We start from the raw sequence: 72,089 nt of genomic DNA, 5'->3' as shown, positions 1-72,089 counted from the left end.
TCAACATTCTTGATTTATTTAAACTATTTTCAACATAGTAGATTAATACTGAAGACATCAAAACTATGAAAGAACATATATGGAATTATTTAATGAACAAAAAATGTTAAACAAAGCAGAATATGTTTTATATTTTAGATTCTGTAAAGTAGCCCCCTTTTTCCTTCATGACAGCTTTGCACACTCTTAGTATTCTCTCAGTCTGCTTCATGAAGTGGTCTCCTGGAATGGTTTCTAATTAACATGAGCCTTGTCAAGAGTTAATTTGTAGAATGACTTGCCTTCTTAATGTGTTTGAGACCATCAGTCGTATTGTTCAGAGGTAGGGTTTGTATTTGACTAGTGTTGTAATCCATATTATGGCAAAACCAGATTATTTCATAGTTTTGATGTTTTTAGTATTAATCTACAATGTTGAAAATAATTAAAACAAATAAAATGGCAGTTACTATGTGACTTGGCACATTCAAAAATAACTATTGTATTTCATCTGAATCGCACTGTTCTTCATACTGTGTATGTTTTTTTAAATAACCTGGTGCAATTTTTATTTGTGCAATAACATGCCTATCTATTTATCAGATAGAAGTGTAGTGTGTATACATCTGTAATAGTTGCCATATTTTATTTTATTTTATTTTATTTTATTCTATTTTACCTTTATCATTGCTATTATTATTGTTATTATATATTTTTTAACTATGTTAGTACACTGTTGTTTTACACTGTCCCGTGTTGTAAGCTGCTGTAACAAAAGAATTTCCCCCAATGGGGGACCAATAAAGTATATCTTAATCTCTCTTAATCTTAATCTTAAAAACCATTGAATAAGAAGGTGTGTCCAAACTTTTGACTGGTAGTGTACTTCAACTCAGGAGTTGTTTCAAAAAGCAACATGCACAATTTAAATTCACATTTGAATTCAGTGCTACTTTAGTGAACTTCAGTTGTGTTGCTCATTTACAAATAGATTAATTAATAAAGTGGTATTACTGGTAGTTACTGGTAGTTGGTTGGACAGGTTTTACATCACTATGAAAAAATATACACAGTTCAGAGTGTATCCTCCAGAGGGGGCTAGTATCACAGCACACACTGTAAGCATGTTTTCTTGCTTAACACTATTTCACCACCCATCTTTCTGAAGAAATGTGACGAAACAGAGTCTGAATCATTTACCATTAAAAACAGCTATTTACTCAAGAGCCCCTTTGTTGTTTAAAGGTCACAGCGCTGTACTGCACATCCTCCTGTTCTCGGGGCGGATGTGCCTGGACAGTGGAGTAGAGGATATCTGTGTTTTTCTTTGAGAAGCGAACTCTGTCGTAGTGGAGATCATCCGGCTCTGTAGGTTGAGCTGAGACTTCTTCATACACTGGACCAGGGCTGAGCTTTAAAGGAGAGAAGGCAGATAAGTTACTTTAAATTGTTCTGCACAGTAAGTATTTTATGTCTTCTGTTTTTACCTGTTCTATGTTTTGTGATGTTTCACTCCCAGGAGGTGGACTGGACTGCTTCTTTCTAGATGATGAAATGAATAAATATTAAAATCAATAGGTGTTGTTGATTAGTGTGTGGGTGTCATGACTCTGTGCCACTCACCTAATCCACAAGATGACAGCAACAAGTATTACAACCAGAAGTGCAGCACTGACTCCTGCAGCTACTGCTGGGATCCACGTTCCTGTTTCACCACGTGAGGTTCTACCAACAGTGAGAGTCTTTTCAGGAGAACTCATGCCTTTCTGGGCTGCAACACCACAGGAGTAGTTTCCTGCATCTTGTGTGCTGACGGGGTCTAGAACCAGGTCTTTGTTTTGGTCCCCCCGCAGGGTCAGAAGTAGTCTGTCCAGGTACCAAATGTAGTATGAGTGGTCAGTCAGAGGACAGCTGGTGCTGCAGGTCAGTGTAACTCTCTGGCCCTCTGCCACCACTGCAGAAGGAGTGAACTCCACTCTCAGATCTGAAAGGGTTAAACTGGTCAGTAACAGTTGTTGTTTTCACTTTTCAGTTCTAAGTCGTTGTTTCTTTATAGTGAGGAAGCATGGCGGTTTCTGTTCTTAAAATTCAAAGGTTACCTGTGACAATAAGAATCACTCCAGGTAAATTAGACCTTGTCCATTTAGAGTCATCTTGGTGTAGTCTGAATCTGTACTCTGCTGAGTCCTTCTTCTTCAGGTCTTTGATTTTGAGGATGTGTTGGTTCTCTGTGTTGTTTTGAAACTCCACTCGACCTTCTTCCTCAGTCAGCTTTTCAGCAGCCTCCACTCTACTGTTCTCTATTCTGTACCACCATTTGTAGCTGGGCTGCTGAAGTTCAGGATGTAAATATTTACTGACAATGCTCACTGTGGAGCCTTCGAGTGCACAGATTCTCCTGCTGACATAATCCACTCTCCAACAGTTCACATCGTCAAGACCTAAAATATAGATCCAGTACATGTCATGAGAAACAACATTATCCGTGTTATATAGGATAGATTAAAGGTAACTCTCTGTCAAAATCAGCTCTTACTTTGGGCAGGATGTTCATGCTAATTTATCCTGTCTGATTTTTAACTCTGCTCCCCCTGATTTTTAAGAACGTGAGCATTTTAAGGAGTCCTAGGATCACAGTTTTAACCCTAGGTGGCATTGTTGGCAACTTTTATATAATCAGGGCTTTTAACTTTGGACGTTTTTAGCCTGGCCACACTTACTTTAGTGAGCTGCATCACAATAACCTAGTGAACTAATGAGCTAAGCTAGTTCAATAATCTACATACATGCAGAGTTTATTTACAAGGTTCAAGATTTGGGATTTTAAAACGATCTGTTTACTCTTTGTTGTCAAAATAGTAATGACCAAGCTGCAGAGGCAAACACATTGGTGATGATGCAGTCCCAGGAGCAAACAGAACAATTTGTAAACCACCAAACTTTTGCTTTCAATTCAGGTTTGTAGAATAGCACTCTGAGCCAGTCAGGAACAAAACCAGGTCCTCTATGTGGACCCTCTTTGATCCATCAAGTATTAAAGCCTGTTTCACTGCATCAGGATGAAAACATCTACAATTCTGAGACTTGTTGTACTGACATGTCATTTAGAAACATGTTCAAGAATAAGGCCTTGGTTTAAGACTCCAGAGCTCCCTGTAAGTCCTCTTTGGATGTGGTATCATGATGCAGACAACGGCTGTTTTCGAAACCGCCTACTATACTAGCAGTATGTACTGATTTGGACAAAATTCTGTATGTAGTAAGTGAAAAAGAGCAACATCTGCAATATGCCAAAATTCCCGGATGTCGTACTAATTCGGGAAAATTTCAAAGTATGCATCAGACCAGTCTCCCTCGCATACTATTTCCCATAATGCACAGCATTCGTTCTGCTTTCTCAGTTTGTATGTGGTGTGAAAACTATCAAATTACATATAAACCACTTCCTAACTTTGTAAATCATAAGTGATGTTAAAGAAGCAGTTTCGCTATCAGCTTGGCCGTTGTTTACTTCTTCTTTCCTAAACCGGAAATCCAGTGACGTCTGGCCCAGCATGCTGTAGAATAGATCGAACAGAACAGTCATACTACATACTAAATTCAAACGCAGTATGTAGTAGGCAGTACCTACTGCCTACTACATTTGTAGGTAGTATGTAGCAGGCCATTTCGAAAACAGACAAAGTCCTGTGGACATGATTCAGGCTCTGGCACTGACCCTGCAGTGTTTCAGCTGTCCTCAGGTCTGTTCACGTCCTAGTTGCATCTCTACGTGCAGATAACAGAATCATCAGCACACAGACGAGGGTATCTGTTATCAGTCGTCCAGATATCTGCTGTCAATGCTGTCTTTGGCTGCACCCCTGTAGTCTAAATCATCATCAGACCGGCTGATGGGATCCAATAAAAATCAAGCTGGATTTTGTGTTTTTCAAATAACAGCTGGTCTTAAATAATGCCCGTCTGATTTCAGCCACTGTATGTATATGTTTTAACGTTTTAGACTAACTGTATTTTGTAGTAAAGTAAAAGTGCCACAAGAGGGCAGGACATACATGTCCAGTAGTGTTTGTGAACAGAAACAAAACATTGATCTTGAGGGCGGACATTTTTCTAACCAACAACTTTCTACAATTACATCAGATGCCTCAGTAAAGCTTTTTTCATTCTATTTGTCATGTAGTTTTCAGCTAAGATTGTCATCTCTACTACAACAAGTTAAATATAATCATGTAAGTAGGAACAAACAGTTGTTCATACCAGAGATGTGCAGGATAAAACACATGATCAAAGTTTAACTTCAGCCCAAACCACAAAGTAAAGTGTGAAGAGGACAGCATGACTAACGAGACATACTTCCTTCCTCTTCTTTTTTTCTGAAAACACCTCCAAGTTTCCGTTTAGTCATTATGCACCACATATCTGGAACAAACTCCCTGAAAGCTGTAGGTTCTGCAAAGATAAAGACTTTCTTATTTGCCACTGCCTTCCTATCTTAGCTCATTTTAACTCGCTTTAAATACACATTTTAATGTAATTTTTAATATATTCTAATTTTCCTTGTCTTTTCTATGTTTTATTATATTTGTCTTTTTAATTGTGCTCTTTTATGCTTGTTTGAATGTTACCAATGCTTTTAATCTTTTAATGTAAAGCACATTGAGTTGCCCTGCCTTTCCTTGCCTTTTATCATCAGAGACAAAAGACAAAGTGTGTCAGTCCCAAGTCTTAACAGAGTATAAGAAGGTTCGGTTTGTACCGGTTTGTACTCACAGAATTCAGCAGAGACCAGATCCTCATGGCCTTTAACAGCACAGGTGAATCCTGTATCAACATGTTTGGGAACAGATAAATCACGGATCCACATGTGGGGTTTTTCTAAGTAACCCCCATTGTACCAGCTGTAGTAAGTGGGCTCAGTCAGAGGACAACTGGAAGCACAGGTCAGTTGGCCATGATTGCTTCCTTGAGTCTTTTCAACATGCACTTCTGTCAAGATATAAGAGACATATTTGAATCAGTCAGTGTAACGTGCAAAAGTCTATTTCTGTTTGTTTTTTTTGTTCGTTTTTTACATTTGTTTTTGTTTTGAACAAACCTTGTTGTTGTTTTTTTGTTTAGAAAAATGACAAATAGTGTACATTGTAATCACATTTGCAGTATCAAGTAGGTACAAAGCAGCCGCACACAAATTTAAGTTCAGATATTCATACATGAATGTACACACACATACAATAAAATAAAATAAATACATAAATAAATGAAATAAAATAATATAGAATTGAAATAAATAAAAACCCACCCAGAACAAACTGAGACCACCTGCTACATCAGACCACAACACAGATCCTAAGAGAGGCTAGAGCTGTTCTTTCAGTTTTTCCACAAATGAAGCCCACATTTGAATATTACACTCTTTAATCGTGATGATCCGAACCCCCTGAGGGCACAGGTTAGCAAAAGTCTATTTCTTAATGAATGAACAAACAACAGTCACTCTAACCCTGGTTTATGGATGGATAACTTTAAAACACACACTCACCACTGAGGAGGTGAAACTATAGACGTTTACAAGAAGGCAGACATATAAAACTTCACCTTTTGGGTATGTGATGGGGCAGGGCTTATCCACCGGCTTCTCCACATAAGAACACATTCTGCCTTTGGCATAGGTCACATGAAAGCAGGGCAATGTGACAGAATCTGGACAGAAAGAAGACCTCATTTTGGTTTTGTTTGTTGTAATCTTTAGAAATGAAAGTCAAAGATTAAGGGTGTACACTAAAAGTCAAAAGTTTGGACACACCTTCTCATTCAATGGTTTCATTTATTTCAATTATTTTCAACATTGTAGATTAATACTGAAGACATCAGAACTATGAAATAATCTGGTTTTACCATAATCTGGATTACAACAGTAGTCAAATAGGACTATCCATTGTGTACTAACCCTACCTCTGAACAACACAACCGATGGTCTCAAACACATTAAGAAGGCAAGTCATTCTAAAAAAGGAAATCTTGACAAGGCTCATGGTAATTAGAAACCATTCCAGGAGACCACTTCATGAAGCAGACTGAGAGAATACCAAGAGTGTGCAAAGCTGTCATGAAGGAAAAATGGGGCTACTTTACAGAATCTAAAATATAAAACATATTCTGCTTTGTTTAACACTTTTTTGTTCATTAAATAAGTCCATGTATGTTCTTTCATAGTTTTGATGTCTTCAGTATTAATCTACAGTGTTTCAAATAATTAAAATAAATACAAACCCTTGAATGAGAAGGTGTTTCCAAACTTTTGACTGGTAGTGTATATTTAACTTTCTTTTTAAAGTAAGGAGGTGTTGTGTAACATTATGAGAAGTGAAAGTGTGTCACTCACCCACTGAGACTTCAGGGGCTCTTAGATCCTCGTATCCTTTGATAGCACAGGAGTACTTGACTGATGTATTACTGCTGACCATCCGTTGATACCAGGGAGACCAGTCCTCGTGGAGAAACTCTCCGTTCTTGTACCAGATGTAGGCTGCTATGTTTCCAGGCGGGGTGCAGTTGGTCTCACACATCAGTGACACTGTGTGTCCCTCTGTGGTAGGAATCACCTTTACCTGCAGGTCTGACAGGATCATTTGTAATAACATCAATAAGATATTTAGAAAAATGTGCAACTAAGCAAGAACCGCTGTACCTGCAACACTGAGCTGAACTCTGTTTGACCAGCAGAGGTGCGACTCTTCGACATCTGTGCAGCAGTAGTTGTTTTCATCACTCTCTCTCACTTCTTTGATTGTCAGAATTAGCTTATTCTCTTTGGACATGTTGAACACAACATGATCATCATCTGCAGTGCTCTCCAACTGATGGGGCTCCAACCCATCCGAGTGTATGGTGGACCATCTCATGTTTGAAGTTTGATGTTTAGCTAAGCAGGGGAGATCCACTGAAGAACCTTTTGGTGCACAGATGGTGTTTGTTTGTCCATGAAACCCTTTTAAAAAGAAACATTAGGACAAGTTTAAACAAACTTATAATCACAACACCTGGATAAAAACAGTATTCTGCACTTTAAGGGCATTTGTAGAGCTTTGGACGCTTCAGTACAGCTTTGTCATTCTATTTGTCATGTAGTTTTTAGCTGAGATTATCATCTCTCTTATATCTAGTGAACTATAATAATGTAAGAAAGAATAAACAGTTGTTCATACCTGAGATGTGCAGGATAAAACACATGAACAAAGCTTCAACTTCTGCCCAAAACATGGCTGCTGTACTCCCTTCCAATCAGAAGCTTTTTGAAAGTGAAGAGTAAAGAGGACAGGCTGACTGACAATTGAGTGGTGACAAGTTCAAAACAAGCTTCCTTCCTCTTTAATGTTTCTGAAAACACTCCCTCACTTCCAAACCCAAGTTCAGCTGCCCTTATGCCAATGCTACACATCTCCTCTCTTGTCCTGCAGAGGGTGCCAAATCACAGCATATGACTACAGCAGGGGTTTGTGCGTGTGTGACAAGGCCAAGGTGTGTTTGTGTATGCATATCCATATTAAGTATGTGCAGTGACACTTGCCTTTTTAATTTTCCTAAACTATAAAAGGCTTATGTACTTGAATATTCCAACTTTGAGTACCATGAAAAGCGCAATACAAATCCTATCAATTATTATGATTATTATATTGTGGAGACGAAAGTTAGCACCAGTTTCTCCTCTGATTGTTGTTGTCAGTATTCAATTTCTCTAAAGTAAATATTTTTTTCAAGTAGGTTGCTAAAGAGAAAAAATGCACACCAATCAGGACTAATGAAAATGAACATATGGTTTAATACATAAGTTTTGATAAACAGCTCCATAGCACAGCTTAATAAAACTACATGTTATTTATAAAGCACTTTTCTGAATACTCAAAGAGGTGAACAGAGGATAAAAACATCATATAAAACAACAGAATAATAAAAACATGAATGAAAAGCATAAAATACATTTAAAAGCAATCATACATTTTGAATGTTTAGTGGTAAGTCGTTCCAGAGGGTGGGGGCGACGACAGAAAGCTCTATCCCCCCATGTTCGGTGCTTGGTGTCAGGTGGTAGGGAGAGGAGGTGGGCGTTGGAGGATCGGAGGTTACGGGAGGGGGTGTGGTGGTGGAGAGGGTCGGTGAGGTAGGAGGGGGCCTTTGTGGGTGAGGAGGAGGATTTTAAAATGTATTCGCTGTTTGATAGGGATCCAGTGGAGGTTCTGCTCCATAGCACCCCCTAGTGATTTCAAATTGATACCCCTCCCAATCTTTAACCTACATGCATGATTTTTCCCCCCCCCATATAGACCAGGCAGGCCAAAGTCCAAGGGCGTCGTGGTGAAATCCCAACAGGAAGTGCAGAAATAATTTTTGAATGGCAGATTTTGGCTGATTTGTGCCATTAGAAAGGTGGAATAAGCACCACCTTACAGCGCCTTACACCATCTTCTACCACCTTATACCTCCCGGGCCAACAAAATCTTGTGGGATAAGCACCACCTTACACCGTGGGTACATTTTTCCTCCTGCTCTTTTCCCATCTGCATTTTCACCTTTTTGGGGTAATATTACTGGACTTCATGGCTTTTGTCCTCTCTTCCTCCCTTCCACACTCACTGCCTCATCCTTATATGGGACTTGAACCCTGCAGCATCAGATTCTAAGGCAGCTTCCTATGGAATCACGCTACCAAGCTGCCTGTCACCAATTGCTTTTTTCTGTCTTTTCATTTCATCCCTTGGTTGTAGTTTTACAAAAGCACAACTCAACCAGATTGTGAGCAAACTGTTTCATATCCATCTCGCATTTGAAGCCCTTGTCAGGACCTGAACCCTGCACATTCAGACTCTAAGGCAGCTTCCTATTGATCAAGTGGGCCCTGAGAAAGGTGGAATAAGCACCGCCTTACACCACCTGCTTATTTCCCATCTGCTTTTTCACCTTTTTGGAGTGATCGTCTTGGACTTAATGGCTTATGTCCTGCTACTCCCTACCTCCCTTCCTCCACTTCCACACTCCCTGCCTCCTCCTTGTACGATCCCTTCCTCAACCATGTTCAATTCCAACTGTCCCAGCAACCTGTTTCATTTCCATCTTGCATTTAAAGACCTTACCAGGACTTGAACCCTGCAGTTTCAGACTCTAAGGCAGCTTCCTATTGATCAAGTGGGCCCTGAGAAAGGTGAAATAAGCACCACCTTACACCACCCCTGCCCACAAAATCTTGTGAGCCCTTAGAAAGGTGGAATAAGCACCACCTTACACCACCTGCTTATTTCCCATCTGCTTTTTCACCTTTTTGGACTGATCATCCTGGACTTCATGGCTTATGTCCTGCTACTCCTTTCCTCCCTTCCTCCACTTCCACGCTCCCTGCCTCCTCCTTGTACGATCCTTTCCTCAACCATGTTCAATTCGAACTGTCCTAGCAACCTGTTTCATTTCCATCTTGCATTTAAAGACCTTACCAGGACTTGAACCCTGCAGCTTCAGACTCTAAGGCAGCTTCCTATTGATCAAGTGGGCCCTGAGAAAGGTGGGATAAGCACCACCTTACACCACCTGCTTATTTCCCATCTGCTTTTTCACCTTTTTGGAGTGATCGTCTTGGACTTAATGGCTTATGTCCTGCTGCTCCCTTCCTTCCTTCCTCCACTTCCACACTCCCTGCCTCCTCCTTGTACGATCCCTTCCTCAACCATGTTCAATTCCAACTGTCCCAGCAACCTGTTTCATTTCCATCTCGCATTTAAAGACCTTACCGGGACTTGAACCCTGCAGCTTCAGACTCTAAGGCAACTTCTCCAACGGTTGTTCTCCAACATTGAGTTGTTCACAAACGGCCGCGATAATTGAAGCCAATGCGGAAGTGTTAAAAACTGCAATTCATCAAATGTCCACTGGAGGCTGGCTCTGGAAGTAAAACCACATACACACAAATTCAAAAAAGACGATCTTTACAGTAGAAATAAACATATTTACAACTTGGTACAAAAAACGAGTGTAGTCGGGATAGCTGGGGGGTGAATTTTTTCATAACACCGCAATTTCAAAGATATTGAGATTACGAGTTTTCCCTTATGAGAGGCACAGCTGACTTGATTGACAGGTGGGAACACTTTAGCTGTTGGCTAGGAGGCTCAAAGCCCGCCTCTTTACGTCACACTAGCTCGACAGCAGTTATGTTGAGTTCAGAATTTCCAATATGGCTCCCACCACCGACAATTGGCTTCAAAACAGCGCTTCAGAAACAGATGGGTGATGTCACGGATGCTACGTCCATATTTTATACAGTCTATGGTTGTTAAACTACCCCAACTATTTTCCTTAACCTGACCAAGACTTTTCGGTGCCTGAAACCAACCACACTGTGATTGTTTAATGTTTTAATTTTACATTATATTTTATGACTCTGTAAAACACTTTGGATTGCCTCAGTGTGTGACATCTGCTTTTAAAAATGACGCTGACTTGCCTGCCTTAATGATTGTTTCAGCACCACAAGTCATAAAATGTGGAATGATTCTCTGCAAGATTTTCATTTGAACATTACTTCATTATTATCACTAACTTGACCACTTTTAAAAAAAAAGGCTTATCTGACATTTCACCTTTTATTATTGCAAACCTGAGAGCAGAGCCTTGTAAGTGGGGAAAAATGATGTTACAGTCATTGTTTGAGGCCACTGACCTACCTGGCAAATTTCAGGTACATGTGCAAAAAAATAAAATATTGTAAAATTTCAGTCTATGTTAGTGAGTTATGGGTTATAGTTCATTTCTAAATAGATAAGTCCTGTGTCCACTAAACCCTGCTATTTCTAGAGTGCCAGTGTCAATCAGGTCTGTCATCAAGCTTCATGGAGGCAGTTCTCCGAGCAGCTCTCTGTGCCAAACACTACCAGACAGATTAATAAGACAAAACAGTAACTGTTCCTCTTAATACTCAGCCAAATCCTCATCAGCCTTTTATAACTTTTCCCTCTGTGGTTCTCCCTCCTCCTACTCATGTTCAGCCCTCCAGCTCAGGCTTGTTGAGCTCTTGTCTCTGTCTTATCCAGCGTTTTAATGACTTCTCTGCAGAGATATGGAGGATAGTAATGAGAGCTGTGGAAAGGGAGAGCAGAGCCAGGTTACTTCGTGTCTCAACACAAGAGAGAGTCTGCTGTCTTTCTGCCATCACCTGCTGGCGAGTTGGCACGCAGGTAATAACATCACTGTATAATAATTAACACATAAACACACACAGGTATGCTGGAGTTTTGTTCTCTTTGCCAGAAAATGCAGTCAAAATAATGCTGTCTCAGCCAGCGCATTCCTCTGTGATCGTCTGCATTGTTTCTTTTGTCTTTGGTACCTGGGAACTTTATACTTTATTAAAACGCCAGTGAAGCTCTGAATAGGACATATTCTGCAGTGTGTGCATACACTGTGTGAATTACAAGCTGGCCATTTCCCTTTGTTTTCCTGGTTATTGACACAAATGAGACATGTGACTGTCTCTCAGTGTTTGAATTGCATTTAAGAGCATGTATTTTGGTCATCCAAGAGGTGATGCTGTCATGCAGTTTCTCTGGCTATTAGTTTGCTTCAAGGTACAGTGTGTAGAAATGGGAATATTTAGATCTGAAATCAAGGAGTCAGATTCTAGATTGAAACGCTCCCTTACTCACCCCTCCGGTCGGTAGAGTGATGGTGGCCCTTGAGGACAAGAAGCTCCTCTGATACCTGATAAGTATGGTCCTCCATTTATCAAGTTTTTACCATCAAAATGTCTATCAATACAAATTCTTTGGCGCACAACATCGCTGCTCTCTTCTTTTTTTGTCTTTCATTTGTTGCATTTTTAACTCGCTGAACACAAAAACGCGTATGGCCATTACTGGTTTGTCCATTCTGGGCTCCTGTAGAAACATGGTAGTGCAAGATGGAAGCCTCCATGGAAGGGGACCTGCTCCTTATGTAGATAATAAAAGGCTCATTCTAAGTTAATAAAACATTTGTGTGCATGGAAAACCTATCCATGAGTATGGACTCTACATGTGTGGGAGTGGATTTGTAAGCTATGCATGCAAATTTGCAAACCTTGTACACAGAGTCAAATCCAATCCGTGTGCACAGTTTGCAAATCCTTGTGACGGATTACAAACCTGTACCCACGGATTTGTTGTCCATGAGCACGGCACATGGCTCTGTTTTATTTCTTTACTCAGGGGAGGGGCTCCATAGGAGAGGGGTGGACTTCTGAAGAGCTGGACTTGGACATCAGTGAGATAGGTCAGAAGTGACTGGGATGGAGGGGGTCACAACAGTTATGTGAAATGACGAACTGACAGCGGGAAAAATAGGAACAGATTCAAAGTTTGTCAGCATTGAGAGGATTTGTCGATGAAGATTGTGGCTACATTTGGTTTGTTCAGTACTTACATTAATAAACCTGTATAATCAGGAGATCAGGGAGAGAGGGGTTGATGTTTTATGCCCTCAAATTGAGAAAAAAAAAAGGCTGTTTGAGGGGTAGGGGCGAAAACAAAAAAAGGGACCTCCTTTCAAACCCCCACTACTCCCAGTTTAGGGTGAATTTGAATTAATTGAGGCAGCCTTAACTCTTTTCTGCAGCTTAAATTCCTGCATTCTGGTGAACATTTATGCAAACAAATGAAATATGAAAAAGCAAAAAACTAAACTTTCTATATTATTGATTATATTACATAATTAACATAACACAACATAATGAACTACATAGATATCCAAAGTGAACTTTAAAAAAAAACTTTTTATAAATTTTAGGGGAATCTAGGGGGCACTTTCTGACATTTTCTACATTTCAGGGTCAACAAGGGGGCATTTTTTTGTGTGTTTTATGCATTTGAGGGGCTTACAGAGGGCCCTTTTTAAAAAGTTTTATACATTTAGGGACATCCAGAAGGCACTTGTCTATGTTTAATACATAGGTGCATCCAGAGTACACTTTTTTTGCGTCTTGTGCATTTGAGGGGCATCCAGAGGGCACTTACTTACGTTTTATACATTTAAGGGGCATCCAGAGGGCGCTTTTTAAAGTTTTATTACATTATAGTGCAATCCAGAGGGCACTTTTTTGTGCATTTTCCTCTGAAAGGGCACCAGAGAAGGCTATTTTTAATGTTGTATCTACTACAGTGGATTCCAAGAGGGCACTTTATCCCAGATCAGGATCAACATTTAGATAAAGACTGCAATAAATGACTGATGATGCATTGACATGGTATTGTTGCACCGATTATATTTAATGGAGATAAGTACATGTTTGTATATTTCCTCAGAGAGTTATTCATCTCCTGCATAAAGTAAGATAACAGCCCAGAATGGAACCAGAGCAGCAGAAGCAAAACATAAAGGGTTGCTTTGTTTGGATGGGAACTGGAGCAAGTTGTGTCTGCTCCTGAATCTGAGCAAGTTTGAGTGAAGTCTGTGAAATGTTTTACATAAGGACAACCCTGTCTTACACAGACAGAAGCCGAATGGATTCTCATGTTAAGATACTTAGATAAGATACTTCACTAAGCTAAAAAAGACATACAGAAACACAACTTAAGTGCAATAGAACATGTTTACCCTACTGCAAGATGTCTTTGCATGAAGTAACAAAAACAAAGTAATGTCTTCATAGTGCTAGATGTGTTCAGATACAAATGAGTAAGGCGGATTTTACCTCCATGGTAACTCAAACACATGGACACAGGAACAGCCTCTCTCTCTTTTCCACTCTGTCTTTCCTGGTGCTCATTAACAACCACACAAAGCATCTGTGTCATCGTCCTGATTAGGAGTTAATACGATGCTTCCTCCTTCATCTGGAGGCTAGCGTGGCCTTCAGAGTGATGCCATGATGTCACCTCACTGTTTGTGTTACTGCAGCTTGTGTATCGCACACACACACACAGAAACGCACACACACACAAGGCAAACACGACCTCGGCTACTTCCCTCCATTACCCGTCTTTAGACAGCGCAGCATTGTTTCGGAGCCAAAATTACCACATCAGCAGCCCTCCAAATACACCCCACATCCTTCTCTCCCAACCCGGCGACAATGAGGGAGAAATCCTTCTTTTGGAAGAGGAGAGGGGGGATTTCTTCTCTCTCCAGTTTCCCAGCGTGGTAATAACTGCCGTGAGAGCTTTACTAATTGGCCTCTTAATCTTTTGAAACGGCAGTGGAATCAAGCAATGGAGAGGGTGAGAGGGGTTGGAAAGGAGGATGATAGGTGGAGAGAGAAAGAGAGTAGTTTACCCACAGTGGTTATCTGTCCTTTTGTTTGTGTTACTGTATATTAACCTCTATTTACAGATTCTACATATAATATATGATCTGTATGTGGGGGCCTGGATTGTAGTTTTCAGGTTTCTGTGTGTAGCCTGAGAAGTATAGTTGAATCATGAATCAGCAGTCCTTATGGAGAGCAAAAGCAGGCAGCACGCAATCTGCCACAGTGACATCTTGACTCCCATCTGTGGTGACAATCACATATATATCTCCACTTACAGATATCTGCATGCAAGTGCAACTATCCGGCCACTCTGATGATTAATTTGAACTTAAAGGCACTGTGAGGAGTTTTGAACTGGCTGAGAAACAGACTGAAACTGATACTGATGCTTCTTCATGACCTTTAGAAGCACAAGACCATCAGCAACAACACTGATGCCTGCTCTGTTGACATTTTTAACGCCTGAAACCGCTGTGAGACTGGATGATTGACATCTCACTTCAGAAACAGCATTTATTTGACTGTTTTCATGGAAAATAATCACATTGTGTGATAAATTTGACTGTTGGAAGACAACAGGAAAATGTTTTTGTAGAAAACACTACTTTTGCATGTACAGGACAAGAGATAAGAGGTACCACTTTGTCCACAAGGGGGCGCAAAAATCAATACAAATTAAAAGTTCCTCACAGCAGCTTTAAGTGACAAAAATGCTCGATGCTATGTTTTGGAAGCCAATCCGCTTCCAGCGTTTTTATTTTCAGACTTACAAAAATACACTGATAATGATCGATCTGAATGTGGGAACATAGGCCCGCTCCTGATAAAAGACCTAAAGCTTTTATTTGAACTTTTTACAAATCTGCATCATGTTGTTATTCCAGCAAACTTAACACCCATTAATGTCAAGTAAAATAGTAAGGGTGGAAGCTCTTTGTAACTGTTTACAGTGAAACTGGGACTAACAGAAAAAACAACAACCAAACAGCTAGTGACTAGATGACTAGAGCCTTCGTACGTACCTCAACAAGCCATATTGGCGCCCAATGAACAGGTACTCCAGAATAAGGAAATGACAGCAATTATTTTGCAGACAATTCTGAAGTGTATAATTAAATTTTGCATTAGACTGTCATCCACAAGTTGCTAACTGTACTGCAAACAACGGAGCACATGGAAAGGAAAGGCTTACCTTGAGGTAATTTAACACTAACTACTGGCTTGGTTGTCTGTTGTTTCCAGCGGTATATACTGCTGTCAGATAATAGACGAGGGGTTCTGAGATCAACTGTACATGCACCTATAACACTGGACTCACACCAGATCCGTGTCCGGTCGATCTCCGATCCGCTGCAGTCCGGCTTCGTGCTCTCTTGTCCGTCAACACCCACCAGTTTCAGGACCGCCGGACAGCTGGAGTCATGTGACCAAGGTTTTCCCGCTGCAATCACTGAATCAAGGATTCTCCTCCTCCTCTCATCATCCATGTTGTCTTTATGGTCCTCTGAAAACCTCTGATCTGTTGACTCCAGGCCTGGCTCTGCTCAAAGTCACATTTTGTTGTCATAGTTAAGTTAAAAACGATCTAATGATATCATGGAGTGTTTTATTCTGAAAATTAACCAGATGTTTTAATTTTGTTTCGGTGCCTGACTTCCTGTCCTGCTCCAACTGCTCTGTGCAGATTGAGTCGTTGTGTTCCGGCATCCTGCAAAAATAGAAGTCTTGCGTATCTGATCCGTTGCGTTCCGAGCTGCCGGATCAGAGATGCAGCCAGAACGCAACGGAGCAGATCCAGTGGGAGTTAACACATTGACTAGAATTGAAACCTATCAGATCCAGTGCTGTGACGGATCTGAGACAGACTGGACACAGATCTGGTGGAATTAGGCCATGATTAGTCAGCTGGTGTGTGCAAATGCTTGCCTGTATGCAGATGTGGTTAATGTGTGACAGTGTGCACTTGCAGCACCTTAACATATTAGTGTGTGTTGATATGTAGACTATGTTTTTACAGTCACTTGTTTTTTACCTTGTAGTGTGTGTGCATGATCCTGTACACATACTTGAGAGTGTGGGTGTGTGGTCAGCGGGGTTCACCAACACTTCCTGATGAATCATCGATGGAAAATACAATTAACTCCATCACTGCCTCCCAATTATTTCCGCAGAGGAGATTAAAGTCTCCCAACTGAGAGGATGAACAATCGGGGACGAGTCAAATGTTCCACAGGTCAAACCACCCAGCGGCGCCTGTTTTCACACTCAACACTCATCGTTCCCAAACAGCTGTCAGCTGGGCAAACTCTGTCAATCTACTGAGAGTGGTTTTTGTTTTCATTGTTGCTCTGTCCCAGCTGTTTTTCAATCCCTCTGGTTATGTGGATCATCACCTTATCACATACATCTATTGACAAACATCGTAGGAGGAGGGGATAGAATTGGAGGAAGAGGAAAAGGGAAGAGGTGTTTACTTTTGGCTGCAGCTGGCTGGAAGTGGGAGGTCAGATTGGGGGCACATGAACCAGACAATTAAAATCTGAACCAATTGAACTATTTCTGTGATGCAGATCTTGTGCACCTTATATGAGAGTGAAGTGAGGTTAAATGGAACAAGTGTTCTTCCTGCTGAAGTCACAGAAGGGCTGTTTTTACAGATCTGAGTAACCAGTGCAGTCTGCAGTATTTATAGGCACATGAGAAAAAAACGCCTCACTGTGGCTGAAAATACATCAAATGAAAATGTGCCCTCTGCCCCGATTACTTCTGCTGTTAGAGGTTTCTATTCTCTTTAAGAAGGAAAGTTGAAGCGTCAATCCGTTACTTGAGTGTCATTGCCTTCTTCCCTTTTTGCTTTCACTTCCTTCCCTTATAAACCTGACGTGTGGAAGCCTTTCTTTGTCTTCATCATCTGTAAACACAGAGAAGGTTTATAGACGTTAACATCGGTACAGGAAGTACTCAGGCAGGATCAGTGCTCTGATGTTTCGTCTCGATGCTCAGATAAGAAGGCGGAGATACATCTGTTCCAAACATTCCTTTGTAAAGTTCACTTATATCAGATGTTTTTTCATATTTTGTTTTATAAGCAACATTATAGAAGAAATAAGATACATATATACAGGTAAGTGTGGTTTTCTTGCATGGCTTATATGTGGTCTTAAACAGTGTCACAAGGCCCTGCTTCACATCACAGGCCCGTGCACTATAAACACATCGCCTTGCTCAAGGGCATATCAGTGGTCTTTGTTGATGGACAGAGTGTCACTTTTTTACTGTTCCCTTTTACAATTTCCCATTTTGGTCTCAGGCCTGTTCCTCTATCCTGAAGTAAAGTATCTTATATATATCCCTAAATAATTTAAAGTATACTGAAAGCTGCCCAGGCAGGCTTCACTTATTTGCTATAACCGTAGTTATGAATATGAATAGAATCCTCTGAAGACTCAGTACAATAAAGAAGACATCTCAGAAATTCTTACCCAGTCTCACTGTGTTAATTGCTCATATATCTTGTGGTAAACACTTAATAAATATCACAGTCAGTTTGAACCCAGTAGTTACTTAAATTTAAAAATAATTTGAACTGATTTACTGATCCCACCCATCATACATAAATCTGATCTCAAATCAGCTTGGTATCTTTACAATACGGTACGATATGACCAAGCGGCAACCTCCAGTCTAAAAATATGAGTCAATGCGGAAGTGTTAAAAGCTGCAGTTCATCGAGGATCCGCTTGAGGCTGGCTCCGGAAGTACCGGAAGTCACATACACATGAATGGGGAAAAGACGATCTTTGCAGCATTAATAAACATGTTTACAGCCTGGTACAAAAGATGAGTGTAGTCTGAATAGCTAATTTCTCGATGTCCTCTCACTGTGAGGGGGGTGAATGTTTTTCTAATTTGGCAATTTCGAAGATATTGAGATTACCAGTCTTCCAATGAGAGGCACAGCTGCCCGTGGGAAAACTGCAGCTGTTGGCTAGGAGGCTCAAAGCCCGCCTCTTTACGTCACACTGGCTCGACAGAAGCAATATGGCTGCCGCAGCCGATTGGTCTCAAAACAGCTCTTCAGAAACAGATGGGTGACGTCACGGATACTACATCCATATTTTTTACAGTCTACGGATATGACACAGCAAAACACAGTATGATAGGATATGTTCGATATGACACAATACAATATGTTGCAATACAGCACAATACAATACGATACGACATGACACAGCACGACACTTTATGATAGGATATGTTCGATACGACGTGGTACGATATGTTACAATACAACATGATACGAAACGATATCTAACAATACGATACAATAGGATATGTTTGGTACATCACGTTACAATACGTTACAATACGATATTTTACGATACGATTTGTTACTATACGATACAACACAATACAAACTGATATGTAATGTTACAGTTCGATATTTTACAATACGCATTGTTACGATACGACATGATACGAAATGATATGTTAAGACACAATAAGATATGTATGATATGACATGATACATTATGATACGCTTTGTTACTATACGACACGATACGAAACGATATGTAACAATACAATATGTTATGGTTCGATATGTTTTACATTGTTGTGTTACATTTCTACTCCCTTTCGTTTACCTGAACCACACTCTCCTCATTAAGCCAACACAAATCACCTGTTTCTCATTACCTGCTGCCAGTATTTAAGTCCCGGTTTCAGCTCACTCAGCGCCAGATTGTTCTCTCTGCAAATGCAAGACTCTCCAGCACTTTTCCTCGGACTGATCTCCCGGTTTCGACCCTGCCTGTCCCCGACCTTCCTTCATCGTTTCTGCCCTGGTAACTACCTCAGCCTTCTGTCCCCGACCAAGAGATTTGCCTGCTCCTCTTCTGTTTCCGGCCTGATCCTCCACACAGCGAAACCAGCTTCTCAACAGACATTGTGTGACCTGGTTAGTAAAGACTGTTACCTGCTGTTTCCTCCGGGCTCCAGTGTGCTGCTTTTGGGTTCACCCTCACACCCGTTATAGATACAATAGAATATGATAGAATATGATGCAATATTGCCCCTTTGGGGAAATTTGTCTTGATACAAGTGCAGGACATGCTAAACTTCCTTCACTATAATAGCAATATTTTCTAAACACTGAAAACCAACAACATCCCACATGCAAACAGAGAATCAAGTACCAAAGGAAACCTCAAACTATGTTTATTGCGCATTACTCATATTGTTAAAAAGCTGCACAAAACATAAAGAAGTAGAAGAGATCTTTCTGCAGCTTCAAATCACACTTCTACTCACAGACAGTTTGGAGCAATTCCATTATATCTGAAGGATTTTCTTTTATTTTGCCTAAATATTCTGTTTCACCACATAAAACAGTCTTAGTTTGCACTTTGAATATCTTCTCAGAAATGATTGCACTTTAACTTGCATGAAAAACATCACAACTATTATTGTATCCTAAGATTGTTTACTACAAGTGATCCTGCAGTGAATGTTTTTAAATATTAATCTTAGCAAATAGCAAAGTTAGAAGTTTGTGAAGTTTTTATGAAGATTTGCACTTATTGGCTGCTTTCCAGTTTGGTATTTAATGCCAAGTAAATCTCATGCAGAATGGTGGGAGGTCCAGCACTTACTGTATGCCCCCTTCCAGTTAAGCTGGCCCTCTGTCTTCATGTGTTCACACAGTACAAGGGCCCTGTGTTTCCTTTCCCAAACAGACCTAAATAAAGCATTCTCTCAGAGCCTTGTGGCCTGAGATGAACAGACGGGCGGGGGTGGTGGGGGTGTGTGTGGGGGGGTAGCATTACATGTAGGTAAATGCCGGCATATTTGAGATGGTAATCCAGGATAAATCTGCAGTTGGCTGATGACCAAACATTCATGCGTAGCACAATAGGTTTTGGCAGGTGCCCAGTCGTAGACTTACTCTGGGTTTTACGGTGAAATCCATTCTGACTTTTTTTTAAAAAAAGCTTTATTAATTAATGTTGGCTGGATTGAAGAGTGAAGGGAGGAAAAATGTGTAAAAAGAGATTTTTCCACCATGTGCCTGGTTTTGTAAAAGAAAGAAATTAATGGGGATAGCCCTTAACCCCCACCCTCCTCATAAAAGTTTTTATCCCCTGCAGGATTAACTTTTATTGGCTCCCTGTTTCTTAAACACTCTGTGTGTTTTATTTCTGCTCATATCTCCAACACCCTCCTCAAATCTGACTCATATTTTCATCTTACTTTAATCCCATTGGTGCCATTCTCCTTTCCCACAGGACAGCAGCTTGGGTTGGAGAGCTGTTTGTATTAGGAATGCCAAACACTCCTGAAGTGCTCCAGTGAAAGCTCTCCAAACTCAAACATGATGCGTTCCCTGGGTTGTTATAAATAAACTCCATAAAATTAACTTCTCTGCTTTGACAGTTGTGTGAGATAAAAAAAAGAGAAAGGAGGACAATAAAGAAAGCTTATTCAGTGCCCCGCCTCTTTCAACTTTCTTTACTAAAGGTTCATAAATCTTTAAAGCTCTATTATGCAAGAAGTTGTATTTTTGCCTCTTGGTGCGCCTATAGTTTATAGCTACAAGATGCTAACTCCTCTAATTCTGTCTTAATGGACAAACTCTGCCTATGTCTAAACGTGTATGTTGACAATTCTTCAAACATGACCAAACATCAAGCAAGTTCAAAAACACAAGACAGAGCAGGACAGCTGATATAACTAACTGGTTAAGCGATACGATAGCATAGGATATTTGGCTAACTTTAAAGATAATATCACAACACAGCATTGATATATTACAAGACACATATAATGATACGTCACCATCTCTGATTAAGTGGAGAAAACAAAATTCATTTTGTAGGAGCCAAATCTTGAACCCATATTAAAGCTGCTGTGAGGAACTTTTGTTTTGTATCGATTCTGGCGCCCCCCTTGTGGACAAAGTGATACCTCTTATCTCTTGTCCTATACATGCAAAAGTAATGTTTTCAACATAAACTTCATCCTGTTGTCTTTTAACAGTCAACTTTATCAGGCAATGTGATTATTTTCCATGAAAACAGTCAAATAAAGGCTGTTTCTGAAGTGAGATGTCCATTATCTGGTCTGACACCCACCCCCTCAGGGCGGTTTCAGGCATTAAAAATGACAACAGAGAAGGTGTTAGTGTTGTTGCTGATGGTCTTGTTTGCTATTGAAGGTCATAAAGAGGCATCGGTATCATTTTCAGTCTGTTTCTCAGCCAGTTCAAAACTCCTCACAGGGCCTTTAAATTCCTAAGGAGAAATATTTTAGTTTTGCCCTTTTTGTAGGTGTCATAGAAATGTGGTTTTGTTTCACAGAGATGTAACAAGGAACATGTTTCTAGTCTGTAAATTAAATATACAGAAATATAAAGACTGTGAAACAAGAGCACAATATTCACATTTCTTAATAAAAAAAAGGCACATTTCAAAATAAGTGCACTTTTTTATATAATTCAATTTGCTTTATTGGCATGAACAAAGACATGTTATTGCCAAAGCACATAAATTCATACACATACATTACATATATATTCATAACATATTATATTCATTACATATTACATTTTAGAGCTTGACCGCCATAACCAACTCATCTATGTAGACCTGTTAGTTTTTATGTTAACCCGTATGGTTTCAATGTCAACAACTAGCGGGGTCGTTTTCAGTCAGCTCCCATTCGTCTGTCACCTTCAATTAAACTTCTGCCACATGAGCACTGCTGCAAGTCTATGTTTGGTGCTAGAGAATTGATAATTGTATCACACATGTGAGTACAATGATATACTGTCAAATACATATTTTGTCCCAGCCCCACATGAACATTATGTGTATTTGGCATTTTAAAAAACACAACTTTTTAAACCACTTTAACTCAAGTTACGACTCAGCACTCTCAATAAGTTTACTGTTTAGGAGGGTATTCCACACAAACATGAATAATGCATCAATTCTTACAATGATTGGCTCAGTTTTACCCAAATGAACTGCCAGACTTCACTTTATGTATACTAAGGATGGAACATGATTTTCAAATGCTCTTTTCATTCACTCATTAAAAATTGAAGAGTTAATGCAAATATTATCTAATTTTGTACTATTTTCATCGTTTTCACTGGTGCCTTGTTGTAAAATGCTATTCCTGCCAGACAGTGGCTATAGAGCGTCTTAAAGCTGTTTGCTAACAGCATTAAATAACAGAAGAAGAAGAATCTAACTTCATTAAAAAGTGAAAGAAGTCAGAAACAATAGGTACAGTCACTGGGAATGTGTAGTGGTGTGAGATTCAGAAACAGAAACTAATACATCAGGGTGCTGTGTCGCAGAAACACAGACATAAAGGTTGAGACAGACGCTGACAGTGCCCGCTACCAGCAGCACCTTCTCCCGCTCAATAACGTATAATCCCCAGAAGATGCCAGTGATTATTGAATAGTATTTTAGCTTGAAATACCCATCCCTACTCTACAGTATACTGTGTTACTTTCCCACTGTAAGTTAGCACTGCAGAAAAAAAGTGGAACATGAAGTTTGTCTCCACTCTGTCTTTAACAGTCACACTTGAGATGTTGACAGCAGGGAGCTTGACTGGTCCAGAGACAGACAACAGCCACAGAAGAGAAAAAAAGAAATCAGAACAGGATGAGTGGGATGCTTCAGAGCTGCTGCCAGGAGGAAGTGACAGCGTCACGGCACGAGTGTGTCGCCATTCAAGATCCGAATCGGTTCTGACCCATTTCCCCTCCATCATTCCGGTTCTTTGTCTGTGTGTGTGTGTGTGTGTGTGTGTGTGTGTGTGTCTGTGTGTGTCTGTGTGTGTCTGTGTGTCTGGAGCACTGAAGCCGTTCAGGAGAGGCGGAGGCAGAGACAGAGGTGGAGTTCTGTTGTGATGGTATTAGCCTCTGTCAGGCTAAATGGGCTTTAATTGGTGGTGTGTTTGGTCCAACACAGCCAGGATTTTCTCCACACACACGCAGACGAGCACACAGACATACACCCCACTCTTACAGTCTCTCAGCCTCAGAGTCTTATCAGTCCTTCTTCTTCTCAAGTTCTTTTACCTCTCCTTCTCTTTCTGATTTTTTCTCCTCTCCTTTCCTCCTTCCTTTGTCTTCACAGGAAACAGAGAGATAAAGTCAGATTAACTTCTTTAAGATTACTTTGTGTGTGTTGGTGGGATGAAGGAGCCTGCTTAGATTGCTGTGCATGTGTTTGTGCGTACATGAGAAAATCGAGACGGACAAAGAGAGACTAAATGTGTACGTGCTTGTTCGAATGCTTGAGGCTGGATTTCCAGATTCCAGCGCTGCTTTGTTAAGCTTTAGCTTTGAAAAGTCTTTCTCATTCCCTCAACAATTTCCTTCACTTACACAGAGAGATGGATCAATATAAACTGCTTTTCATAATGCATACTGAAGGATGCATACTGAAGGATGTGGTAATGCATGTTACAAATCACACATGTTTGAAAAGTTGCAACTATAACCATCTTAAAGAAGGACGTGCTGTCTGGGATTGTCCTTCAAGCTGACTGTTGATTCCATTTAAAGGAGTTTGCGACCTGCATTACCTGCTACAGCCCCCTGCAGCCCTGACCAGGTGGTGGAGATGATGGATGGATGAGTTCTTGATATTTTATGCCAATGTATGAAATATTCTAGAACATCTTGGGGAGTTTTGCTTCTTCACAGTCTGAAGTTTCTGTCAGCAAACAGAGGCGATTGGCATGGATAGGTCTCAGGAGGCAGGCCATGAGATTAAACGTATGCTCTGAAAGCTACAGTGGGATGTTTTTAACATGATGATGAGAAGCAATATAGACCTAACCCAATAATAACAGTTTCTGCATTTATCAGTGCTGCTTGAAAACGTACAAATGTGCAGACTTACTCACTGTTCTCGTCTTGAAACTGATTTCAAACTGATTTCATTCTTTCCTCAAATTTGAATATTTGTATTCATCCTATTACAAGTTATACTCTTTTATGGTTGCACTGGTGGCATGCATAGACTGTATAAATAATGGACGTAGTGTCCGTGACATCGCCCATCTGTTTCTGAAGCGTTGTTTTGAAGCCAAGCCTCGGTGGGAGCCGTATTGGAAATGTTGAACTCAACATAACTGCTGTCGAGCGAGTGTGATGTAAAGAGGCGGGCTTAGAGCCTCCTAGCCAACAGCTACAGTGTTTCTGCCTGTCAATCAAGCAAGCTGTGCCTCTCATTGGAAGACTTGTGATCTTAATATCTTCCAAATTGCAGCGTTATGAAAAAATTCACCCCCCCGTACAGTGTGTGCCGATAGAGAAATGAGCTATCCAGACTACACTCATTTTTTCAACCAGGCTGTAAACATTGTTTATTTCTGCTGTAAAGATCGTCTTTTTTGAATTTGTGTGTATGTGGTTTCCGGGACTTCAGATGAACTACACTTTTTAACACTTCTGCATTGGCTTCAATTTTCTTGGACGGAGGTTGCCGCTTGGTCACATGTTGAAAAATGTCTTCTACCCGCCTACTCAGTCACAGTAAATCTTCATGGATACTTCCTGATGTGTTCTCACATCAGCTCAACTCCACACAGACATTTTAGTAGGAGCTGAGCACGGAAAGGTCTGGGCAAAGTTGGGGGGGAAATTTTAGCTGTTTGCATTCACACATCATCAGAATCACAAAGCAGACTATAATTGCAGCGATTGAACGATAGTTAAAGTATACAACTCCATCTACATGAAAGGAAGGAGCTGGTCGAGACTGCTCTGAGTGCTAACTTAGCTAACCCTAACCCTTTGAAGAAAGAGAACCCTGTGCACAAAGATCTCCGAAGATAACCATGGGAGATTCACATGAGATTTGTTCAAATCATGACATCACATATTACTGAATCTCCATTAAAGGGCATAAGAAATGTAACACTCTTGTTTTGGTTGCTGGGGTGTTTTCTGTCCCTTTCCAAAGTTTGCGGGTCAGATTTAGGGTCCAAAAGGGTCATAATTCATAATTCATAATTTGTCATATTAATCAGAGAAACAGTGGTTAACTCCATGATGACTCTGTAACATGGCAACAGGAGGAGGGTCCTGAAGTGCTTTAAAGTGCCTTAAAGAGACAGTAGCTGAAATAGGCATCGTTAAAGACACCAGTCTGAAAAAAGTTAATTATTTTCTTAGCTCTTAATCATGGAAAGCTACTGTAAAGCTACAAGAAGGACAATACAAAGCCTAAAACATGAGCATCATACCCCCTCTTTAAATCTTTGAACTGGTGGAGTTTATGTCAGCTTGCAAAAATTAAGTCTGTTGTTTATTGTTACTTTTTACTGCTGCTGTCTTCTTGTATAACTGCTGTATAAAAACAATATCAAACTCAAGGAGGTTGTGATGTTGAACTGAACATCAGCACTGATGTAAGTCTAAGTTGTGTCTGATATTCAGTTCACCATCACTCCCTCTCATGTGATATTGATTAGAAACACTCTAACACACACAACGGAACACACTCAGAAACACAAACACTGACACACATTGATGAGAAGAGGAGGATGATTTAACTGAAACATGGACCTTCAACTTTAGCTACAGTACAAATGACCCTCCATGGAGACAGATAATTATCAGAGAGTAGCTCTGAGAGACAGAAGATCACAGATTATCATCACTTGTATATTACATAACAATGTTTGTACTCTAAGTTGCATTTTCTTGCTTTATTCATAGTTATTATGGCTCCCTTTCCATTTCAGAATTAGTTTTAAGAGTTTAACGTTTGTTTTTAAGTCACTAAATGGTCTGGCACCTCAGTACATCTCTGGCCTCACACACATCTACGTAGTGGCGGTTCTGGGGAGGGGCCAACAGGGGCCAGTGCCCCTGTAAAACTGAACCTGGACACCCCTGTGCTCCCCCCCCGCCCCCTCCACCAAACAAATATTATACAATAAAAAAAGCTTCGGTATCGCGCTAATGTTACAGGTGGAACACGTGTGTGTGGCACTTGGTTCCAGTCCCTTAGAGTGCTAAGGGACTCATGTTGACTGCATCTACGCCCCCTCCAGAGCACTGAGGTCTGCTGATCAGATGCGTCTTGCCATGCCAAAAAGACGACAAAAGACACGGGGTGACCGAGCTTCTTCAGCAGTAGCTCCTAACCTGTGGAATGAGCTTCCCACCGAAGTCAAAATGCCCCCCCCCCTGGATACTTTTAAATCACGTCTTAAAACTCATTTTTACTCCTTGGCTTTTAATACAGCATGGGAGTTTGTGTTGGTCTCTGTTTGTCTTTTAATTTGTTGTGCAGCACTTCGGTAACCTTGTTGTTTTTAAAATGTGCTATATAAATAAAATGGATTAGATTGGATTGGATTATTTTAAAGATGAGGTGAAAATTGGCATAAGAAAATGTTTGCAAGATAAAAACCATCAAAGCACTCTTGGCCCCAGCCTGGCCCCCCGGTAAAATTGGTCTAGAACAGCCACTGCATCTACGCCCCCTCCAGAGCACTGAGTTCTGCTGATCAGATGTGTCTTGTCGTGCCAAAAAGTCAACAAAAGACGAGGGGTGACCAAGCTTTTTCAGTGGTAGCTCCTAACCTGTGGAATGAGCTTCCCACCCAAGTCAAAATGCCCCCACAACCCTGGATACTTTTAAATCACGTCTTAAAACTAATGTTAACTCCTTGGCTTTTAATACAGCATGAGAGTTTGTGTTGGTCTCTGTTCGTCTTTTAATTTACTGCATTTTAAATCTTACTGTTATTTATTTCTACTGTTTGTATTTGTTGTGCAGCACTTTGGTAACCTTGTTGTTTTTAAATGTGCCATATAAATAAAATGGATTGGATTTGATTATTATAAAGATGAGGTGAGAATTGGCATAAGTAAATGTTTGCAAGATAAAAACCATCAAAGCAGCATTGAGAACATGCAGACATCAGCTAAATGTATCTCAATAAATGTCAAGCTCCTCTCCAGTAAAAGTTGTGTGGAGTCGTAATAAAGCTGTGATAAAAGTGACTTCTAGTGATACTCAGACATGCTCGATTCTTTGCTGTGGTCAGACCTCCTACAATTTGCTGCAGTTTATTATTCAAAGCGCGCTCCCAGTGTGTTGTACCACGGGAACGCGCACAGGCTATATCCTGTGACTGAAAGCATCTCGACTTCATTCACCCCGGAGATCACAGGACCGCTGGGAACTGACATCCAACTCCTCTGTTTGGGCAGCAGGGCGGAGAGGGTTCTGAGCCATTTTTCATTTATTGATGCCACTTCATCCTCGAACTCGGGACAGATCTTTTTGTTTCTGGAAGATATCATTTTACAGATCAGTGATTTACGCACAAAGAGTGCCAAGGTACCCAACAGCTGGAGGACGAACAAATGAGACTTTGAAGGGATTATAATGAGGACAAAATGATGGATATTGAGAGATGTGTGAATGATATAGAAGAGTTTTCATACTTCCACTGGACATCTGTTCCTGTGATGCCAAAACGAGCTACTGGACATAAACTTGAACACAATTAGATTTAAATTTTCCTCCCTGATTTGAAACTTTTTCAGCTGATTTTTGGTTCATTTTGGAAATCATCTTCAGTGACTTATCCTTTCGGCTGGAGTAGAAGATACTTTCCTCTTCATCATCCTCGGTTCTTGACGCGCCCATAGCACGCTCTTTCATCGAGGTCTTAGTGGAGACCACTGCTCTCCCAAGGGATGTTTGTGGGCTCCCGAGAACAGGGAGCGACAGCCCGGCTCCTGCAGAGGATCTCCGCCTCGTCCTGGTGCCAATGCAGCGAATTTGAGAGGAGATGAGAGCTGTGGTGTACCACCTCCTCGCCGGCTACCTCTGCCTTTTACGCATCGCTGCTGAGGTGAGCCACGCACAAGTATAGTCTACTGTTATTGATATTTGCTTCTGCATAGAGTGAGATTTGCTTTTACTAAGTGCATCACAGTAGCAAATAAACCCTAGCATGTAGAGTATTTAAACTTTAGTCTGCTTAATTGCGCACTAAAGTCCTTCTCCTGGCGCAGATAGGCTGCCTGCAACATTTGACAGCATTGCCTAAAAGATAGATTATGCTTTGTGATTTTGCGCATTTTACGCACAAACGCCCCCAATGAATGTCTTTCTTCCCACAGGAGTCTCCTCTCCCCCGGGAGCTGCTGGAGCGCCTCTCCCGCAGCGAGATCCGCAGCATCAGCGACCTCCAGCGGCTGCTAGAGATAGACTCCGTAGGTAAAGCGCTTCATTATAATACATCTCTCCTCCTCACGCCCACGAGCTGGATTACTGAGCTGTGCAGCTAAATGGGGTTAAAAAAATGAGTAAATGGGACGTTTGATATATGAGAAGTACCTGCTCAGGGGAAAGGATTATTGTGAGGATAAAATGTGTGTTCACATCCAAGTCCAGAAGCAATTGTTGTAATTTATTTTCCTCTGATGTTTTATTGACAGAAGCCTAAAAGTTGAGAAGCTGGTTTAGCTTGTAAAGATCCTTTTTGTGGGTCCTTGTAACTGTGGACAAACATTAGCACCAGAGGCTTCCATGTGCCAGTCTGGGCTGCTTCCCTCCCTGTCTGTTCTTTGAAAGACTCTGAATGAAGCATTAGTTGCATCTGGTTGAGTGCACAGTAAGAGGATGCTTTCCTCTTGTCTCATTACTGGAATGCCTCACTGGGTGTTGCTTGGAGACCGGCAGTCTGTCTTGCTCTTTACACCCTCCATGAACTCTGAGACGGAGCTAACTTTTTATGCTTATGGGCCACTTCCAATGGTCAACCAGGAAAGGTGTAGATTCTGTAGAGGGGCATTCCTCCAATTTCATTTATCAGAGACAGTTCAAATCATCAGTGTGACAAAATTTAATGTGTTTTTTTTGTTGTGGTTGTGGAGAATCACCGTCAAGTCTGGGAAACAGTGATGATGGCAAAGTGATGTCACCAGGGTTATCTCATAGAGAGCATATAGGCTAAAAGATGTATATGGGAAAACCATAGACTGTATAAATAATGGAAGTAGTATCCATGACGTCACCCATCTGTTCCTGAGCGCTGCTTTGAAGCCAATCGTCGGCAGGAGCCATATTGGAAATGCTGAACTCATCCAAAAGAGTGTGACGTAAAGAGGCAGGGTTTGAGCCTCCTCGCCAACAGCGATGTGTTCCCACCTGTCAATCAAGTCAGTTTGTACCAGGTTGTAAACATGTGTATTAATGCTGCAAAGATCGTCTTTTTTGAATTGGTGTGTATGTGGTTTCTGGTGTTTCTGCAGCCAGCCTCAAGTGGACGCTCAATGAACCACAGTTTATAACACTTCCGCATTGGCTTAATATTTTGAGACCGGAGGTTGCCGCTTGGGGAAAACCAGTATCAAGTGGATGGAGTTATAAGGACATGAGAATTGGTTGTAACTTTAAAAAGTTGCATTGTGCGAACTGCATCCTTTTGGACTTTGACTCATGTCAAGGCTCAAGGCCTAAAAATCAGAATACCTCCGCTTCTTCATTTCATTGTCCTTTGTGAGCATGTATACAAGTGCATCCCTCATCCTTAGTTACTTAGTTGTTCCTCTGTCGCCAAACTTGCTGCTGTTGTTTTCATATAGCCTTGATATTTCAACCTTTCACTTCTGCTTTATAACCAAACAACCACTGTGGGTAGTGGTTTGTGTTTCAGGGCTTTGGATGTATCAAGCAGAGATCTGGGTAACTGATATTGAACATTGAGGGCCAAGACTTCCTCCTCAGTCTGCTGGTCATTGTTTACAATTCCACTCACAACTGAAGATGCGAGAGCAGACATGACATTGACAGACAAAGACCATGACCAGATGATTTTCTGCACTCAATGATACACACAAATATTTTTGTTGAGGAATAAAAAACTAAGCTGTTGTAAGATGATAGCCAGAGGTTCTGGTTTTGCATGTAAGCCACATTTTGCTCTCCATATCAGCTGTTTTTCTTCATACAGCCAAAGCTTGCCCAAAGACATGATGGTTGAAACTTAAAATTGAAACCAGAGCGCTACAAAACCAAACATGTTGTCCCTGGTTATGGGATCTGGATTTTTGTCAGATATTTGTCAGGAGAAAATACCCAAGCTTCAACACTTTTTTCAGAGATGATTTCCCTCTATGTACTGGATACACTGTATCTGATTCAGTCTTTGTTTCTTTTTAAGCTTTATGCTCTTAAAGAAGGAAAAACAAAAGTTGAAAGGCAACTGAACTGCAACTGAATATCCTGCTATCATCAAAAAGAAGAAACATAAACACGACATAGTAAAGTCAATTGGCTGCAACTCTTAATAACAGCAATATTCAGCTTCAATAAACACAGTAGATGCCAGTTCTCATTATCCAGGTAATAAATCAGGGCAGGCTGAATCATTGAGGTGAGACAGGAGGAAATAACTGCAGCTTAAAAAAAGGCTTTATTGCATCTACGCCCCGAGTCAGACTCCAAATTCCTGCCACACAAACTTTCCTCCGCTCTGAACTTCTCCTTGCCCGTGAAAAAAAAAAGAAAGTTGATTCATTTTTTAATGTCCGCCGCTCTGAGCGGTGCCACCATTAATCCTGGCATCATTGAGATGCAAATGTCGAGTGTGACGGCTCCCCGGCTCGGTGGGGGTCAAGTGGCTCACTTCATTATGCTCTTGTCATGCTGCCCATTATTGGTTTGAGAGCCGGGCCCGCTGGAAGGCTGCTGTGTTGCTATGTATAATTCATGCTCAAATTCCTGCATGTCAGGGCGAGAGACACAGACACAGAGAAAGAGAGAAAGAGAGAGAGAGAAATGTTGAAGGTGGACTCTGTTGTGTTTAAGAAGCACAAGTAGCAACATTATGTATAGACTTGAGGGAGGTGTGTGTGCATGACTGCTTGCAACACACACTCACACACTCACGCACAAGCTCAAAGATGTGTGAGGTTTGGTATTCAGAATCAAATTAAAACAGTCCTGCCCAGACATCACTGATGCTGATTTCCGGGAACCTCTCTCTCTTTTTTTTTCTTTTCTTCAACAAACACACACACACACACACACACACACACACACACACACACACACACACACACACACACACACACACAAACACAAACACAAACACACAAAACACACTTTGGAGTTCACACCAGACACACAAATGAAGCTCCATATTTTTTGGCTGTGAACCCGTCACTGGATATTCAGTGGTTTGGCAGTACTAAGTGTTGAAATGTTTGATGAATTGAAGTGACTTGATTGACTTTTATAGCATCTCATTATCCGTGCACACACACACACACACACACACACACACACACACACACACACACACACACACACACACACACACACACACACACACCTACACACACCTACACACACAGTTTTAAAACCTGGAGGTACAGTTCCCTCCCCCTTGATAATTTTCAAAGCATCACTAACTCCACTAAACATGATATTTTAATAACCTATAGTTCAAGAATTATTCATTTTTCATCTTTTAAAAAATGTAATTATGTCTTTTGAGTGTGGGAAGAACCAGAGTCCCTGGAGGGAACACACGCATGCATAAGGAAGAACATGCAACAACACACAGAGAGGCCTCACAAACACACAGCAAAATGCAGGTCACACACAAGACTTAGTCTAATTCTCCATCCCAGCACTAAGACAGAAATGTAGTTTGGTTTCGTTAACCAATTAGCATCCCGGTCTTTATGATATTTGAAATCCTGGAGGAACGTGACTCTGTTTTCTCTGCTCTCTCAGTTCTGGAAACTCACGAGTGACTTCAGAGTGAACTCCTGATGAACTAGGTTTTAATAAGTACTAATATACGCACTCATGGACCTTGATTCTAACCGGCTACATGTCCATGCAGTAAACCCAGTAACCTACTGATAGAAATAAACATCATAACTCAGTTAGAATAACCCGGTTAGGCTTGCCCTCCCATCAAAAGAGACTGGATAGAGATGTGGGTAATAAAGGACTTGCTGCTGCACGTAAACATCCTGTTGGTCGGTCAGTCGGTCTAACATCGTGATGTCTTGTTAAGCTCCTTCTCTGACTAAACTTCAACTCTGTATTAAAGTATCCTGACAATTAATGAGCAGATTTAAGTTGATACTCTTAGTCCCAAGGGAATGAACAAAAGTTAAAGCACTAAAGACTGAGGAGAACATCTCCCCTTCAGCTGTTTCGACCTTCACGGTGAAGTCTTAGTTTGTGTCTGAATGGTATAGTCAACAATGAGAGCACCTGAAGTCTCAATGTGCACGTGTTGTTTTGTCTTTACGCAGATAATGAGGTGATCGAGGAGACCAAACACAGCTACTACAAGGACTTCTCTCACAGCTTCGCCGACCTTAAGAGAGCACACACACACACCAGACACAGGAGGAGCACTGGTGAGACACAAACACACACACACACACCATCAAGGTCTCAGAAAAAGAAACACATTGGCTAAATGTTCTCAATGTTCTTGATGTATTTAAATGTTGGTTCAAGTATTAACACCAAACCTTATTCAGATTGAAGTTATTTTCTTGTGTTGCTTTTGCATTGATATTTTGTGACTCCACAAAGATCCAAAAAAGGATAAGTCCGGTCTATCAATATACTTTACTTTTCCCCCTGCAGTGATAGAGGAGGCCTTGCCTGCATCGTGTAAGGTGCGAACAATGATCTACGAGATCCCCAGGAGCCAGGTGGATCCCACCGCGGCTAACTTCATCATCTGGCCGCCCTGCGTCGAGGTGAAACGCTGCACCGGCTGCTGCAACACCAGCAACATGAGGTGTCAGGCGGCCAGGAAGCACCATCGCACGGTCAAGGTAACAAACAAGAACGTGAATCAAGTGTTTTAAAACTCGATGAGGCATTCAGGAGCTCTCTGAAAAAATGTTTATTCACACTTCAGACCAACTAGCAGTATAGCTTTATTATAATGTTATTTCTTTCTGTAAGTTCTCCTTTATTATTGTCATTATTTATTCTTTTTTTAAATTATTTTAATGTAGTTTATCATAAACATATCCATCTTGAAAGGTTGAGATTAAATTTAAACTGTGCACGGGTATTTTAGACAAATAAGCTTATACAGAGATGAAACAATTATCTTTCAGTTTTCAGCATTAAGATGCATTCAAGGTCCAAAAGTAACATGCTAATATTGTTACTTTTCTTAAATTGCTTGTATTTTAACCCTTTAGATGCAATGTGGTTAAGTCGCCGCTGCATCCTCCTGATCTTGTTGTAACCACTGTGGAATATAATGACCCCACAATACCACCAGAGTGCTACAAGTTTGAGCTGCTACAAAGAAGCTAATCATTGAGATGCAGCTAATCAGAATGATGTCAGCAGGCAACCGCATCACAAAACCCGGTAGAGCTCTATCTGAACCTGTGGATGGAGCTAAATTGAAGAGTGCTTGATAAACGAGTGGCATCTGATTGCAGACCAGTCAACATTGTGGATCACTCGGCACTAAAGGTTGACTTCAGGTTGCCAGTCATGCCTTACTGTCACAAGGAACAATAGTTGCAGGCAAACAGAACCTTCATGAAACAGTGAAAGCAACCAAACTGGAACTCCTAAAAAGTGCAGATGCAGTGACATTCACCAGGGATCACTGGACGTAAGAGAGTTATCAAAATGATCTGCACTGTTAGATTGCTTTACACTGTTAATATGGACTTACAAAATGCTTTTAAAAATGTGATTGATTGCAAAGATATCAGACTTTGACATCCCTGGTTACGCACCATGTTCTCACCTTTACAACATGCTGGCATATCCTCTGTAAACAGCAGTAATGGCACAGAGCATGTAAACATACAACCTCACAACCACCCTCTACTGAAGGTATACACTCTAAACCTGCCAAAGTCTATTACCCTCACTAGCTGGACTATTGTGTGCCAGTGTGTGTATGAGTCTGTGTGTGTGTGTTTGTTTTGGACTGAAAGTCTGGCAGTGAGTCTCTTTAAGAACATAATAGCTTCCTTTTGATGTCTGCCAGAGCTGGAAATAAGACTCAGAAAACCCGATTGGTTCACAGTCACACCCTGCCAACTGGGAGCTGACCCAAGGTGTGTGTTGGTGTGTATGTGTGTGTGTGTGGATTTTGATTACAGAGAGGGAATGTAAGATGCAGTCTTGGACAATTAAATGTTACGTTACCCAAAGAGAAGTGTAAATGTTAAACCAAAGCTACATTCTTATTCAGGTTTTTCACTTTAAATGTTATCTGTCATACTGCAGTGGAAACACTAGACAGAAAGGACTGTAATTTGTGTAATTTCACCTGACTATTAACTTGTGGCTTTTTTTGTGTGACACAACATCACATGAAAATTAAGATTGAACATAATTTGAAATAAATGTCAAACATGACCTTGACTTTCAACACAATTGCCTTAGACTTCAACTTTGTTTTCTTCTGAATTGGCAGTAGTTTAACAGCAAAGACCACAACCTCTATAATCTGAATCTTATTCCCTTTATACTACAATTTAGTGTTGTAGTACTCGAGACCGGTCTTGGCTAGAGACTGGTCTCGAGACCACTTATTTAAGGTCTTATCTCGGAATCAAAAGCATTTTTACTCGGTCTTGTCTCGGTCTCGGACTGGGTGAACTCAGTATTTTATATCAAGACCGGTTGAGACCACAATTGATGCACTCTATGTCAACACCTATAACCAATCAGATCAAAACACTACAAATATTATCTAAAGAAAATAAAAAATGCACAACTAATGAGAAAAAAAAGGCTAGACAAAACAATCCTGCACATTAACCCCTACGACCTCTGACCTCTCCTGAGATCATAGGCAACAGAAAACACAGTTTTAACTCTAATCAAAAGTGAAAGTTAAACTAATAATAATAATAATAATAATAATAATAATAATAATAATAATAATAGTAATAGTAATAACTTTATTTATACAGCGCTTTTCAAAACAAATTACAAAGCACTTTGCAAACAATTTTAAAAAGCAGTAGGCAGTAGTTAAAAGCATGTCATTATCCAGCAGAAGTAATAAAACAAGGAACAAAGCAATAAACCATGAAATCAATAAAAAGCACGTCTAAAATTGTGAGTTTTTAAAAGCGACTTAAAAGACGACAGTGTGTTGGCTTCCCTGATATCCTCTGGCAGGTCGTTCCAAAGCTTAGGGGCACAAACAGAAAATGCTCGATCCCCCTTGTTTTTTCTGTTTGAGCGTGGAATAGTTAATAAAGACCTACCTGAGGATCTGAGGTTAGTAGGGCTTGTAGGGAGTCAAGAGGTCAGCAATGTAGTCTTGAGCTGACCCCCTAAAAGCTTTAAAAGTCAACACAATCATTTTAAAATCAATTCTAATGATGACAAAATCTAAACTTAAGGTGTCAAAAGGCTCTCAAGGGCATCAAAAGAAAGGCAACAAAGACAAAACCAAACCTTGTTTGTTGCTATCAATTGTAATTAAAGCAAACTTAAATAAAATGAACACAACTCTTTTACTTTGTTAACTCTCATGGTGATTTTTCATTGATATATATGGTCTTGGTCTTGTCTCGGTCTTGCCCTACCTTGGTCTTGGTCTTGACTCGGTCTTGATCCCTAAATGTCTTGGTCTTGTCTTGGTCTCGGTTGATGTGGTCTTGACTATAACACTACTACAATTGTATTACTTCTCTCAGCTGGAGATAGCCATGCAATCCAATTGTAGCCAACTAGCAACTCTACTGGCTTGTATTCCTACAGGTTTGTCCAAGAGGTTAGCAGCTACACCATATTATTGTATATAAAGATGGACAACACGTCCGTACCTCCTCTCATTGTACAAAGATGAAGTCAAGATGACTGCACATAGGGCACTGACAAGTCACTGGAGACATAGTATTGACATCCCACCTCTTATGCAAAAACATTTACCACCTAGCTTACTGATGATCCTCCAGGTCAGTGCAGTTTCTACTTTTGATTTGGACACTCCCCGTTATATATTTAATGACTCTCGCCGTTCCTCCTCTGCTGTTATAGTCCAGAAGACGCATTCCTCATCAGACCAGTCAATTATGGTGATACCACCATTTTTATACCATCAAATACTTCATTAAAACTAAACTTCTCAGGCATGAATCAGCACAATAAGAACTCACCATAATGACAGAAGCTATGTTCAAAGGTAATTTATTTGATGTTTAATTTAATTTTATAGTTTGACTCATGGTCCATCTGTTAACATGAAGGAGACAGGCTCAATGCCCTAAATGGCAGCCAGTCAATCGTGGGTGCTACACATTTTTTGGCTTCACTTTTCAGTGAGCTGTCATGCTGTCCATCTGATTTCACAGTCTGTGATACAAAACTTCCATTTCAATGAGGCAGGCTTACCATTGAGAATTAGATCCTTCAAATAGCTCAATAACTCTTATGTTAAAATATCAACAGGTGTCCTCTAGAACTGCATGTCCCATATATAAATCCTACAAAGGAAATAAAGATTAAAAAGCAGAAGTTATCACGAGATGAGAAAAAGAAGGAGTAATATGTTTCTGTGTGTTGCCAAAGATTGAGAGGCAGAGCTGAAGAAGAAAAGAAGAGGGTGAGTTTGATTCTCTGTGCTTTAGCCTGCTGATACACCCAGTCTGAGATGAAAGAGACTCGCCCTTCATCTGCCCACAGAGGAAATCAAAAATAAAGTCACTCACATGTGCCGAGATCCAGCGTTCAGAGGGTAAACAGTCACAAGTGCAAAACGCGTTCACACACAGCCGCAGGGGGAAACTGCAGGGCTGAGGTCTAAGTGGTGTGTCCATGTGTGAGACACAGAGAGATAGAAAGATAACATTAGCGTTAGCATCTTAACCTCACCGAGGTTACGTCAGGTTGTGACCTCAAGTGTGAGAGTGAAGGATGAGAGTCAGCATATTTAAACCTGAGCCTGTTGAGCTCTGCTGGGAAAGCAAAGGATCAACCTTTCAGCTTCGGATAAAGCTGCTGCCTCAAATGAGGGAGTCTCAGCAGGTCCTGGTCTTATTGAAGAATGAGAAACAGGAGCATGTGCTCGACAGGTGACATTGTGGTGTGTTATACTGGACTGTTATCATACGCCGACTGACCAGACTTCATTTCACTTAAAGCAACCAATTTCATACAAGGAGAAATATTTGCTATAGCCGATATGTTGTGAGGGAAATGTCGCCCTGATCATGAGGTTTGTTGGTTCTAGTTACTGCTTTTGCCCTTAAGCACCAGTTTGGTTTTTGGTGTTGTATGTTCGTATATATAGTCCATATATAGTCCACTAGCATTTCAGTGTTTCAGTCCTTGGCTGTATGCTGGAACACGGTCCTTGTGGAGAGCTTTTTAACTTGCTGGTTGAACTGTAAACAAAGACAAAACATGGAGATCGAAGTCTTAGCTCTGGGTCTTTTATCACTAACCACTGGCTACACCAAAAGTCATGAAAAGTTTGCTGCTGCTCCCACAAGTAATATCATTGTGGGATGATAGACGACGGACTGGTGTGGTCCAATTAAATTCTTATCCCATAGAGGTTGTGTCCCACAACTAAGGCAGAAAACAGAATCTACCTTCCAACACATATGAAGAGACAGACAAGGCAGCAACACCTGACCTGACAGTGATGAAGGATAGAGAGACAAACACAGCGTCTAGACTTGTTGTTGTTGACATTTGATATCGTAATGCTGCTCTCATATTTCTTTTCTCGTCAGTGTTTGTAAGCCAGTCGTCTTTTATTAACAGTGTAAGAAATAAAACAAAGTTAAAGTGTCCACTGTTAATGTTCAATCATGGAATTTATAAATGTGCAATTTCCCAACCTAAAAAAAGATGAACTAATCTTCAGTTTGAAAGACGAAGGTTTCCTTCTGCTGAAATCTCTTTTTTTGGAAGTCTTCCAAAATGTGGTGGACTATCTATTTGTAAGACTCCCGGTCTCTGTCTCTGCATTGCCATGTCCACCACTGACCTGTATCAGCGCTGGAATTCAACTTTCAGCCCCACTACCATCCCAGCTTCCACCTGCAGGCTCCTATAGGAGTTTAAGATATAACCTCATCACTCCTCAGTTACTGCATACGAAAATAAAACTACTTGGAGTAATTAGATCAGAGCTTAGACCCCAAATATGGTCAATGTTCTGAATCAGAGACGGGTTTATTGATTGATCAGGTTTAACTGAAGCTAACCAATTGTCACGTCCTTACTGTCCTTACTGTCTTGTTCTGTCCTTACTGTCTTGTTGTGTCCTTACTGTCTTGTTGTGTCCTTACTGTCTTGTTCTGTCCTTACTGTCTTGTTGTGTCCTTACTGTCTTGTTGTGTCCTTACCGTCTTTCTGTGCCCTTACTGTCTTGTTGTGTCCTTACTGTCCTTCTGTGTCCTTACTGTCTTGTTGTGTCCTTACTGTCTTGTTATGTAGTTACTGTCCCTCTGTGTCCTTACTGTCTTATTGTGCCCTTACTGTCTTGTTCTGTCCTTACTGTCCTTCTGTGTCCTTACTGTCTTGTTGTGCCCTTACTGTCTTGTTCTGTCCTTACTGTCTTGTTGTTAAGTACCAGTGTTCCAGTCACCATGTCAAATTCCTTGTGTGTGCGAGCTCACTTGGCAATAAAGCATTCTTGATTCTTGATTCTTGATCACATTATATCTCAATTAATTTGGACCAAAATGACAATCTAGTGTTTTTAGTAGGTTTTTTTTACTGACCTGGCTTCGTGCAGGTGACAGGCACAATTGTTGCCTCAAGGAAGTGACTAATAAGTCAATGATTACTACTTCTTAACTTTGTCAAGTATTTATCCCAACATTTTTCTCATCTAAACTAAATGCTTTAAAAGCTGGAATGTGGTGTTGCAGGAGAAGAAGCAAACCCTGAGCTTGGACTGGTCTCAGAGTCCTGAACTGATTATGTATTATCATCTAACCCAGCCTGCTCCATGTGGCTTCTGTGTAACAGTAATCTATTGTTTTGACTGGAGGAGTGTTACCACTGAATGCAGCACAAGTACTTCAATCAAAACTAAGACGATACAAATGTACTAAGCTATAGAGACTGAGACATCTCAGACACTAGCTGCTCTTTAAGGATCTCAGAGCTACTCGTCCAGCACTCTGTCACCTTGAGATCTCGCTTCTATCCCCTTGTTGCTTCAGCAGCTCGGCTCCTCACCTGAGCTAACCCCCTCCCTGAGTTCCTGTTGTTAAAATTTGTTCCCAGCTGCTCTGAGTCTGTTCAGACTTGAAGCAGAGGGACTTTTGCAATCTGACCTGGAGCTCCCCGTCTTGGCTCCTCGTCTGTGATGTGAGCATTAGCAAATGGTGTGTCAGTGTTTACACTAATCTAGGCATGTTGATGTGTATGCTCTTGGATTTCTGTTTATAAGTGTGTAATTGTCAGATAGTCCTGTTGCTGTTTCCATTCTCAAACATTCAAGAGAGTGCAACGTGTGTTTACAGGAAACAAAATATCACTTCACTTACGGTCTGTGAAATGGATTTTCTTGGCAGGGTTAGTGTTTCGACTCATTCATCAAACAAGAGCAGACTCACCTGTGTGTTTGCACTGCTTCAGTCAAGTCATGGAAGTCATTGTGATGAAGAAGCTTGAGACTGGATTTTCAGTTCTTGTGCTATACTGTCATGAAATGTTGCTTTTTTAGGCTGAAAATTAAATCTGGATGATAAGCCATAGACTGTATAAATAATGGACGTAGTATCCGTGACATCACCCATCTGTTTTCTGAAGCGCTGTTTTGAGGCCAATCGTTGGCGGCAGCCATATTGGAAAGGTTGAACTCAACATAACTGCTGTCAAGCTAGTGTGACGTAAAGAGGTGGGCTTTGAGCCTCCTAGACAACAGCTACAGTGTTCCCGCCTGTCAATCAAGTCAGCTGTGCCTCTCATAAAACTCATAAACTTAATATCTTTGAAATTGCCGCGTTATGAAAAAACAGTGTACAGTGTGTGCCGATTGAGAAATGAGCTATCCAGACTACTCATTTTTTTGTACCAGGCTGTAAACATGTTTATCTCTGCTGTAAAGATCGTCTTTTTAAATTTGTCGGCGGGTGCAGTCATGATAGTGCCGGACTCAACTAATCGGAGGACATACTAGGGGCCGCCACTTAACCAATCAGGATAGAGGATTGGAGATTAGCTATGATTGGTCTGTCATAACGGGAACAAGGGGAATAATAACATAGCTTGATACAAAGGGATTGGAAAACGCAGAGATTTCGCAATAGTCTCAAATTACTAACTTACTTACCAATGAGTACCAATGGGCATTATGACCTTTTCTCCAAACCCAGCAGAAAAAAAACTAATGTTCTTTACACCATTCCTACCAACAGCAGCTTTAAATCTGTCACTGTCTGTTCACTAAGCCCCGCCCCCTTTTGGTACTGCTGCCATGCCTGCGATCTGTTCTACCTTTCACACCGGCATTTGTTTACATGGGCCGACTGTCATCCTAAAACTTTCTATTAAAAGGATTCTTCTTTTATTATGAAAACATGTGACGATAACACAAGCACCAGACAATACAAAACATGGTGTTACAGATCAATCTGATGTAATCTCCTTCTCTAGAATTTGAAGTAACATGTAGCCCTGCTGCATGTTTTACACTGAGTCATTACTGTAGCTATCATGAGTTTCAGCTGCCAGACATGCTAACACTTGCAGCTTATGTTAGAGCAGGCAGAACAATGCTGAATCTATTCTTACATGTTTGCCCTTTGGTTTCTGGTTCTTAGTAATGCTAAATAATAATTAAGAAATACCTAAACCTTTAAACTCCTGTGAGGAAATCCATAGACTTACCGCCTTATGTGGCTGGATACAGTTCTAAGCTATACGACTAGAGGATGTCTGTGTGTCAGAGTGTTCAGCATGTGGTCAAACTTTAACATTTAGCTGTACCTCAGTTTGATTCTTTCTCTGTCTCACTCTCTCAAGGTGGCAAAGGTGGAGTACGTGCGACGGCGACCCAAGCTGAGGGAGGTGCAGGTGAAGCTGGAGGATCACCTGGAGTGCATGTGCACCAATAAACGGCACTCCAGTTCAAACACAGACAATGGTAAGTTGTGTGTGTGTCCGTGTCTATGTGTGTGTGTGCATTGACTCATTTGGCTCATTTATCATGTGAAGGCTCTAAATGTGTCTGTTGACACCAGGAGAGCTGATAAGAGATCTGAGGTATTTATTGTGTTATTTCCTTTCTCCTTAAATTTGTCTTCCCTAAGGGCAAACCCCCACCTACACACACACCTGCAAATGCACATTCACACGCATATATACACACTCCAAACATTTCTCTAAATTCTTGATAAAAATGCCTGAAGAGGGATTTTCCACTACAACCTGTATAAAACAAAGACAGAGACCGAGTGACGTCAATCCACTGGTTTCTGAAGAAGCATTACGAAGCCCATGACAGTGGCCATATAAGCGCTGACTGGCTTATTTATGAACTGTGAAAGAGGTCGAGTTGAGGCCATAACCTAGCTGCTTGGCAGACAGCTACAACATGCCCCTCACTTATCAAAACTGATAAGTTGTACAAAACTGAAATAAATGAATGAGCTGAGACCAAACCATTTTAGTACTAAGCTGTAAACATGTTTCATTCTGCTGTGAGAACAAGCATGTTAATATGAGCTCTTACAGGGGTTCTTTGGCTTTATGAGCCAGCCTCAAGTGGACACCTGAGGAACTGCAGCTTTTTTTTCTAACATTGGTTTGATTGATTTTGATTGATTGAACAATAACTTTAGACATATACATTTATACATATACATCATCACATGTGTAAGTGCACAAATGCAGTACAGAACACACACAAAATAAAGACTTGGGTACAATGATAAAGGACATAAGAACTAAACACATCTTACATCCACACTTGTGAACTCTCTTTAGGTCTGTTCTCTGCACTTTACTGCTGTGACCGCATGCACACATTACTGCACTTTCTCACTGGTTTTAAACTACGTTTTTGTATTTACTTACTGTAGGCTTGAGGTTATGTATTTATTTATTTATTTATGTATTTGTAGAGTCTACTTTTAGCTTGTTATCTATTCTGTATGCTGCTGGACCTGAGTAATGTGTTTCATTTCTTCATGTTTTTAAATGTGACTGAATGACAATAAAACTAACCTTGAACCTTGACTCCCAATATATATATATATGTAAAAAAAATAATAATAATAGTAATGATAATACTCATAATGATAACAACAACAACAACAATAATAATAATAATACAGTAATAATATTAATAATAATAATAATCTAAATAATAATAATAGGCTTCATTTTCAGCACTCTCAATCAATCCATCAATCTTTATTTGTATAGCACCAAATCACAACAAACATTATCTCAAGACACTTTTACAAACATAGCCGGTCTAGACCACTCTATGTCAAATTATGAACAGAGACCCAACACCATGACAGGGTAAGACTCAGTCTGACCCCACCAGGGTAAGACTCAGTCTTATCCCACCTTAATCCACCATGAGCATTGCACCTCGCAGTACTAGTTACAGCGGCAAGGAAAAACTTCCTTTTAACAGGCAGAAACCTTGAGCAGAACCAGACTCATGTTAGACAGCCATCTGCCTCGTCCGAGTTGGGTCTGTAAAAAGCTCTGTTTGCTTCTTGGTTTCCACATTTTCACTTGACTCCTTTTCCAACAGGCATCAGGTGAAGAGAGTCAGACTGATAGAGGAGCAGAGGACGGAAAGAACAAGAGAACATGAACGAGCACCTTCAGCCACTTAACATCTCCTCTTCCTCGCCCGCCATCAAGTGACTGAAAGGTTTGATGGGATTATATTTGGACCTCTGGGAGGATAGCTGACTTTCATGGACCTCATGTGTCTCACTTTCAAAAGTGAGAAACGAACTCACGAACACAGACGCTGACGATGCTGGTTGAAGTGGATTCTGGGATATCAGAGGACTTATTATCTACGTCTTGTATAAACGGCTCAGCGACTCGGATTATTAACTGGGTGGAATCCTTTCTAGAAACCGTGACTGGGATTAGATTTTTTTTTTTACTCTTGCTCGACAAAACGCCCACACACACACATGCACGTATATCCTCTTATTTTTATAACCCCTCATTTTTATCACTGCCTGTTTCTACTTCTGGTATGTTATCTGCATAAAGACAGGACGGGATACAAATCCTCCTGACATGTTACTGATACTAATAAACTATTTATATAAAAAGAGAGTGTGGTGGTCAGACGGCAGCCTTCAGAGAAAGAGGGTTTTCACCAAGTGCTTGTTAGAGAGACTGAAGGATTTATCTGAACCTGACAGAGAAACTGAACAGGCTTCTGTGTGTGCGTGTGTGTGTGGGAGAGATTATCTGCAGGATCATAATACTGAAGCTAAAACCCCTGTGAATTTGTAACTGAGAGTTACACACACACACACACACACACACACACACACACACACACACACACACACACACACTCACACACATAAAACCCTGCCAGCGGAAAGAATAGACTTATGTGCTCTTCAAATAGTGGAATGACTAACATCTGAAAGGTGATTTAATACACAAGCTGAGGAAATGAAAATTAACCCGGTGAGGAGGAAGGAGTCTGTATTCAGAGGTGACTTCATCCCATGACTCGCACACGCTGGACGGCGTGAAGGAGAAGGTGACCTCATATCAAAACACCACACAGCAGTCAGCTGTTTGCACAGATCTCTCTCTCTCTCTCTCTCTCTCTCTCTCTCTCTCTCCAAACATTCAGCATTTCATTTGATCATTAATCTATTGGCATCATCAGGTCAACATTTCAAATGTTCACTGATAAAACTGAAAACATTCTTTACAGCCTCAGCTGCACTTTGGTTTTAGTGCCCCAAATATTTTGATGAGCTATAAACTAACCAGATTGTCACACAAAATTAAAGTTAACCTGCTGATATCATCTTTTCAGCATCCTTGTAACATACTTATGATAGCACTTAGCTTACATTTGAGTCTATGGAAATCTTACAGAGCTATAAGCATTGCTGACTCTCCATTGTTCATGCACATCCAGAAATGTAGCAGAAGCGTTGACAGAAAGACTAATGAGCTTTGCAACATCTTCTCTCAAAGACTGGAATAAACACTAATGGGCTTTCTCAGTGTGAGGGTACTCATGAAAGTATCTCCTTGAGACCAGATGAAGAAAAATGAACAGTGGCATCTCTAGAGTGAAGTTATGCCTTCCAACTTTCCTGCTCTCTTACCTCTTTACAGAACCCGCTCCCTGATTGTTTCTCTTTTCTTTTCCCTTTTCTGAGTCTTGGTACAACGGGTTGTAAGAGCATAGAGGGGGTCAGTTTCAGAGTGTCCAGAGTCTTCTCGACCCTTGATGAAACACAGGTGAAGGAAGGTGCCCGCCTGATAACCCTGGTGATGCGTTGGCGCATGCCGTCCATCTGTCCTGACTTACACTACCAGTCAAAAGTTTGGACACACCTTCTCATTCAATGGTTTGTATTTATTTTAAGTATTTTCAACATTGTAGATTAATACTGAAGACATCAAAACTATGAAATAACATATATGGAATTATTTAATGAACAAAAAGTGTTAAACAAAGCAGAATATGTTTTATATTTTAGATTCTGTAAAGTAGCCCCCTTTTTCCTTAATGACAGCTTTACACACTCTTGGTATTCTCTCAGTCTGCTACATGAAGTGGTCTCCTGGAATGGTTTCTAAATAACATGAGCCTTGTCAAGAGTTCATTTGTAGAATGACTTGCCTTCTTAATGTGTTTGAGACCATCAGTTGTGTTGTTCAGAGGTAGGGTTAGCACACAATGGATAGCCCTATTTGACTACTGTTGTAATCCAGATTATGACAAAACCAGATCATTTCATAGTTTTGATGTCTCCAGTATTAATCTACAATGTTGAAAATAATTAAAATAAATGACATGCATTGAATGAGAAGGCTTGTCCAAACTTTTGACTAGTGTATCTTCATGTCTGTGTTGTGAGGGGACATTTCGGCCATGCTGTAGGTTATGTAACTTATCAGTAGAGCATAAATATGAGGACAAGATGGGATGGGTTTCTTCACTGAGCGCTTATCCTTTCCATCATATCACATATACATTATGTTTATTTGAAATACTTAAAGGCAGATGTGGCGCACAGTCTGATACAATACACTTCAATACTCAATATATCATATGATACGTTGTGACAATATGATATACCTCATTGTCCCTTTACAGAACTGTATCTGACCCTGAATTGCTGCAAACATTTAGCTGCCTCTACAGTGGTATTACAATCAATCCAGATATAAACACAGAGCACATCAAAACCAAAGGCAACATATATTGCACAAAAAAAATGAGAACACCATGAAGGCGCTGCACAAGTCCTGCAGCCCCAAGAAACATGAACTACTTTAGACTGGAGTTTAGTATTAGATGTGCTCCAGAGCTTTCTGCTGAAGCCTCTCGTCTTTTTCATCAAATGGAACTTGTCAAGAAACCCTCAGCATTTAGCTCCAGGTAAATACTTTGAAACCATTAAGAGTTGTTGCATGTTTACACAGGAACCATACTTTGTTTCATCCAGCAATAGTAAAAATGTTTCTTATGTAACAACGTTTTTTGGTTTGTGAAAAGCAGCCAAGCACTAAAACGCATAAAGAGAAGACTGTAGGCCTCTGGTTTTGGTGAAGACTTGATGTTTTTGTTCCTTTTGCCAAACCTGAAGCCATTCAGCCAAAACCTGTAGCCACCAGTGTGATTCCAACCCCCGCTGGCATCGCGCAAACCTGCTGTCTCGACTTTTTACGCTGCGGTTCCACAAATCCTCAAACAGCTCTTTATGTTACAGACGCTGCACTCTTTATTAGGACACACTTCAACAGCTGACTGAATGCACAACAAACAGAGCACAAAACAAATGTTTGTCGGTCACGGTGGTGAAAAGCAGGCGAGACAGACAGTCGGGTGACTTCATGGGAGCACGTTGTCTTTTTTGCGTAACTCACTTTGCTGGCATATTGCTTTTGGAGGAGTTGGTGTAAACCGTGGCGTGTGTGTAGACGTTGGCCACAGTTTTACCACAGTGGGTTGTCGGTGTAAATACTTAAAGTTCATAATTGAGTAGGTCTGTTTGCTGCACAAAGAAGACACTGTGCAGAAAGACTTACTGAAAAAAAATGCTGAAGTTTCATTGGAAGTTAAATACCCAACATGTAAATGTATGCATGAAACGCAATGTGGATCCGAAGCACGGAAACGCAGTCGTGTGTTTCAGAAGAATTAACGAGGAAGGAGAGACAGATGGGGATAAGATTCTGTACCAGGGCCTAAAAGGTGATAGGGAGGAAATGAAAACACACAGGATGGATGGAGTAGAGGGAGATTGTGTGTCTCTGTGTGTGTCTGTGTCCAACAGAGTGACAGTGAAAGTGTGTCTTTGTGTGTGATAAAGGATAAAAGAGGGTTTGTGTGTGTGAAACAGAGAGAGGGAGAAACTCCATCCCTCTAAAGCTCAGTTAAGCAGATTAACAACATGCTAGCTAAAATGCTGAATGCTCTGCAGGTCAAGTACAACCTGATATAAGCAGATGGAAGTTGGACTCTGTTCAGCTTCTGTGAGCTGAGATCCGATTTCCAAACCTTCTTATGTCTGCACTCAGCCATTAAGAAGCTGGAAGTTTATCTGATTCTTAGTCAGGTAGATTTTCTGCATTATCGCCTCCAAGTTCTGTTTTATGGAAACCACTCTAGTAGATTCAACCTGTGCGCACACAAAGTATATCCAAAAAATACCCCAAGTCTTTAAAGTGAAGGAGTGTAAGTATTTCTCAGAAAGTATCTTGGGGTCTTGTTCACAGGTGAGGGTAAATAATCATGAGGTTGACAGACGTGTCGGTGCAGCAGGTGTTGCACTGGACTGCTGTGGTGAAGAGGGAGATGAGTCTGGAAGCAAAGCCTTTGTTTTACAGGTGGATCTATGTTTCGACCCTCACCTATGGTCACGAGCTGTGGGTAGAGACCGAAAGAGTGAGAGCGCGGATACAAGCAGCTGAAATGAGTTTCCTCCAAAGGATGGCTGGGATCAGCCTTAAAGTAGCCTTAAATAGGGTCTGCAGCTCAGACACCCTGTGGGAGCTCGAGCAGAGCCACTTCTCCTTTATATGGAAAGGAGCCAGTTGAGGTGGATCAGGCATCTGATAAGGATGCCTCCTGGGCGCCTACCTTTGGAGGTTATAAGGCAACCGGAAGGAGGCCCTGATTAGGCCTAGAGCTATCGGTCTTGCATTGGAGCTCCGTGGAATCCCACTTGAGAAGCTGGAAAGCATTGCTGGGTAGAGGGATGTCTGAGGCGATTTGCTTGGCCTGCTTCCACTGTGACCCGGCCCTGGGGATGGTTATATTAACTTTAATCTGTCACAAGCATTCAGTCCAAACAATAAGATTCATGTATTAGTGTGTCTGTTTTGGACTGGATCTTAGACTTCACACACTCATACGAAACTCATTATTAAGTATCTTAAGTCTGTCAGCCCAAGCTGTTTGAGCTGATTTGCATGATAGCATGATAACAGGCTAAACCAAAATAGCGACCATTAGAAACGTCATAGACTGTATACACCATTGGCGTAGTCTCAGTCACCCACTGATTTCTGAAAAGGTGTTATGAAGCCCAAAGATGGTGGTCGCCATTTTGGAAAAGCTGACTCAAAGTAACTTCTGACTAATCCAGAAACAAGAGAGAGGTGGAGTTGATAAACAGCTACAATACATCAAGCTAGCTATGTCCCTAATTATACCTATTCATGTATAACTTTTATCCTTAATGTATATTTAGTTATCTCTAATAAAGAGATGAGGAATGGGGACCAAAACCATTTTTGTACCAGGCTGTAAAAATGTTTGATTCAGATGTCAAAATAAGCTCTGAGGGGGATTCCTTGACTTTTAGAGAATAGTGGACACTTTAAGAACTGCTTCTTTCTAAATTTCCTGAAACACTGAATGTCGCTGCTTAGTAAACATACCTGTTTAACAACCAGGTGTTGGCCTTGTTATTGTGAGCCCGTTAGCATGCCACAATTAGCATTTATCTCAAAGCAGCCTTGTGCTTAGTCTTACAGAGTCACCAGCTTGGCAGTTGGTCTTGGATGCTGTGCAAAACCAATACCCTGGAAGACAATGGAGGTGTTTGACTATGTTTGTGGATCTACTTTTGAAAACAAGGGAAAGATGGAGAAAAGATGGTTTCTTTTTAGTCACATGATGACGTCTGCAAGCCTCAGGAGGGGTCCTCTTCCACTGTGGAGACATTTTAACAGGACCACTCATCGCTCTGTAATGCTGACCTCCCTAAACAGGGACAAAGACTCACTGTTACTGTGGTTTACGAGGAATCTACATCTGATTGGCTGTTGACATCATGTCTGGAAGTGTTTTAATTTTAGATTGATATATTCCTGATTAATGTTACATAAACTCAACACTCTATTGTCTTTACACTCCTCTCTTTAAGTACTGACAGCTTTTCATAATCTATATCCCTCCCTGGTATCATCTCTTCCTGTCCATGTGTCACAGAGGAGCTGCTGTATGAACACTTGTTTTACCAGATAAACACATCCACCTCCCACTGTGAGACGTGTTCCCACCACTGGATGCAGCAGGGACCCACAGCGCTGAGGTTTGGCTCCACTGGATAAAGATTTACTGCTGCGCGGTCGAGGCTGATGTTTTGGTGCTGGATCCTGTTTTGAGGTTAGATTTATTTCCAGGGACTGGGAAGGCAGACATATGGGGAAGACTGAGCTGAACTGGGATCACTGAATTTAATTGTTTTTACATATACATATAAAACTGGTCAAGAGTGGAAGAAACATCCTCGTATATGACCCAATAAAAGTAACAACACCACAGACAATACTGTCACAATAATAAAAGGCCTGATTGTATTATTTTTGTTTGTACTCCTTCATCAAATCTATGTAGCTGTAGGTTCCCATTTTTTTTTTATGAAAAAGAGAAAAGAGAATACAGTTTTTATGAAACAGACACTTGAATAATCAAAAGACAACAAGAAGAACTCCAAGACACTCTCTATTTAAACATTGAAAATTAGTTTATTTAGGCTGCACGGTGGTGCAGTGGGTAGCACTGTTGCCTCACAGTGAGAAGGTTGCTGGTTCGAGTCCCCGGTCTGCCAGGTGCCTTTCTGTGTGGAGTTTGCATGTTCTCCCCGTGCATGCGTGGGTTCTCACCGGGTACTCCAGCTTCCTCCCACAGTCCAAAAACATGCTCACCAGGTTTATTAGTCACTCTAAATTGCCTGTAGGTGTGTGTGTGTGTGTGAATGGTTGTCTGTCCCTCCATGTTTGCACTGTGATAGGTTGGCAACCTGTCCAGGGTGTACCCTGCCTTCAGCCCATAGTCAGCTGTGATTGGCTACAGCCCCCTGTGACCCCAAATGGGATAAGCGGTCAAGATAATGGATGGATGGAATTACTTTTTTTAACTTTATTTTGGGGTCACTGGCCCAAGAGTTTGGGAACCCTGCGGTAGACCCAAGCGGCAACCTCCGGTCTCAAAATATGAAGCCCATGTGGAAGTGTTAGAAACTGCAGTTCATTAAGTGTCCGCTTGAGGCTGGCTGCAGAAACACCTTCGGTCTATGTTGCTAATTTCTCTCTCGGCACACACTGTACGGGGGGTGAATTTTTTTCTAACACATAGCTGTTTGCTAGGAGGCTCAAACCCCGCCTCTTTACATCACACTTTTATGGTTGAGTTCAGCATTTCCAATATGGCTCCCACCGACGATTAGCTTCAAAACGGCACTCAGGAACAGATGGGTGACATCACGGAGACTACGTCCATTATTTATACAGTCTATGGGTAGACCCTAGAGAAGGCTTCAAGACGTTTCGGCAGTGATCTGGAAGTCAAAACCATAGAAGAAGGTTATTTTAAGGTCTACATGAAGATGTTGGTAGAGCCATTGTTGTTGTTTAAAAGAGTTTTACTTGTCATCTATTCTACATGTATCCCAATCCAAAGAGATCCTCAAACCTTCACCTTTGTGTCCAGGAGGAGCTCTCCTTTGTGTTTTCTGTGTTTGAATAATGTAGCCTTAGATCACCTCTTCCATGTAATCTTTGATCACAGTGCTTTTCTCTGAATCCTAATGATTTTGACCTTGCCTGTGTGTTCCTACATGAAGCATTAAGCACGCACTGGCTGCTGCAGGTCTCCATCCCACGGCAGCCTCAGGGGAAACAGCTGCCTGATCGCTATCAAATATTCCCCTCCGCCTCCTAACAACACCTCCTGCTCTGCTATTCACTGTTTGACTTTGGCTCAGCTCTTCAAAGTCGTAAGCCCTTTTTAACACAAGCAGAAAAAAAGAAGAAAAAAAAAGCTGTCCTGCTGTCAACCACTTCAAATCACTTAACAAACTAAACCTCCTCCTCCTCCTCCCAACATCGTCTCCATCTCCTGCAGCTCCACCTTTGTCTTTGGCCTGGCCGAGCAAAAAGGCCTGCTGCTGAGTGTTTGGAGGGACACAAAGAGAGGCAGCAGAGTGGCTGAGCAGGGATGTAAAAACAGAGAGGAGGAATGAGCCCGGGAGGTGTTAAGTGCTCTCTGATGGACTCAAAGAGATTGTTAGTGGATGAAGGTGTGAGCATTATTACTACGCGTGTGTCAAACCTGACCTGATATGATAACAGACACATGAGACAATGATAAGTTGGATGTAATATCTTGGTTATTCAGAGCTGTGACTTTCCTTTAATCTGTTTTACAGGAGAGCAGCCGTGTGTGGAGATTAATCTGGATGTCACATGTCTGTCGGCAGAGTCTCTCTATCACAGTTATTTTTATGTCAGTGTAGCATGTTCTCTCTCTTTAATCCCTCTGTGGTTTTGTTCTCATTTACAACAAAGCCATTAAAAGCCATTGTGAAACCAAAGAGGAGCAAAAGCAGCTCCATGAAAAAGATCCCTTAGAATATTGATATACATTTATATGCATGTGGATGAATCCTGCAGCTGTTGATTCCTTGTATAAATGTATGCAGTGCATTTAATCGAGACATCAGTTGCTGTTTTTGTACTTCTTTAAAACAAAAAACTTAATGCATAAAATTTGAGTTTTTCTCCAGCCTCAGAAAAAAACAGAAAGATGAAGATAATCATATTTTTCATTTTAAGATTCAACTTTTTGCAAGAGACATCTAGAAAATATGCGTCTTTGTTTTCTCTTATCGAAGCAGCAAAAGGAAGTAAAACGACAAGAACACCAAATTTCCTCCAATTTAACAATTTCCTGTACATTCTTGAGTGAAAGGAATCGCTCCTCAATGGAAACGTACCAGAAACATGAAATCCATTCGCTGCTGTAACAAGAGGATTAGTAAGAGGTTGCATGCAGAAATGAGGTCAATTTGTGACCTCAGAGAGGCTCAAGAGATGATAATCTTGGGAATTATGGTGAGTGGGAGACACAAAGTTGAAAGGAAGCTTAAAATAAAGGTCTGAGGAGAAAGAGGTGTCCTCAAGTCAGACTCAAGAAAGTCCTGCTTCATACAGTGGCACATGAAAACTGTGCTTAACACTCTTTCAGTAGCAGAAGGCTCGGCAGTGAGCAGCAGAGAGCATTTTTTATATAATGAACATAAAGAATAAATGAGTCTTTCTCAAAGGTCTTTCATTAAGACAGCGACAGAGTCAGTTATTGTCCTTAAGGAGAGGAGTTGATAGCCAGGAGGGAAAACAATTTAGCTGGTAGCTATAGATGAATCCAGTGGAGGATGCCTGGGCACCAGCAGACACCCCCACAATCACACCATGTCCCAGCTTCAGATGAGTTTTAGGTTAGTCGCTCTGTTGGTGTACTTTAGAGCAGAGGTTCCTAAACCTTTCAGCCCGTGACCCCTACTGTCCCTCAAAGTGATTTAATGTGGTTTCATTTAGCTGGTCTGCAGAAAATTAGCCTACCTATATGAGCATGTGTCTGTGTTTCCTGTGCCGTTATGAATTAACCTACTGCTACTGATGCTTTTGATAATTAACTGTTCACTAAACCTAAACTTAGGAGTCATCTGGCAAAAAGAAAGGCAGAAAACTCATTACATTTTCTATTTTCAAGGTTTTATTTAAAATGTAGCTAATTTGGCTACTATTTTTGTGGATACTTTTTACTATAATGGGTAAAATGTACTATTTTTTGGGGGAAAAAAATCAGGAAGACCCCCATTTGTGACCCCCCAGGAAATCTTGACCCACACTTTGGGAACCCCTGCTTTAGAGCAACATGCCACATTTTCAAAATTGCATCTGAATCAAATTACTCATCTTGATTTCGCACAACTCCTACGCTATTCTTGAATACAATATTAAACATCTGCCGTACACATGTAATAGTGTACATCTTGAGGTGCAGGCTTGGTAGGTGTAACCTAGGAGGAATAAATAAGAATAAAAAATATCTGATTATTGGGTTGGTCATATTTCTAAATTAATGCATAGAACATCCAAATTAAATCAGATTTTTACTGATGCAGACATTTAATAACTGATACATCTAGATTTTATTCCAAAACTGTATCCATACACGACATGTGTGTCCATGTATTCATATTAACTGGTTCATCTCATCACTACTGGGTACGTTTTTCCTGTTTCTTTGGACCTAACTAAACACATTCTAAACCTGATTTGATCTGAGTATTGTTAGGCTGTAAACCTAACAGGAACCTGAGCTCTTGGCGAGCTGCAACCTCCGGTCTTAAAATATGAAGCCAATGCAGAAGTGCTAAAAACTGCAGTTCATTGAGCGTCCACTTGAAGAAACACCAGAAACCACATATACATCCATTCAAAGAAACAATCTTTGCAGCATAAATAAACATGTTTACAGCTTGGTTCAAAAAACGGGGGGTGCATTCTTTATAACTCATTACTTTTGAAGATATTAAACTTATGAGTTTTGCCCAAATAAGCGCATAGCTGACTTGATTGACAGATGGGAACCCCTGTAGCTGTTAGTGTAAAGGCTAAAGGCCTGCCTCTTTACCTCACACTAGCTCAGATGAAGTTTGGATGTGTTCAGCATTTCCAATATGGCACCCACCAACAATTGGCTTCAAAAAAGGGTTTCAGGAACAGATGGGTGACGTAACGGATACTACGTCCATTTTTTATACAGACTATGGCTCTTGGTTAAAACTTTGCAAGACTTTTTTTGATTGGATGGATTTTTCCGGATCTGTTTATTTAGTTTCGTAAATCTGAGTAATCTTAGATCAGTGATCACTCAAAGCTGATTTATACTTCTGCGTTGAATCAATGGCGTACCCTACGCCGGGGGTCCGCGTAGCTCCCGTACCTACGCCGAGGCCTACGCACGTAGCTGATGTGCACCTCCTCCAAAATGTAACTCCCCGTAGAGCCAACGCGGACCGCAAGCCCTGTGATTGGTCCGCTCGGCGGCTTTGTCTTTCCCGCATTTACAACACTTCCGGGATCCCGGACATCGGCCGCACATCAGCCGTGTATTTCATCTCCTCCTCTCTATTCTTCATGTAATCATGTCTGTATGATAAACAGCAACATGTATCAGCTGTAGATTAACATAACATGCTCTGAAACTCTGTGGAAAAGTAAACAGAGATCGTAGCAGGACCGGAAGCAGGCGGCCGGCTATCAGAGAGACCACACTGCCCTCAGGCGTTTCGGCTGAGAATTGCTGCGCGACACGGACACACCAACGCACAAGTATGTGGGGCTCATGTCTGCGTCAGCCCCTGCTGCGTAGGGGAGACGCAGAAGTATAAATCAGCCTTCAGTGTGAACGAATCCTTACCTGACATGTCTCTACCATCCACAGACAACAGCATGGTCAGACTCACAGAGGCTCTGCAGGTTGCGTCTGATGCTGTGAGGTGGGTCCACTTTGTCTATTGCTTCATATCCATATTCTGCATTTAGTGAAGTAATATTAGTAAATACTAAAGATGTTAATTTACCACCTCCAGGTATTTATGTGTCCTCTTAAAATTCTGTCAAATGTTTGCTGTTGACATCAAAGTGTTGCTCAGAGTGGTCATTTTCTCTCGGCGCCTTCTCTCTCTTCTGAATAGAGCTCATTCACTCGTTGAGTTATGGAGTTCTCTTAGAAGATACTAAAACGGAGAGAAAAGAAAGACCTCAATGGGCTGAAAGAGGGAAAGGGGCTCATTGAGAGGTGGATATAGGAGCAGGGTAGATGGGGCTGCTGGGCTGATAGTAAATCTGGTTTTATTATCCAATGAACATCAAGAGAAGAGACGCATAGTTAAACAGGGAGAGCTTAAACCAATCAGCACACGGACACTTTGATGATTCTCCACCACATAACTTACATGCAAGTGAATCATCTTTCTTCTGTGTACGCTCCCTCTCAGTGAAACAACAATATGATCCTCAATATGATCCATAACAAGTATTTATTCAGCTTAATGAATACGTTTTAGAACATCACAGGATGCAGAGTGACATGTCCTGCAGCGTGTGTGTTTAGGTGACTGTTTACACACCGACATGCACGAATGACGTGCAACAATCCCATGACTGAGGCCAGCAAAAGTGTCTCATTCATGTCTACGTATGCAGGGGGGCTGACTTCAGAGAGAGAGAGCCACAAAGCTAGCCATCAAACACCAAACTTTATTACCCATAAACTATCCTTTACAACTCTCTGAATGAGGATTCAAGAGGCCGTTTCCACACGTTTCTTTCAACGCCTGTGTTGAGAAAATGTTTAGTTGTCACATTTTCAGAAAGTCAGAGCGATCAGACTTATTTGTCACCTTCCATAAGTTCAGCTGTTATTGATGCAAACACATGAATGACAAGCATCTCTAGGAAATTCTGTATCTTCAATTAAGACCAAAAAGTCGGTCTGACACTTTCTGAGCATGTACCTGCAAACAGATGACATTCAGGGATGAGAAATAAAGCCAATGTGGTGTGCAAAAGCTTCAATTCTTCAAGTGGCCACTTGAGGCTGGCTCTAAAAGTGAGTCAATCTCCCCATATCAAGATGTTTAACTTCACATCAGAAGAGACTGTAGTTAAAGGACACCATCAGTGTCCTCTTAAAACACAATGGCTGACTAGCACATTAGCTAGCTAATGTATAAGCCACAAGTACAGACTGTACAGCTTTGTTAAACAAGTTTGTCATACAAAAACAATTAATTATCCCTTTAAGGGTTCAAAAAACAAGTGACCAAATACAGATGATGTTAAAGTGGCTATAACCCTTATTTTTTTGTCCAGATCAAGTCCCTTTAAAGACCCTTTCACACAAGCACTACACTCCTACAAATGTGTGGACATTAGCAGGACAGAAACATAGTTAGTATGTCCAAATCAGTTGAACCTGATTATAAACTTCACCCTGTCAGCCATCCAGTATGCAGGTGCCAATATGTTAGCAAGCATCTGAGCATATTGATGTTATCTCTCATTTTGCACAAAGTTTCGCTGCTTCTTAGTATTTTTATGCACGCTTCAGTTACCTTTGTTTTGTCTTCCGCTCTCATATTGTTATTACAGCTACCTCCAGATACAAGTTAAAGTGATATTAACCCATTACTGAAGACTTCTCCAAATTTTACTGCAAGCGCCAGCCAAGTAGCGACCCTCCCCTACACATAACAGAGACTTTCCAGTAGTTGAGACACGGTCAGTCTGTGTACCACATGTGTGAAAGAGCAAGTCCCAACAATGTTTGGACCTTAAGATCGTCTGGAAATGGTCTGGAGCTCATATGTGGAAACAGCTTGTGTGACATTCATATTAGCCTCAGCTGAACTTTGAATGTGAGCATTCTTTACTTAGTAAAATAGGAAACATACCGATATGAGCGTCTTCCTTTTGTGTGTTCCTCTAAAGCACTTTGAATTGCATTTCAATCAATCAATCACAACAAAAATGATCTCAAACGCTTTTCCAAACAGAGCAGGTCTAGACCGTACTTCATGTTATATTATAAACAAAGACCCAACATCAAGACAGGAGAAGATCCAGTCCCATCTTACAGACAGGACTCAGTCTGATCTCATCTTAATCCACCATGAGCAGAGCACTTTAGCAAGTTTAGCAAGTTACAGCTGCAAGGACAAACTTCCTTTAACAGACAGAAACCTCGAGGAGAACCAGACTCTAGTTGGACAGCCATCTGCTGGGTTGGAAAGAGGGATAGAGGAAAATAAGAGAGAGAGAGAGTGGTGATAGTGATGAGACGGATAGTAGTAGCTGTTGCCGCTGGAGTCCGGCACTTTCGTAGCAGCAGGTTGTCTACAGCAGCGACTCAGAGGAAAGGAGAGAGGGAGCTTCTCTACACTGGCTCCCCATGATTTGAATGAAAGGAAATGAAGATTGATTGATTGAATGATTGATTGTGTGTTAGCATGTTTGCATTAGAACAGGACAAAGCATTGTGGGGCTCAAACACACTATAGTTTCACACTTAGTCTGGTAAAATATCATGCTGCAGTCATAAGAGGGACGATAAGACAGAAAATTAGGCAAAGACATGAAACATGCAGCTACACTCTTTAAGGCTACAAGCTGCTGCATCAATCATCCAAACCTTTTCCTCCAAAAGAAATGAGCAGCTGCTCTCCTGCCTCCCAAGGAGCGAGACAGTTAATAAGACTGAGACTAAATGAACTGAGGTGATTCACTGCTCTTTCTCCTGCCTCCACATCAGGCCTCAGCTCCTGACCTTTGACTCCCAACCCCTGACCCCAGCTTTGTGCGGCCGTCAGGTGCCAGCCTGCCTTCCACAGGGAGCGAGATTCCTTCAAGATGCTCTCACCAGAGGGGGTTCAGTATTGTCTTTTGTGGACTGAACACTCTCTACTGCCCAACCCTTCATACACAGTGTGTTTTTTTAAAATGCTCATGGTTTTTATCACGAGTCTGTCCGCTCTTCAATTTCACAATTCTCTGCGGGCACGATGAGATTTGCCAGAGAATTTCAGACATGCTTCATACAAAGACATCAAAACATTTTCAAGGAAAAAATGAAGCCTTATTTCCGCCTCCCTCTCTCCTCTCTCTTTGATTTGTAACATCTTGTGGGCATCTTGTGAGCCAAGATCAAAATGTTACCTCTCTCTCAAGCTGGGATATCACTCTTTACGAATATTTCGCAGGTTCCGCCATTTGCCCACAGGCTTTGATATGGCTGTCCTACCCTGCAGGAATTCATATCATACATCGCTGCTCCTCTCCTTCTGTTCTTCATCCCTCTCTCTGCACGATACATAATAACTGCATCAAAATGGGAATCCAGGGATTGAGATGAATCTCCCCGACTTCAAAACGAAAGCTATGCATCAATGCAATGAATTAACATCTTGTTTTTATATCATCAAAGTCGCTGTAATCACTGCCTTTTTTCTCTCTCTCTCTGTCCCATCCACTCCCTCTTTCCTCTCTGCTGACCAGAAGAGCTCAATATGTGGGATCAAACAGCGGGAGAGTAAGTAGCAAAGTGTCTCTCTGTCCTTTAAGCCAAGTGAGGATTAAGGCCAGGGGACTTCTGAGGAACGGTCATAAAGTGTGTTCATGCCTGCAGGGTGTAAAGAAGAGACAGTGGAGACAGAAGAGGAGATCAGAAGTGTTGGTTAGGATTCATCAAAAATCTTCAGGGGCCAGGTGACACCTGCAAGCCCGTGCTCTGACCTCTATGAAGAGGAGCACGTGTGTGAGAGGAACGCACACATGTGACGTTACAACCGTGCATTGGCATTAACGGTGCCCCACCCAGATGTGAGAGCTAACCAAGCTATGGGAACTGATGCATCACCATACCGCCACGGATGCTGGCTTATTTGAAGTGATTCTGAGCCCATGCAGTGATTTCCACTACAGAGTCATGTCTGTTTTCAATGCAGTGCCGCCTGAGGGCTCACAGCCATCCAGTATTGGTTTCCTGTCTTGTTCTTTTTGAACAGAGAGAGAGGGACAGAGGAGACAGAAGAAGAGAGGAGTTCAGAAGTGATGGTTGGCTTTTGTCGGCTTATGATGTGACTTACGGACAGTATGGACAGCCATTTGTTTGTCTTTTGCTAATGAATGTTGTAGGTTGATCTTGGAGGGATATTTTATACTATCTCTAAGCAGAAAGGCAGCTGAGGCGGCCCTCCCTTCATACCCGGCGGCTTCATTTTGTATACAAGTCAATCCTGGGCAAGACACCTCCCTACCTGTCCTCTCTTCTTCACATCATCAAAGCCTCATATCGCACTAGGTCCAGTGAATACATCAAGTTCATCATCCCCGGTACTTCTACTGTTTTCGGCGGTAATTCCTTTTGTTGTGCAGCAGCTAACGACTGGAACAACTTACAAAACACCCTCAAACTTTCAACTTTGACTCCACTCACAACCTTCAAGCTAAAACTTCAACAGATTTGAGTTGACTGTTGATTTAAGTGTCTTTACTTACATGCATACTTATATACACATACTTTTTTACACCTCAAGCACATTGCTTGTTCACTTTGTTCTATTTTATGTTTATATGTCTATGTGTGTGTATGTGTTCCTGTTGGCGCCTCTTGGTCAGGTCATGTTTGTAAATGAGAACTGGTTCTCAAACATTTTAAATAAAGGTCTAATAATAAAAGGCCATCTATCATGATCTCCAAAGTAAAACACTTTAGGGGCCAGGTGACACCTGCAAGCCTGTGCTCTTAACAATATGAAGAAAAGCATATGCGTGAGGTGAATGCACACATATTTTTGAAGTTACGACTTTGCATTAGGATAAGAATTTGAGGCCAAGGTTAAATTCCAAAGTTCAGCCATTCCAACTCAGGATATCAGTCTTTTCTGATGCAGGTGTAAGAATCTCATAAGAAGGATTCAGGACTCTCTCAGTTCATATAGCAACATGCCGTTCTCTAAGTCCGGTTAAAAAAGAAAAGCTCTGTCTTAAGGTTAACAGGTGGGCAAATTGAGACCTCACCACTTCGTGATGTCGTCCCTCTCCTCCCATCCTCTGCATTCTCATGATCCTCAGATCTTCCTCTTCTTTATCTTTTTATCTTCACCGTAATTCCTCTCTTCACTACTTCAAACATCTGTTGCCATTTTAGTGGTTCCCAAAGTATGTGAATTTATGGAGGCTATTTTTCATTGCATTACAGGTGAATCTCCGTCTCATTCCTTTAGAAAGCTGATTTGGGCCAGGGGCTCCACGGTTCATCGAGCTACACTATTGTAAATGTGTTGCAAGTTTGCACAGGACTGTGTCATCATGAAGAAGAACCTCTGGAATGGAAAGACAAATGCTCCCACGTCCTGCTGCAAAAGACACAAAGCCCCCAACTACCTTTATTAGCTTTGTAACATGTGCACTGGTCAACTGAAGAAAAATGTTCAACCTTAGACAATTAAAGTATGTGGACACTAGAAGTCGTTCATTTACACTGTTTATAGACAAGACCATGACATGGACCTTGTGGGTATTCTAACTTGCATAACCACCTCTTCACTATACAGTATCCCTTACGTCAGAGCTATTCAATTATATTTTCAAAGCCAGATTTGAAGAGCAGCACAGCACTATCTTTACATGGACTCACTTCATCCTTGCATGAATTCTCTCAATACTTCATAGTCTGTTAACGGCTGCTCCTTCTTTGTCAAATCCATGACCCACACAGGGTAGCTTCTGTGGCTCTTTGTTTGGTTGTGCAAGACCACCAGGGTTATGTTGTACGTCTTTGTCCATAAGCTGCTGACAAACTCTGTACTTTAACCTCCCTCTCCTGTAATCCTCTGAGAAACTTGGTCCAAAAAGTCTGGCGTTTTTCAAAGTGATGCCTCTGATTGTCATATTCCTTAATCACTGCATCACGCTCGTTGCAAATGAGGCATGTTGGTTCTGTTTTTGGAGTTGGCAGTAAAACAAATAATGACTTTGAAGTCCAGGTTGAAATGTCGATTTAGTGTGTAAAAGGACATTTTTAAAAACTAAGATGCTGAGCATGGGCTTAATGTTTTGAAATGACCACTTCCATGAACCTTCTGATCGGTACTGTGCATGTGCAACTCTTGACAAAGATAGGACTAAAGTAAGATGGCTCACTTGCAAACATTGTGCACAATATATGTGATGTTTAACTGTTTTTGCATACATTGGATTTGTGTATGTTGGTCAAGTTGGGGCGACTCAGAGGTTGCCTGCGGCCAGATTTGGTCTCCACTTGAATAGCCCGTCCTTATAAATAGAGACCAAACAGAACTAAGAGAAGAGGCAATATCAGATGCAATGAATGAATACTAACTTTGCCTTGGGTGTGCTGTCACAAAAGACACAATAGTTTGCTGGTACATTAGTATTTTCAATGTGAAGTTTGCAGCTTCGGCTCAAAAAACTTCAAATGATGCTTGTTTTGACACTTAAAGAAGTCTCTCTTACAGTTTACTCAGCTGTCTATCCTTCATACCCAAAGTCCTTAACTTTCCTCTGACTCAAATGTGCTTAGAAAGAATCAAACCTCTAGAAAAGATCAGTTTAACTATGAGTTTTATGAATGAACGTAAATGAAGTCCACTTCTTGATTGTTTCACTCAGTCTTAAAAAAAAAACCTTGAGCTGCTTTGATGGAAGAAAAACCTTGAGATAAGGGTTAAGTGTCCTGTTCTCATTTCCTCACTTGGTCAAACAGGAGGAATTATGGGCATGACTTGGTCTGAACCGTGTCACAGAAACAATCCAACCTGTCAGGGGAAAGTGTCGTCACATCAGCACATCTGCTGGCCTCTCAACCTCCTTTTCTTATTCCTCTAGATTTCCGTTCCTCACATTGTCTTGTGAGCAGTGAAGAGAACAACACAAGTCAAGTGTGCGATCAAATCTTCACCTGTTGACAAAACAGCTCAGAGAAAGTAACATCCTGCCGAGTCTTGTGTTTTCAGCAGTGTTCTCCCTCCCGCCTTCCTCCCCTCAGACCACGTCTTTCATCCCTCTCTGACTCGCCCGCTAATGGAGCCGTGCTCGATTCATTTTGAGACTAAGTGGACTTGTCAAAGTCTGACACCTTTGCGGGGATAAATTGAGCTTTGGTGGTCTTCTTTGAGAGGAGAAGGAGGAGGGAAGAGAAGAAAGAGACAGACACAGTCAATGCTAATACCCAGAGAACTCCTGTGTACCCAAACTCTTCATCATGTTACAGTTTCTCTCTTTGATTTTCTCTTTTCCTCTCCCTTCTTTGTTGTGAAGTTTAACATATCTGGCATCAACATCCTGTCAACACTGCGGTAGTCACTGACCTGTACCTGCAGGCTGCACTCAGGTGGGCCGCCGCTCTGCACGGGTCAGCTGTCACCTGAGGGGAGGGAAGGTCACAACGACGTGCTGGCCCTTGTTCAGGCGACATAAAGCCCACAGGCCAGAGCAGCAGGACTCTTTGTTAGAATGATGATGGAGCAGATAGAGATATCCTGGGAAATGGACGGTCAGAGGGATGGGAGCGGTCTCTCTGTGTTGCAAATTAGATGCTCAGTTTTACAAATTAGGGAGGGAGGGAGAAGTTGACCTTTGGGTCAGTCAGGAAGGGCTGCAGGGAATCAGTGGCAGAGCAGTGGGGCTGTAGACTGTAAAATAAAGGATATGTTGGGTGTGCTGATCTCTTTCAGGGAGTAATGGCACAGCAACAACAGCCGGTTATGGTTGATGATGTTAAGACGGAGGCCCTTAATGTGATAGTCATCTTGACCCTGATCCATCATGATCTTGATCTTGCCGTAACGCAGACTCTTACATGGTTCTTGGTCACATTAAAGCTGCTGTTGGTAGGAAGCGTGTAAAAAACTGTCCTTTTTTTCTGCTGGGTTTGGAGAAAAGGTCATAATACCAATCGGTACTCATCTGTAGGTGAAGTAATTTGAGATTATGGCGAAGCAAACAGAACCAGAACCAACTCAAGCAAACATAACCAGAACCAAACTCAAGAAAACAGAACCAGAACTAAAATCAAGCAAACAGAACCAGAACCAAACTCAAGCAAACAGAACCAGAACCAACTCAAGCAAACAGAACCAGAACCAAACTCAAGCAAACAGAACCAGAACCCATCTCAAGCAAACAGAACCAGAACCAAACTCAAGCAAACAGAACCAGAACCAGCCCAAGCAAAAATAACCAGAACCAAACTCAAGCAAACAGAACCAGAACCCAACTCAAGCAAACATAACCAGAACCAAACTCAAGCAAACAGAACCAGAACCAAACTCAAGCAAACAGAACCAGAACCAAACAGAACCAGAACCACACTCAAGCAAACAGAACCAGAACCAGCTCAAGCAAACAGAACCAGAACCAAACTCAAGAAAATAGAACCAGAACCAAACTTAAGCAAACAGAACCAGAACCAAACAGAACCAGAACCACACTCAAGCAAACAGAACCAGAACCAGCTCAAGCAAAAAGAACCAGAACCAAACTCAAGCAAACAGAACCAGAACCAAACTCAAGCAAACAGAACCAGAACCCATCTCAAGCAAACAGAACCAGAACCAACTCATGGCTGCCATGCTGACCAATCAAAACAAAGTTCTGCTGTGAGCAGAGCTGGGGCTGAGCACTGTAAGAGCTAAGCAGCAAAACGAAAAAACTGGCATCGAGAGAGAGAGAGCCAGCTCTTCTGATTCACTATAAAGCATCGGCTCTCAGAGCTGCAGCTTTTGATCATAACACATCACCAGAAGCCATTACTTCCTCATAGAATGTGCACAACGATCTTTTGTGGATCTTTTTGTGGGTTAATCCGTTAATTCTGTCCAAAATTATCGAATGTCATCATTGATGTTAAGCCCGTTGAAGGACTCCGCATTGATTTTTGGTCCCATGACATGAACGTCTGTCTTCTGGTCGAAAGTGATGCAACGCTCTGGTATTTTTTTTATCAGGTCTCTTGACTTCCTCCTATGAGTTGCGAGGAAAAGTAGAGCGCTGGATTAAAGTTTGTGCTCTAAAATCTGAGATATGAAACGAAGGATGAACAGCAGCAGCAGCAGCAGAGCTCTGTGGAGCGACTCTGCTGGAGCCTCATAATTTAAAAACACATGAATATGAAGCAGGCTGGTGCTGAAAACAAACGGTGCCAACATGATTTTTCTAAACATAGCACTTTATAAAGTATTTGATGAAGTGCGTAACTAAGTGCTCTTGGGAGTCCTTGTGAAAAGAGCTTGAGAAAGCACATTAGTGTTCATTAGAGCAGGTACAGCGTGTTCCCAGGATCAGCACGGAGAAATTGGCCGGGCTAAGTTTGGCCTGGGTAAGAGTCCTGGGAACGTCCCAGTCCACAGTCTCTGAGTGGGTGGCCTCCTCCTCTAGATCTGCACATGCTTTCTTATACCATGCATCTCCTTTATGTATGAATCAACAGCAGCAGGCAGCAAACTCATTCTCTAAATATACAGAAACTACAATGCATCCATTTATTGAGAGCTTTTATCAGTTAATATGAAAATGATCCCCCTGTGGAAACCACCAATTGGCTAACCACAAAAATCCCCCCACAAACTGGAAACCCAACTGGCAACAGCGCCGAACAATCGACCACAAGACGTCACAGAAACGTTTAGGGGGCTTTAGGGCTGAGACTGAGAGAGGGATAAGGTTTGGTGGAGTGATAGAAGAATGAAAGCAGAAACAAGAAGGAAGGGAGGGGGGCTGGATTTACAGCACAAAGATAGAGATTTTCCATATAAGCCAAAACTAAAGATCCCATTGTAGTCCATGATTTTTTTTTCCTTTATGGGAAAATAATCAGCTTCATGAAATCAATCACTAAACAACAACTGGTTAGAATCTGAAGACACAAGCTATTAAAACCTAGAGAAAGAATCCTCATGGGTTTCTCAACCAATGAAAAAAGCCATCTGATTTCCATTTGCACATTTGTTTTTAAAACGCAAAGCAATCTAGATCCAAATGTGTGTTTATTTCTATACGTGGATAGTTGGGGTATAATTTTAAAGTTGCTCTTGTGATCAGATCCCCGAACACTAGAGTTAATATCAGGCTGAAGCGGGGACCCAGACGCCCTTTGTCATCATATTTTTAGGAGGCGCTGTGGCAGTCAAAGTGTAATGTTTTACAATCTTTTTTTTTAAAGTTATATTTTTGGCCTTTTTGCCTTTATTTGATAGGACAGCTGAAGAGAGACAGGAAATGTGAAGAGTAGAGAGTGGGGGAAGACATGCAGGAAGTGGTCGACCGGCCGGGAATCGAGCCGGCGACCCTTGCAACAATGACTGTAGCCTCTGTATGTGGGGCGCTTAGACCGCTAGGCCACCAGTGCCCCATGTTTTACAATCTTATCCAACATTAAAACCATTGATCCTTCAATTTTATTCTTCCACACTTCTTAATTTACTTTATATCTAATTTTTGTTTCCCTCTTAACTCCTGGCACGTGTCTGCTCATAAATGAACTGCTGTGTTATCACTAATCTTTGCTCTAATGTTCATTTTCAAAAAAGATGGCCGATGAAGACAGGGGAGTACACTTTTACAATGGTTTTTGCCTTTATATTAAAGCCATTGACATACTGTATAAGTGGAAAAGAACATAATGGAGAGGAGAAGTGAGTATAAGGGAGTCTCTTTATGTTTCAAATATCCTGTTTCGTGTCGTTCACACCGGTGTTCTATCACATAGTGTTTCCTCTCCAGATGTGATTCTAAATGGCTCTGGCATCATAAATAGCACATTGACCGCCTCTTCTATCGATTTGCACTACATTACCAATATTCAACCAAGCTGCTAAACCAGACAGAACACCAGCTGTATGTTATGAATGTCATTATTAGAGATGTAAGGATACACTCAACCCACGATTCGATTCGAATCCCAATTTTTGGTTCACAATACGATTCACTCACCATTCTCTAACGTTTTTCAAGAAAACTGGATTGACCTCAAAATGTAAATAACTATTGTTTCATTTCAATTCTCAGATATGGACAGTTGCCATATTTTTCTCTTATACTTCTTTGTAAATAAAGTAATCCTTTTTCATTTTTAAGGTGTGTTGTAACACTTTTGGGGGCGCTGGTGGCCTAGCGGTCTAAGCGCCCCACATACAGAGGCTACAGTCCTCGTCGCAGGGGTCACCAGTTCGATTCCTGGCCGGTCGACCATTTCCTGCATGTGTTCCCCCGCTCTCTACTCCCCATACTTCCTGTCTCTCGCCAGCTGTCCTATCATATGAAGGCAAAAAGGCAAAAAAAACAAAAACAAACAAACACTGATGCATTATATTGACACACGATACACCAAATGAACAACCCAGGTAATACTGCCAATTATCAGTTTTGTCAAATACTTCACATATCTCAATAAACTTTATTTTTAAGACCTCTCATGACTAAGATATCCATCCATCTTCGTGTGAAGTAAACTGAAAGCTTTTCAAATAATGGGCCCTCTGAATGTTTGAACAGTAAGTTTGTCCGATGAGACAGCTGTGCAGCTTGTTGTCTGAACCTGATGCTGCTTCAGACTGATGCTGTGAAATCTTCTCTATCCTCACATCTCTTCTTTGCAGATCCTCACTGGGAGGAGCTGAGATGTGAGGAAACAGCATGAGGGAGGGACACGAGGAGAGACACATCAGTGGAATGAAAAGCACCGCTAGCACCACTTGGACAGCAGCAGTATGATTGATTGATGAAGGTCTGGACTAACTCTGATTGGTTTAATACCTGAAAGAGTGAATGCACATGATCATAGAAGAAGTAAGAGATAAAAAGGGAAAGAGAGAGACAGTGATATGAATGATTAATGAATGAATGAGAGGGAGAAACAAACAGACTTTACTGATGCTGCAGCTTTGTTTCAGTCTAACATCAGCTAACAGAACTCGAGTCACTTTCAGCACATTGTTTTGGTTTTCCAGCCTCTGACTTTACTGTTCTGTTCACTTTCTCCGCTCTCATCAGCAGCACTCTGAGCTGCAGATGTTTCTGGTGAAAAAGCAATACTGCTTCGGTATACTGGGGGCAAGGATGTGCTGTGGGCCAAAACCCCAGAGTACTCCCATTGGAGAGAACCTCTCATTTGAAGCGGCAGATATCCATCAGTTACACACACACACACACACACACACACACACACACACACACACACACACACACACACAGGTTTGGGCAGAAGAGAATGAGAGGAAACCGCAGAGACATTTACGAGCAGTCCCATGGCAGCCATCGCAGCAAACAGGACGGCTGCCACAGAACCACAGGGCAGAGAAGCCCTCTGTCTGTTGACTCTGCAGATTAGTGACTTAATATAACCACACAAAGGCTGCTTTCTCCCTGCTGCACTCAGGGAACATGCTGGAAAAGGAGCTGATGAGTTGCCACTGTGGTTATATAATCTATTTTCTTTACTACCAATCACAGAGGAGTCACCACTCTGAAATGTGTTCGACTTATACACTGACGATATGACGATATGTTTATCTGAAAATATCACAATGTCTTACTTCAAGGAAATACACAAAATAACTGAGCATCATTAAAGATCAAGTAGACCTTCAGCACGATGCATGCCTTGTGAATCTTAAGATAGCTTAAAATGTTTGAAGAAGAGTTGTGCATTATGAAATTTCCTAAGCTGCATTTGCAACAGCAGCACCAGAAGCAATTGCATAAGTCACAACATGAACATGACTTTTTAAACATTTTTTGTTTGCTGTAGGATGTCAGCCCCTTTGAATGCCCACGAACTTGTATCATTCTTACACTTGCAAGACATCCTGAAGTTTAAGTTTCACTCAAAGCTCCTGTGAGAGTTTTTATGTGGTTGTGACACAAACTGAAAGTGACATCTCTGCCTCTTTATGACCATAAAGAAGCAAACAATACCATAAGTGAGAAGACTAATCATTTCCTGACAAGATCAGTAGATAGATGAGAGGTTCTGCTTTAAACTCAGGGTGACACAAGCCTTTAGTTCCTCATAAGAGCTTTAATGCAACAATCTGAAAGAAATAGGGCAGCTATTGCTCAGTGGGTAGAGTCGGTATCTATCAATCGGAAGGCTGGAGGTTCAGTCCAGCTCCTGCTGTCACATGCCGAAGTGTCCTTGGGCAAGACACTGAACCCTAAATTGCTCCTGCTGTTGTTCAGAGGTGAGTGAATACGGTCTGAATGGGTGAATGTCACGAGTAGTGTGAGCGCATTTAGAGGTCAGAAAGACTAGAAAAGCGCAATATAAGTAAGTCTCTTTACCATTTACCAAGATTTTAGATTATGGAGTGACACCTGTGAGCGAGTTCAGACTGGCATCTTGAACTGAACGGATTTCACACCTGATGTCTCTTTCTCATAACCACCTGACAAACACATCCTCTTAATTTGGGGGTCTACTTGAGCTTGAGATTTCCGGTCTCTTCCTGTGCTCGGTCGTAGCCACCGCTGCCCTGTACTAGGGCTGTTCTTGAACTTCAGTAAAGCTTTGTCTTCACTTTTTGGAAGTGGTTGTGCTGTCCATCTTCTTATAAAGTTTGAATGAACAGATTGATGACAAGATGATTCAACTTCTGAAGCAAGAGCTCATTCAAGATCAACACTACACAATCCATGTTCAGGGGAGTTGTTTACCTGCAGTACTGTGTTTCGCCACAGGTGGTGCCAAAGAGGACAAAACTGACATTTCAGGATTGTTACTTTGAGCAACACTCAGGTTGTTAGTGATTGTTATTCCTGTCTGACAGTGTGGTCAGGATCCTTTATCAGCCTCTCCATGTAGATGTTTTTACAGAGTGAAATCTCTGACTCTTTTCAAAAACTCACTGACTTGCTCAACCTGACAGATATGTTTGTATCTTTTGGATTCATCACTAAATTAATGTTTGGTTGCACAATATGACAACTAACCTGCCCACAAGAAAGGTACTCCTTGTTTTGAGATTTAAACCACTGGTGTAAGTTTTTAAACATGCCTCTAACCCAGAACCTACGTCTGCTTGGCTTCCAGTTCAAAGTGTAAACGCTCTCAATTACATCCCGTCATAAAACCTGTAATTCTGCGTCTTGAGTTTACAGTGATTTTATTGTCAATAGACCGGACTCTGTAATTATTAAATTATCTCAAGGCCTCAGCAGTGAAGTCCAAACTGACCCAGTCTCTGTCCAGCAACCTCAAGGCCTCAGAGTCTGAGTGGAAAGCAGGGACGGCAGCCATCACAAACCCCCTTGCCATGTCACGGCTAACATCGCCATTATTTGCTGTTGTTCCAGCTTCAGTTGGTACAGCTCCATGATTCATAGCAACCATACCGACAGAGGACAAACACCAACCCCGGGCCATGAATATAAGCTCCAATTTTTCACAGTGTTTGCTTTCACACGCTTGGTTTCCTGAAATGTGATGTTCTGATTCATCACATGAGGTCATCGCTGCTTGATTGGCATTTTATGCTTGGCTTAGGCAGCCCGATGAAAATGATGTGATTAAGGGAAAGATAGAGAGGCTGGAACAGGGCCGTGTAATCCAAGTACTCCCACTGGAGACTGGACACATATTAGCAACAAGTTATCTAACAGAGGAGGAGACCACCTACATGCAGTTGTTAGGATACCATATCTCATCAAATACTTCACATACAATAACAGCAGGCATTGGTACATAATGAGACAGATGGAAAGAATCCATTTAAACAAGTTGTAAGAAAATAAACTTGTAATCTATCTTGTTTACACTCAAACCCAACTGTGTTACTTTCTGGAAACTTGGCTGTTTTTATGAAGTCTGTCTGCTTTAATTAGCCTTGTTTCAAGAAGCAGCAAGATGTGTTTTCAGTGGAGACTTCCAAGAAATTCACATGGCGCTATCTTCACACCATGAAGGGAAGAAAGTTGTGGTTGATTGGGACCTAAATGGAAGTAAAAGAAGAATGAATATTGGATTTTTACTTGCCAAGATGGCAGATTACCCCGGATTTATGCTAATGTTGCATGTCTGCTTGAAATGACTAAATAATAATAGTTATAATAATTGATCGGATTTGTGTAGCCCTTTTCATGGCACTCAAAGTCACTTTACAGAAAAATAAAAATAAAGCCAATGAGCCAACAGTTTGCTAACATGTTCCATAAATTAAATTCAACTACTTGTATACAAAATGCACTGTTTGGTTTGTCCGTTCCATGCAGCCTTTTGGGTACTCAAACTGAAAGCTCCATTTGTGGTAACAAATGGTAAATGGACTTTGCGCATTTCTAGTCTTTCTGATGACTCAAAGGGCTTTTACAAATTCACCCATTCCTACCACATTCAATCACTGATGGCTGCTATAGTAAGGGACCATTGGTATTAGCTAATGGCATTCGTACACATTCACACACCACTGAACAACAGCGGGTGAAATTATGTTTCAATATCTTTCACACTCAAGTGTTACCTTTAAACTAAACTGAAATGTAATCATGTGTGTAAATAAAGCACTTATCATTGTGGTGTTTACCTTCAATACTGTAGAAATAGTAAATAAGTTGTAGTTTATTGGTCATAGGCCATCCGTCTTCATTAAAGAACAATCATGTGTAGCCTCTAAGGTGATTTCCAAGGCTTCCAGCTGGATGGCGGCTCAGGTGTTGGGCATTCGACCTGTTTCTTAGTTCTCCTGGAAGTCTCTTGGTCGCAGCCACTTTGAGGACCGGGGTAAGATTGTCTCTGCGAATCTGAGATTCTCTCATCTGCATTGATAACCATTATCTTAAAATATGCATCATTGCTCCACCTCGGTCATCTGTTAACTTTGCCTCCTTCAGAGTCACTTTGCTCTAGACAATCCCTGTGTCGCTCCATCTCTCATCCCCTTGGCGCTGTAGTTGTGAGTGACAGCTGGCTTCATTCATGATGCGACTTCCACTGCTGTGAATAAATATTTGCATTTAAAGGTCTAGACCCAGACTATAAGACAACCCCACTTTTTCAGCTGTACGTGAAGGTAGAGAAACCCTGTCCTACATTCAGGTCAGTAGGGTTTTTATTGAATTCCTATTTGATTTCCATCATTACAACCTCACAAATCTTACTCCATGGACTTTTAAAGGGGACATATCACGCTTTTTTCATCAATATAGATTGGTCTAAGAGGTCCCCAAAACATGTCTTTAAAGTTTATGCTCAAAAAAACCCTTTGAAATCAGATTTTGGCATGCCTGAAAAGTCCTCTTCTTCATTCCTCATCAGAACACTCTGTTTTCCCTCTGACCACGCCCCCTCCGGAAGTGGATGTGCCTCGGCTCTCCAGCACGTTGATCTAATGTTTACATGTTGGCTGAATATACACGGCTGCCCAGAGATCGCATTACTTCAACCCTCTGAATCTGATCCTGACGGAGAGGCGCCTGTAGCAGGACCTTTCTGAACGATTGGTCATAGATTTAGTGTTTCTTGTTGTTTTATTTATCAGTATGTAGACGTGTGTCTTGGTACACAGCTACGAACATGTAGCTATGTGGCTATGCTAACTAGCGCTAGCACTTATCCATGATAAATAAAAATCATCCACTAGATCTTCAAATCTGCAGACGTGGGGAGTAAAACCGACCTCTGCCAGAAAGGCAGCAGGACCTTTTATGAAGGATTGGTCACAGATTTAGTGTTTCTTGTTGTTTTATTTGTCAGTATGTCGACGTGTGTCTTGGTACACAGCTACAGCTACAGCTACAGCTACAGCTACAGCTACAGCTACAGCTACAGCTACAGCTATGAACATATAGCTATGTGGCTATGCTAACTAGCGCTAGCACTTATCCATGACAAATAAAAATCATCCACTATATCTTCAAATCTGCAGACGTGGGGAGTAAAACCGACCTTTGTGTTTATTAAGACAGCCTACAACTAGCATGCCTCCCTCCTAAGCTCCTTGTTAGCACACATTTGTGCAGGTAATGAAAAACGGGGGAGGGATTCAGTATTATTTCATACAGTCTATGGGCTGAACAAGCTCCGAGCTCTGACTCCGTGACAGACCGGATATTGTTGTTACGTAACAAAAACACGGAAGTCTGAAACGGCTCGTTTCACACACATTGACAGAAAGGTGTAGAAATCAAAACAGGGGCAGAAAAGATTTTTTTCATTCTCGGGGGGTTTGTAGACATGCCAGGGACACATATTTCAGGTAAAGAACCATTAAAAAGTCAATTTTGTATGATATGTCACCTTTAAGGAGGCAATAATTTATCAATGCTGTGTTTCCAGCTTGTTGCGCTGCTCCCCTCTGCTCAGAAAATCATCTGCCTCAGGTTTACATAATACTTAAGACCTGAGGAAAATTGAAAATTGCAGTGGAGAATGAAGAAAAGCGCACAGTGACAGAAGAAATTACTGAATGCAACACAAGACAATAGTTCATATTAAAGGACACATGCACAGAAATAAATGAGAGGAATTTCAATGGAGAATTGAAGAAAACACACAAAACTTTGCACTGACTTATTTTTTTTAAAGTCAAAAGATGCAACAAGATGTTTCTATTCACAGGAATACCTCGCACCAGTTCTCTTGAATAGTTTGCCCTCTCTCTCTGCAGAAGAGCTCATATTTATCATCTGATGTTCTCATGTAGACACTGCAGATTGTCTTCAAGGGAATGCACACACACACACACAGAAAGACAGAGATACTGTGAGACCATTCAGTA

The 72,089-nt window shown here is 41.3% G+C and overlaps 2 protein-coding genes across 2 annotated transcripts; one reads left to right on the top strand and one right to left on the bottom strand.

The window, feature by feature from the left end:
* Positions 1–778: 778 nt before the first annotated feature.
* Positions 779–7,296, bottom strand: LOC117815732 (sialoadhesin-like). The gene is made up of 9 exons (XM_034687621.1): positions 7,188–7,296; positions 6,671–6,970; positions 6,365–6,598; positions 5,578–5,682; positions 4,753–4,968; positions 2,079–2,420; positions 1,603–1,963; positions 1,467–1,521; positions 779–1,391 (listed from the first exon to the last, which is right to left on the bottom strand). The coding sequence occupies exons 1-9, from the start codon at positions 7,240–7,242 to the stop codon at positions 1,200–1,202; spliced, it is 1,860 nt and encodes a 619-aa protein (XP_034543512.1). The 5' UTR covers positions 7,243–7,296; the 3' UTR covers positions 779–1,199.
* A 20,140-nt stretch (positions 7,297–27,436) lies between these two features.
* On the top strand, positions 27,437–43,556 carry LOC117815756 (platelet-derived growth factor subunit A-like). Its single transcript, XM_034687660.1, has 6 exons — positions 27,437–28,156; positions 28,428–28,524; positions 32,586–32,693; positions 32,929–33,122; positions 41,275–41,395; positions 43,022–43,556. Exons 1-6 carry the CDS (start codon positions 28,094–28,096, stop codon positions 43,030–43,032), a joined length of 594 nt encoding a protein of 197 aa, XP_034543551.1. The 5' UTR covers positions 27,437–28,093; the 3' UTR covers positions 43,033–43,556.
* Positions 43,557–72,089: the final 28,533 nt, after the last annotated feature.

The sequence above is a fragment of the Notolabrus celidotus genome, chromosome 7, assembly GCF_009762535.1.
Source record: "Notolabrus celidotus isolate fNotCel1 chromosome 7, fNotCel1.pri, whole genome shotgun sequence".
Lineage (NCBI taxonomy): Eukaryota > Metazoa > Chordata > Actinopteri > Labriformes > Labridae > Notolabrus > Notolabrus celidotus.
This window is presented reverse-complemented; position numbering and strand designations above follow the sequence as displayed.

Bases quoted from the DNA above. Each gene is read 5' to 3' on its own strand.
- LOC117815732 (XM_034687621.1), bottom strand. From the start codon at position 7,242: ATGTTTTGGGCAGAAGTTGAAGCTTTGTTCATGTGTTTTATCCTGCAC. The intron at 6,971-7,187 runs GTATGAACAACT...TCTTTTTAAAAG, and splicing joins TTTTATCCTGCACATCTCAG to GGTTTCATGGACAAACAAAC. The intron at 5,683-6,364 runs GTGAGTGACACA...CTTTCTGTCCAG, and splicing joins AGCCCCTGAAGTCTCAGTGG to ATTCTGTCACATTGCCCTGC.
- LOC117815756 (XM_034687660.1), top strand. From the start codon at position 28,094: ATGAGAGCTGTGGTGTACCACCTCCTCGCCGGCTACCTCTGCCTTTTA. The intron at 28,157-28,427 runs GTGAGCCACGCA...TTCTTCCCACAG, and splicing joins TTTTACGCATCGCTGCTGAG to GAGTCTCCTCTCCCCCGGGA. The intron at 28,525-32,585 runs GTAAAGCGCTTC...GTCTTTACGCAG, and splicing joins GCTAGAGATAGACTCCGTAG to ATAATGAGGTGATCGAGGAG.